Genomic DNA, 72089 nt, shown 5'->3' on the forward strand with positions numbered 1-72089 from the left:
AACACCATTGGTTTGTTGGAGATCATCAAGAAGATATGAGTGCTGATTGACCCAAGAGCTGGACCCAGGCTCATTGTCCCCGCTTCCTATCCTTGGAATGTATGTTTCACCAACTGTTCCCAAAGTGGGAGCCATTTTCAATGATGCAGGCTTAAAGGAGGTATATATTTTTGAGACCATGTGGATGGTACATGTGACAGGATCTGACTTCACAATCTCCATAAACCCTTAAGACGCTGGTGGGTGGGGGCAGATCTATTAACCTTATAGCTCTAGAGATAAGTCTCCTTTGTAAATTTCCTCCTTCTTGCCACCACCACCTACCAATCTGGAGTGGCTGACTCTTTCTTGGTCTCACCTTGCTCTTTGTGTACAGGGGCCAGTTTCAGATTTCACCAGGTTAGTTTCCAACCGACGTGGGCTAAGAATTTTATAACACATTTCTCCCTTGCCTTTTGCAGAGAAGATGCATGACAAAACAATAAGACCCCAAGATCTAAAGCTGGACCAAAATCCACTTCTAGTATTTATCAGCTGTTTCACTGTTAACAAGTTAACCTCTCCAGGAATCAACGGCCTTACCAGAGAACAAAGGTAAGATTATCATCAAAATCATATTTTGAAGGGAACATTAAGTAAATTAAGTATTTCATAAAAAAATAAACATTCAGATATTTTTATTTGCTCAGTTATGGAAGAATAGATAGAATGTTTATTATTGATTTGGAAGTGACATCACCACACCCTGGAAAATTTTGCTGCTATAACTATCATTAAAATGCTAACATTTGAAATATTTCAGTTAAATATAGTTAAAATGCTAACATTTTAACTCATACCAGCTGCTCACTATTTAAATGCAATCTAGCCTTATTCCTAAAATTAAAATTGCCTAAAAGTCAGTCATCAATAAGGACAGTGAATTTAGTTTTCCCGTTCATCCATCTTTCCGGGAGAAGTCTCCATGGTTGGTCCTACCCGCCTTCATTTACTGGCCTATGGAAGTGCCTGTGAGCTCCCCTTAATGCACAGGTGCAGGTGGTTTCTTCATCTAAGTGTCTGCAAGGTTTTGTTGGTTTTTTTTTTCTTGTTCTGTCAAACTCTTTGAGGGCATTGGGCTGACAGTTCTGGGTCGGACTGAGTTTAATCTTTTCCTTTCAAATCAAATTATGGGGAAAATGCCAGGGAAATGGCTTCCTAACAGCTGGCATTGTTCAGAAATCACCGAGCTTGGTGAATTTGTAAGATAAGTGTCTAAATTGTGGGGAAAGGCAGACAGCTTCCCCTCTTGGGCTGATATCCGAGAGACTAATGACTAAATGACCCCATTTTGCTCTCCACACAATGGCTCGTCCCGGAAGATGTGAGAGGCTCTCGGGGTTCAGTGGCCTCTCCAAAAATCAGCCTGCCTAAAAGCTGGTTTGGGGTCTTTCCTGCTGCCTTTGCTCCCAATTTAGTAATCTTATAACTTTTAAAACTGGTGAAGAGAGGAGAGGGTAGATTCTAGCCTTGAGTAATGTGAAATCATTGAAACCTCCCTATCTAGACACTAAGAAAAATGGCTAAGAAAATAGAAAGTACTCAAGTACTCACAGGACAAAAGCCAAAAAGGGAGAAACAAATTTTAAAATATTATTGGAGAGCCACTACATTCACATTAAATACTAAAATATTAAAATTGATTGAGGTTGTGAAATAAGTGAATTACTTAGTCTTCCATGCATTAAAATTAATTTTTCATCTCCTTCTCCAGGCCACTTCCCACTGGCTCTCGTTGAGCCCTCTTAATATTTTATTTGCTGAAGGGAAAAGATTTCCTTTTGACATATTGGTATTCCTGGGGTTGGTTGACTATCTCACTGCCAACTCCATGAGCAGATTTCTCAGTCCAAGTGCAGCAACAATAAAACATAAAATATATTGTATACCTCCTAAATTCAACAGATTTTTCAACCTGTCCTCCCCCAAATACTTTTATCCATGAAGCCACCCACTTTGCACTTTACATTTCTACCTTTCTAATTCCCTTTCAACCTCTCCAACCATTAGCCACTTGGCAATTCATTAAAAAAAAAAAAAGGCTTAAGAAAAGAGGAAATTTGAGGTCACTGCATTTGAGCTGTCAAAGCCAGCTTTTACTTTCTTTAGTTGTAGTTCTGGGGGAGGAGTTGGCCTCTTTGGGGAATTAGAGCAGCCACTGCTTGATGGGTCCTGATTTCTGGAGTTCAGGAATTCACATGGTGGATCCTCTTAGTTAGGAGGTGAACTCAAAGCTGGTACACAGACATCAAAACAGATGCTTAAAGCAGACAAATGGCCCAAAGAAGTGCCTGAATCACTAGAGATGGGTTTCAGTTCAGTTCAGTCGCTCAGTTGTGTCCGACTCTTTGCGACCCCATGAATCGCAGCATGCCAGAGATGGGTTTACCAGAATGTTAATCTCAAAAACCTCCATGTTTCCTGTCTGACACTCACATGCTAAATTTGGACTCTTCTCTGTAAGGAAAGTTTATACATGTAAGGACAGAAGTAAGAAACAGAAACACTCAATATCTCTTCAGAATGAAATAGGATTCCACACTTTCCTTTACATCCTAATGTTCCCTTCTACATGATCACAAGAGCAATATTTTTGCACACTGAGAGAAATTTGACCCTGGTCTAGTCTAAAATCCACTTTCTAAAGTCAGAGTCATGAAACTGCAGCAAACTGAAGGGACTTGACTTGCTCCAGTCAGTACTGACAACCCTGTTTCTAAGATCTCCAGTTCAGGACCTTTGCACAGAACATTTTTAGGGCAGCTGGTGGTAGGAATGTTTTCTTTATCTTAAAGCTCACGCTTCTTTTCTCAGATCACTTGAGATTAGGGGTTAAGGCAGAAGCCATGCTATTTCAGGTCATTTGAGTTCAGAGAGAGTGGTACAAAGATATTATCTGGTTATAATATTAATATACTCTTGACCTGGTTCAGAATTCAGGCCAAAACTTCAGTGTATAAAACCAATAACTATCCTTGTTTATTCAAAACTATGAATATGTTCATCCAAACTACTCCTGTGATTGTCTTAGAAGAAAAGTCAGAAGTCATCAGCTTCACTATATTGTGGCATTTGTCTAATGAAGGACATCAACTAAATGGAAGATTCCCAACTCTTCCACAGAAGGGAACACTAACCTATATGATAATAATAGTGTTTTCAGAAGCCAAGGGAAATTTCATAACAATAAGCTTGGAAAGCTATACTAAATATAGCTAAAGACATTTTTGTGTGGCAGAAATTTTCAAAGGTTTTATTATCTTGTTGAGCTTTGCAAACATTTAAGACAGAGATATACTAGGCTTGCCTCAAACATAGGTGACCCTTGAAATCATCAACTGAGGAGCATTTTGAAGTGAAAGCTGAGACTCAGAATGTGCCCTGGAAACACCACATTAGTGCCTATGCACCCCATGATTCTCCATCAGAGTTGCAGCTAAGCAGTTCAGAACAAGGAGTTAAATGAGTAGTCCTCTCAAGCACTGATTGTGTTTTCAAGTCTACATTGAAGAGCCTCACAGTTCTCCAGGCTTCAATCATAAACTCCCTGTGAATGTGCTAAAATCACTGAGCTGACCTATCACTTTAAGTCTAAACCTCTTAGCCTGTCCACCACCCAGCTGCACTCTATTTTTTTCACATTAATTGCAATCATACTCGTTTGCCCTTATCACACTTGTGCATTTTCTGTTCCCAAAATGACCTTGGCTCTTTTAAGATCTTGTCTTTGCTTATGCTGTTCTTCTTATCTGTAATGAATTATTTTCTCTTTCCACTTGGTCTAACACAATCCTCATTGAGATGACCTTATATTCTATCTCCTTTCCAAGACATCAGCATCCCCAGTTCAGAGGTGAATTCCTTCTGCTACAAATACACACCAACTGCTTAATTCTGCTATATTTTCACAGATTTGTGTTTTATTTGCCTATTTATAAACTCTTTCACTTATCATTGTTTCTCATCAGCATAGAGCTTGATATTTGGCATAAAAAAACATTTCAGATAATTGTTAAAATTAAATGAAACATAGGAGTTTATGCTCTATCAATACATTGAGATCAGAATCAAGAGTGCCTTTAAAGCCATATAGAAGACTTTGGACTTAATCCGATAGATGTTTGGAGATGTTCAGATTTCTTCTTAAAGGGATGGGATTTGAAAAAAAAGACAGCATCATCCCTAGTTGAGCAAGTAACGTCCATCAGTGAGCTTGGTGGTCATAGGTAAGCATCCTGAAATATACCTCCTAAGTTTGAATCCTAGTTCTGTGCTTCCTACCTATGTGAAAGTTACTAAATCTGTCTGTCTCTCAGTTTCCTCATCTGTCAAATCAGAGTAGCATTACGCCTCAGGTTACCCATGTAAAGCCCTTAGAGCAACGTCAGGCACCCAGTGAGCCCTCAAGAAGCATGTGCTTGTATTAAAACTAACCACAAGGAGAAGTGAAAGGGACCTTGACCAGAGCATCAAGAGACTTCGGATGTTCTGAGTTTGAGTAAAAGATATAAATCAGGTCAGGTATTGCCAGTGAAGGAACTTGTTGGCCACTTAGGTAAAAAGAGCATATGTTTGGTGAATTCTCCTTTCTCTTCATCCTAGGCTTATAGGCTATAAGCTTATAGGTAGCCCAGCAAATGCATGAATCAAGTTTACAAAGACAGTCTATAAAACACAGAAGCTCAGTTCATTAATTTACAATGAGAAATCTAACTATTAAGTAGATAGACTGTCAGTGTTTATGGATAAGAACGTGCTCTCCTATGAACAAGTATATACACGAACCCAGATTATACTCCAAAGGTTGTTTGATAAAAGGGGAACAAAGCAGGTAGAGAAGGGGTTGACCTCGATCAGATAGTCAAGTTCACAGGTAATTGCTTCCCACTCAGTGACAGGCTTATATCTACCACTCAAGAGATGCCAAAATACCCTCCGTGTCTCATCTTTCCAGAGACTGAGAACACTCCTTTTTTTTTTTTTTTGGCTCCTGTTATGTCCTTTATAGATGCTATACATGTCACTGTTTTCTTGTTACAATGCAGTCATTTGAATGGATGTTTTCTAAGTGCAATCAGCATTTACCTGGAGTTTTGCCTGAATGTTATGACTGAACTCTTGATGTTTAATGATAATTTATTAGGATGGTTTTAAGATAGCTATTTTCTCCTTAAGCTTATTTTGGTGAGCCTCTGGTAGCCTGGAGAGATTCGCAGTACTGATTTCTGGATCCCTTCCACTTTGAGTCTTCCTAAATCTATCTTTAGATGACATATCAGCTAGCTGGTGCCACATAATAAACTACCCCCAAACCTATTGACTCAAATGCTTATTTTGAGCCCCTTTGTTTGCTAAGAACCCTGTGGGAAAGCATTTGGAGCTGGGCTCAGCTGAGCCCATTTCTGTGCACATCGTCCAGCTGGGTTTGCACAATTGTCTCACCTCAGACATGATGGAGATGTCTGGGGCAGTCACGTGTCTCTCCCTGTTCTGTTAGGTCAAAAAAAGCGCTCAGTCAGGGGAAATAGACTCCACCTCTTGATGGAAGAAGCTGCAAAGGATTTATAGCCATCTTTCTTAAAATCTGCTGCAAATAGGAATAAACTTTGAACAAATGAATGAATGATGAATGTGTCTTCAGGTAGAGTCGTCCTGCCTATTGTGTAGTCTAGGCAGTTGAGTCTCTGTAACCCAGGAATCCAGAAAACCTACCCGGATAGGCCACTGTGAAAGGGGCTTCAAGAAGTCTGGAGCAGGCAGCATGCATTTTTCCCTCTCGACACTCCAACTTTATGGTCCTAAGAACGCAATCAGCAGGGGAGGCGAAAGCCCCTGAATGGAGGCTGACATCAAGTGACCCTTGAAGAGGAAGCTGATGCTGACCACTTCTGCCCAGTGATCGAATTTGATGGGTTTCATCATCTTCCTCCCGCGCCCGCTCCAGTTCTATCGATTGCATCGCCTTCAATATCTCTTTTGTGGTTAAAGGCTGCTCCTGAGACTGCCCTCTCTGAGTTGCCTAGTTTTGTCAATTCCAATTCAGCCAGACATCCTTTTACCCTTTCCTAGACAACAAAGCTTTCTGGTCGATGTTTTCCAAAAAAAAAAAGAAAAGGAAAGGAAACTCATAGAAGACTTAGAAGCCTCAGAAAGTCTTACTAAACCCTTCTTTCCTTAGGACCTATTCTCCCCTGCCTGGGTTAAGGAGAGCAATTCTCCTTCTCTGCAGAGAGCTCACATTTATCTTCTCTTCCAGCCTTTTACCTCTGCCTTGGGATCTCAGACTGAAGCCTCCTTGTTATTTTCCCATTTCTTTCTTCTTTCTGAAAATTAAAATGCTTTATTGAACATAAAGATAGCCTCTACAATTAACCCTCTACATCAGTTTCATCTTATTTTCTGGATCAATGTATATATATATGTGCTTACACTCACACACACATATGGTATATATATAACATATACATATTATATATGTGTGTGTATGTATATATATATAGTGGTTGTTGTTGTGTTAGTTGCTAAATCATGTCCGGCACTTTTGTGACCCGATGGACTATAGCCCATCAGTCTCCTCTGCCCATTGGATTTCCCAGGCAAGTATACTAGAGTGGGTTACAGTTTTCTTCTCCAGGGGGTCTTCCCAACCCAGGTATCAAATCCATGTCTCCTGCATTGAAAGGCAGATTCTTTAGCACTGAGTTGCCAGGGAAGCCCATATATCCGTACATTTACAGGAAAAGAATTCTCATTAGGCCTAAATTAGGAAACAAAGACCTTCTGTTTTACACTTCAAATTCCACATGCCCCTTTAAGATGCTGAAGAAAGACTTTTTCTCCAAACAGGGGACTATAACTATTGCTCCAGGAAAATAATCTGGTTATTGCATTTCTCTCATGCTCTTAGGTCTGCAACTTCATAATAAACATGAATCAGATTTTCCAAAATCATTGCTGGACAGAGGTCCCCAAATTTACAAGGTAAAATTCAATCTTCTCACTCTAAGAATAAAAATATAAAAGTAAAAATGTTGCTGCCCATGCGTTTGGCTTCAGCCTTGCCCCCCAACTCCCACCCCCACCACAAGTGCTCTGCGCAGAAGCCACACCAAAACACTAACCCAACTCTGCATCGTACACATGGTGAGATGCACCTGGGAGTACTCTGCCCAGAACTCCCCCACCCTGTTACTTTGCCTGTAAAATCCCTTTTCTTATTTCTGTTCACATTTCAGTCTTATCCTTATCTGGTAAGTCTTTCTCCAATGCACTTACATAGTTTCGATTCCCTCATTTACACGATCACTGTATGTATTTCATCTCCAGTAATGTCATTGCATTAAAAACATCATTTCAGTCTATAGAGCTATGATTTCTTTTCTTAGAGGGTTGTTGAATCCTGTCTCTGTTTCCATACATCCCTGCTTTTGTCTTAGAACTTTATCTGCTCTTGTATGGACTGATATTTGTATCATTTGCTTTTGTTTTTGTAGCACATCTTCTCAGGTTCATCTTCCAACATCCCTCTCCCTCAGCTATACACATGATTTTTGTATTGTTTATGTTACAAAGTTTGTCTTGATCTTCCCTTGTTCCTCCACTGAAGTCCTTATCATTCTCCTTTACCTGGGCTCCTAATTCCTTTGAAAAATAGTCCATGCCTGCTATTTTAACTGCCTTTCCATTTAGACACATCTTAATTATTTGCAGTCTGGTCTCTAACTTCATCACTTTGCTTGTAGTTGCCTTCAGGAAGATTGTTAAGTTATTTCTTTGCAATACACACACGCTTTCATGCTCATGCACACACACATGTATATAGCAAGTATATATAAATAGAAGATTTTAAGCAACTCATTACCCATCATCTTTCAGCCACATTCCCTCCTTGAATTCTTGATCCCTCATCCTTCAGGGCCTTATTCTCTCCTCCTTCTGGCTGAGAGGCAGTAGAGAGAAGGACAGGAAATGACACTTACCTCACACTTAAGATTAATTGGCATTCTCTCTTATGCCCAGAGCAAACTAAAAGTCTCTGACTGGGAGGCAATTCCCTGGTTTACCTACATACCTCTGTTCCCATCTGTGAGTTCCATGCTCACTAAGAGTCAGTTGTGTTTACGACCAAATATATTTTTGCTATTTGGGGCTTTTTATTATAATGACACATTTTAACTAAATATTATGTAAATCAACAAAGTATGATTGCAAAAGAAATATAATTATTATTTTCATGGAAACTAAATTGAAATGGTTTGAGAAAGGCAATTTGCAGGAAATAATACAATAGACTGTTGAATTGGAGTGAGACATTAGTTGTAGGGGAAAAATCATTAAATTTGTGACTCTAGATTTGGGGTGTGTGTGTGTGTATGTGTGTGTGTGTTAAGTCGCTTCAGCTGTGTCTGACTCTTTGCAACCCTATGGACTGTGGCCCACCAGACTCCTCTGCCCATGGGATCCTCCAGGCAAGAATACTGGAGGGGGTTGCCATGCCCTCCTCCAGGGGATCTTCCTGTTCCAGGTATCGAACCCAGGTTTCTTATGTCTCCTGCATTGGCAGGGGGGTTCTTTACCACTAGCACCACCTGCGAAGCCCCTAGACTTGGTGATGCTCTCTGAACACTCATTCATACTGTATACGCCTCCCTGGAAGCCCCTCCTCTGCGGTCCAGTCTCACGACTGTACCTCAGCTTGGGTTTCCCATCCTTTCTGGCCCCTGCGCTCCTGGACTAAGACATTGCCCACATGTTTGGAATGTTTGCACACTGTGTCGTGTCCCTGGTCTGTCGTTTGAATGCCTCAGCCCATCATATACTCCCGCCGGTGAATATATTTCCTGTGAAATGTCTCCAAGAGCCACTACTATTTGACTTTCTGGAAATATCGCCACTGACTGAAATCCCCTACTAATGATTCTTTTTTTTAACCAGACTAGGACTTTTGCATGAGTTTTGGTCCAAATATGGAGCAGTGTCCTCTGTATGCCAGATGGAGGCCTGCCTGCTCCCTTCTTTCATCTAGCTGGGGTGATACCCTACCCCACCCCAGCTTCTTCTCATCTTCTGTCTCCCTTGCTGCTGAGGGATCCTCATGGCTTTTCCCTTTTTATGATGAGTTGGTTGATCCCATATAATAACCCTTAGGGCAGGTGATGGGCTTCACTAGTGGCTCAGTGGTAAATAATCCATCTGCAATGCAGGAGCTGCAGAAAAGGTAGGTTCGACCCCTGGGTCAGGAAGATCCCCTGGAGGAGGGCATGGCAACACCGTCCAATATTCTTGCCTGGAGACCCATGGACAGAGGAGCCCAGCCATCCACAGTCCATAGCATTGCAAAGAGGAGGACTCACTGAAGTAAGTTAGCATGCACGCGCCCAAGGGCAGCTAATACACGGGGCAGCCACACTCAATAGCAGAAAGAGAGTGAACTCAGGGCTTAACTGCTTGATTGACATTGAAACAGGGAGAAAGACAGAGAAGGGTGACGCCCTGGGTCAGTTCACTGTGATCTTGTGAGCCAAGAGGTAGGGAAGGGCGGGGTCTGCAATGGAGAATGCCCATCACAAAGAAAGCACAGCACCACCAAAATCAGGCACCCCGACAGCTGAAGGGTACATGAGTGTTAACATTCCCCATTAATAAGGAGACAAATAAAAAGAGGAAAGGATGAACATATGGAAAAATCAGCAGGGAAAACACAGTGAATCTTTCCTCACGAGGAGCTAAAAAATTAATGGTAGGAATTTGGATGTATTGTTAATGAAGAAAATAATAAACGAGCCTTATGTAAAGTGTCATTGAGGTCAGTGGTAGGAGCTGAAGGGACTTTATAACCACCCCACATCCTCACGGACATTGAAGTCAGAAATAAGAGTTTAGGAACCATACAGAGTGCAATTATGTGTGATACTAATGGAAAAGGAAAAAGCAATCTTTTGGGGGTGATTCACACAGTGAGTAATTGACTCTGGGTTTGGATTGTAATTGCAGCAATGGCACCTCTGGACAAAATGATGAGGCTTTAGGGGCTGCAATCAGGCAGGTCTCTGATCCAGCAGCTTCCTGGGGGATCCGGTGGAGCTTCACAAGGCAGAGCTTTGCCCCTGTCCTTATCTGTCCTCCTGAACCCTGAGCCTGATAGCCCACTCCCTGACATACAGCCCCACAAAAGCAGATCAAGACAAGGTGGGGGCAGAGGGAAACGCCTCACACTGGAGATTGAAACAGTACTGTGTGTGTGTTTGTGTGTGTGATGGGGCTGGGGGTAGTATACACATTAGCTCAAGAATTTGTGGACTCCTTTAGGTTTCCATAATTCCTGCTTCATGATGACCACATTCCTTGTTACTCTACGAAAGCTGCAATTTACCCACGTAGTGTCTTGTCTCACACTATTCTTCCCAACCTAAAATGCACTCCCTTCCTCCAAAAGGCCCCTTCAAGGTTAAGAACAACTACAACTTCTTTATTAAACCTTTTTCAGCTACTCCAACCCACAGAGCCCCTCTCTTCCAGGGTTTCCTACAGTCCTTGGGGTCTAGTAAACAGTGGTACTGCCATTGATTACAGTTTGAGTCTTATCACCCAAAAAGATCACATAAGCTTCTTAAAGGCCAGCGCCATATCCACAACAATATCCAGAACAGACTAGAGGCATTAATTGCCGAGTGAATACATATTGATCAATTGATTATTTAACTCACTTAACACTTTCACATTACTTGGCTTAGGTATTTGATGGTTAGGAAAGATTCAGTGGAAGTCAAACTGATTTTATTCTAATTGAGGAATTTTAATGAGGAATAGAAATGAGACAAATGGCTTCTTTGGAGCCATAAAAAAAAGACTTGAAAAAAAAAATAAAAGGGTCAATCACATTAAAAAGATATTAAACCTCACTAGTAATCAATAACATGCATTTTAAAACAATGAAATACCATTTTTCACACACCAATTTTGCAAACCGAGAAAGATAACATTGTTGAGGGGAAGTAGGCATTAACACATATTATATACTTCGGTGTGATGTAAATAGAATCTTTTTGGAACTTAATCTAGTGGCTTTTTTTCAAAGTTAGCAATTCTTTTTTATGACCCTGTCCTACAGAGAAATGAATAGTTGGTCCAAAAGTGTAAATATCAAGATGATTTTTACCCTAGAGAAAAATTGAAAACAAGTTAAATGGCCATCAATCCAGTGTGTGCTAAGTCACTTCAATCATGTCCGACTCTTTGCGGCCCGATGGACTGTAGCCCACCAGGCTCTTGTTTAAGGGGATTCTCCAGGCAAGAATACTGGAGTGGGTTGCCATTTCCTCTAGGACACTGTGGAATGTAAAAGAATGAAGGCAAGTAATGAGGAATGATCATTCTGTTACATGCTTAGACAATAAATCAAGCAACTCATGAGAATTGTATACATATAACTGATCCCATTTAGGTTTAGAATTTGCATGAATGTTGGTATATACATTGAATATGTATCTGTATCTACATATATAAATGCATAGAAAGAGAGCTACGTATCAAAGTGTCAATAGCAGTTAGCATCCTCCAAAGAACAGAATTAGACAAGAAGGGAAATGGAGAAGTGCTCTATACACTTCCACACAGAACATCGAGTCAAGCACAAACTCTCCGCTAGATCTAGGAGGCCTCAGTGCAACTGCTCAAAACACCCCATGCAGTGAAAGTGTCAGTGACACTTTGCTCAGATGTGGCCTATGTTCTACTTCAGCCAGCGTCTGCAGGACACCCTGCTGGGACCACCATGACCCTGTGAATTCAAGTCACCCAGGGAACACCGTTGCCTCTCCACCCTCAAAAGCTGTTTCCTTCCATTTTGCACTGCAGTCCTGGTCTTTGTTCAAGGCCCCTGGGCTGCCTCAATCCACATTGATCTCACCTCCTCAGAACTCCTATGGCATAGGCCTGCATCAGTCAATTGACAATTAATTATGAATGATTTTGTGACTTTGGAGGGATAACTTTCAAATGAGCTACTAAGCAATTTCTGTATTGTAATGTTTACTGTTTTATTGTCAGACTCACCAGCAAGAAGCAGAAATACAAAAACTGAGTCTCTCCTTCTTTTCCCCCTTTGTTTCTGTTTTTTTTTTTTTTTTTAATTCCCATTCCCCACCCTTCTGGGACTCCCCACCCAAAATGAGAATGCAAAATCCTCATTTATGTGGAGAGCATGGATTTTTCTTTCAACTTTGGAGGTCACAGCCTCCCCAAGGTACAAAGGCAATGTGGTACTTTAATGAGCATTCAAGCCTTTTCCTGTGATGGACCCCTTGGCAACAGAAGGACTAAATACGTGTCTGGGACAAACTGAACTTGGCAAATTAGAGAGCCTGAAATCTTACAGGTGAGCTCAGCTGGAGTTATGTAACCATGTGAAAAACAAACCCTGTAATAACTCCAATGTAATAATGGAATCCCATTTCAAGTGTTAGTTTGCGATATTGTGCCCCTGAGTTTAAAAAGCTGGGAGAGCAACCCTTACGAGCTGGTCAATCAGTGTGAAACCATTCCTCGGCCTCCACTCAAAGGAAGGTCAGAACATCTAGGATTGCAGTCGATCCCAGAGCAGTGTTAGCAGGACTACTCCCCAGGGTTTCTTGTTGCTGGGCTCCTGGAAAGCAAATGGGGCTGCTGCAGAGGTAGAGGTCCTCTTCGTCTTTTCTGTTTTCCTTCCCTCTCTGCTTTTACTCAGCTACCTCCACTTCCCCCATCTCCTCCAACTCCTAGAATTTCATAATAGATGCCCCATACATTTTTAAATGAATTAAATTAACATTTTGGCAACATTACAGAAATAAAAGTTCTGCCTTTGGCTAAAAGTGAGATAAAGAATGACTGCCTAAAATTTAGATGCTACAGGAGAAAGAGAGAGAGAAGTTGAGAGTAATGTTTGATTTGAAATCCACAAGTCTATAGCTGAGAAGTAGAAGATAATAGACAAGCAGACATAAGGACGATCGTAAGGGTTATATAGCCACACTGAGAAATCTGAGTTGGTCATTCAAAGAGCCAGTGAAATATTTTAAATGAGGAAGGGGCATGTTCGAAAGTTCAGACTATTGAACTACATTGGAGAAGGCAAGGGTGGGGTGGTATGAGAGAACAGCGCTGAGACATGTATATTACCATATGTGAAACAGATGAGCAGTGGAAGTTCAACTCACGAAGCAGGGCACTCAAAGCCGGTGCTCTGGGACAACCCAGAGGGATGGGGTGGGGAGGGAAGCGGGAGGGGGATTCAGGATGGGGGGACACGTGTGCACCCATGGCTGATTCCTGTCAATGTCTGGCAAAAACCACCACAATATTATAAAGTAGTGAAAGTGAAAGTCGCTCAGTCACGTCCGACTCTTTGCGACCTCATGGACTATACAGTCCATGGAATTCTCCTGGCCAGAATACTGGAGTGAGTAGCCTTTACCTTCTCCAGGGGATCTTCCCAACCCAGGGATCAAACCCAGGTCTCTCTCATTGCAGGCAGATTCTTTACCAGCTGAGCCACAAGGGAAGCCCACTGTAAAGTAATTATCCTCCAATTAAAATAAATAAGTAAATTTTAAAAAAAGGGTTGTTTTAGGAAGCTACACTATGGTGATGTATATGACAGCTTGAGGATTAATAACTTTGGCAAAAGAACCATCACTAGATAATCACAATGGCACCCGATAAGCACTTGTGCTAAGGCAAGTTCAGGGGCTACAAGTGAGGGGTGACTTGGAAAATATTGGGATAGGATCAGGAGGGCTTGGAGGCTGGAGGGGCAGGGGAGGTGGAGAGACTGTAGGCTGGGAGGGTGACTGTAATGCACAGAAATGGAGCATCCAAGAGGTTGTTTGGGTGGGACAGAAGGGAGTTCTATTTGGGACAAGGTAACTTTGAGGGGCTTCATGGGAGTGAAAGGCAGGGATGAAGAGTCAAGGCTGAAGCCCAGAGAGTAGTAATGAGGCCACTAAGACGAGAGTCTAGTGAGAAAAGGTTGAAGATGCAACCCCTAAGAACACTCAATTTTTAAATCAAGCAGAAAAAGAAAAAAGTCACTTTTGACTTTCCCTTTCATCCCCGCTATTTAATTTGAATTTAATGAATGTCCTGGCTTTTTTTTCCATCTGAGATGAGTCACCTCCCCTCTCGAGCATCCATGCCACCTCATACCTCAGCATGTTTCTCAGACTCTCTTTTCTGCCAACACCACATCTCAACGTGCTCTTATATCTTTGTGCCTCCTCTGACTTTGCATTAAGTCTCTCTGGATATTTCTAGTTTCCTTGGAGTATTTGCATGTGGAAGGGGAGGGAGAGCCTCTGAGGCAGCGGAGGTCAAGACAGGAAGTCAGTCTCATTGATTCAAAATTAGTATCAAATAAGAAACGATTGTCCACCCCAATCTTCCCTGATGATAGTTTAGAATCTACAGTCAATGCTTTCTCCATCTTAGAGACATTACATCTACATCAAAATTTCCTCATCCCAAGGGACTGAAATCTCAGGTGTTTCCAGCATAAAGGCTCCTGACATAATTTCAAGACACACTCCAGATAAATAAATGTCTACTCATCTGAATCTACAATACCAGGATTTAAAGAGTTAATGAAATAAAGCAATTAAACATTGCAGTATAAGATTTCAGATGCTTCCCCACACATTCGGAAAACACCCAGGCATGTGCATGGCTCAGAGATGATTCTTCCTCCAAAATCCTACCTGAAGCAGAGCCAGGGCTGCTTCACACACAAGACCGCAGCACAAGAGTAAACCCACCCATGCCGACTTCCAGAGAAATAACCTGTGAACATCCCACCACTCTGCTTCCCCAGCTGAGAGCCAGGGTAAGTCTTTCTGTAGCACAGGCATCAGAAGGCAGCTGGTATCTAACTCTACTCGAATGAAAATTTTACCCTCAGACAGGTCCAGGAGGTGGGAAGCTATAATTGCCAAGGCAGGGCTGGCAATCCTTTGTTCAAGTGCAAAAGAAAAAGCATTTCTAAAGAGGAGCAGCAATGCTGAAACACGGAAGTGAAGAGCAAGGCAAGGAACTGGCTAGAAATCTAAACACGCCATGAACAAGGAAGAACAAGAGAAAATGAGAAAAACAGCTCAAGTACCTGAAAACCTGATTTGAGAAAGCACGTGGAAAGGGACTTGGCTTAACAGTGCAAAGGGAATACATTTTCCAGTAAATGGATGTGATGAATTTTAAAACACGAGGCCATGAGGCTAAACAGATATCGAGTACTGGCAAGTGGTGGCTAAGTGTCAAGTGCTGTACGATGACAGGAGGAAGGAGAGAGGAGCTTATTGGGAGAGGGGGCCAACCCAGGAGCCTCAGGCAGCAGCCCCGAGCCAGGCCTGAGCCATCCAGGGCTGCCCAGCATCAGCGGCCTCATTCTCCTTTGAGGCTGCCTGTCAATCACAGCCCCGAGGGAGCTCGGCTGTGTGAGAACCATCCTTCCCAAGGCACTCCTTCCATTATCCTCGCTAAACCTGCCTCCGCCGTAGGGATGCACGCAGATTGCTCACATTAAGAAGCAAATTGATTATGAACTGAGTTTTGTCTACCAACAATTTTTAATATGTAATCTTGTCATGAGTGAACGAAAGTCATTAATAATACAGTAAGCAAAATGTGCTACAGTTAACCTTAAATTATAACTTACAAAGAGCATTCTTGCAGTTTCTTCTTTGATTTATGAGCTCAGTTTATTCTATGCAAATTCATGCACAGTTTCTAATAAGAGGGAGGAGGAAAGATAAAGGAGCTTTGAATATTTTATAAGCTTTTTCCACTTACCTTAATTTAGAATTATGAGGCTGAATATGTAAGTAGAGAATAATTACCTATTACTAGTCTCCCACATAGTTTATCTATTTCAGCTCTGAACATCCTGAGCAATGCAAAGCATAACTGTTTTACTACCTGGACCACTGTGAGTATGATAATTAGGCTTCCTTCAGCGTTACTTGTTGCTGACACATGAGAAGATAGACATTGTAATATAATCAGACAGTCCTGCACTGTTGTTTAATATCCCTTTTTAAAATAATATACCGGGTGTTCAATATTTCATTCGTTGCTCATAAAGTGAACTTTTTAAAGAGGTCTGTGCTCTAAAAAATTTCCTTGCCTTTCTTCTCCCATTGTTGAATTCTATTGTTGAGCTCCAGGAATAAGGAAGAAGGGAGCTCTGCTGAAAAAGGTGAAATTGATGGCCTGGAAGATAGAGGGCACATTCCAGCGTGCAGCCCTGCTCATTCATTCCTCCTGCTTCTCTCCACCCACAGCGACCGCTCCTCACACACACACGTGCTCCTTGTCCTATCTTCCCTCTCACCACTTACAGGTACAGGCCATGACCATGTCAAAGTAAACTCTAATTCAAAAAGATAACTGCACCCCTGAGTTCATTGCAGCACTATCTTCAATGATCAGGACACGGATGCCACCTAAATGTCTATCAACAGATGAACTGATAAAGAATTTGTGGTATATATATACACATACACACAATGAAATATTACTCAGCCATAAATAGAATGAAATTATGCCATTTGCAGCAACATGGATGGACCTAGAGATGATCGTACTAAGTGAAGTAAGTCAGACAGAGAAAGACAAATATATGATATCACTTATATGTGGATTCTAAAAGAATGATACCAAAGAACTTATTTACAAAACAAAAATAGACACACTAACAGGAAACTAACATGGTTACCAAAGAGGAAGGGGATGGGGGAGGGATAAATTAAGAGTTTGAGATTAACATACACACTACTATATATAACATAGATAATCAACAAGGATTTACTACAAGGATAGCACAGGGATCTTTGCTTAATATCTTGTAATATATATATGTGTGTGTGTATATATATATAAAAGACTCATTATGCTGTATACTTGAAACTAACATAACATTGCAAATTAACCATACTTCAACTTAAAAAGAATAAAAAATAAATAAAATGAGGGAAAAAGAAAGAAGGTAGTCTTAAGAGATCTATCAAAGAAAAGCTGAAAGCCACGCAGTTAGTGATGCCTCCAGGTTCAAAAATGACTGCTAATTGTTAGCTGACTATAAGGCAAAGGATATGCTATTCAGGGATCACCAGATCTTGACTAGGTCAATAGAGGGACTTGGGTGACTGGAGAACCTTAGGCAGTGAGTGGTTTCCTAGGAGAGGCAGCGGATACTCTGGGAAGGATGCTCCCAGCGCTGCCTAGGTATGTGCTTAGAATCAGCAGCCTGGACTAGGAGGTAACTGGCAGTTCCCAGACTTCACAGACACTCTCCTCAGAAGTCTCTGGAAGTGGTGAGTTTGTTTTTAAGAAATCTGGACCTGGAAGGAATATTGAAACTGACCAGCCCACTTAGTTTAGTAAATGGGATGAAACGAATGTCCGGCCCTTCGGTGCCGTGCACACAAATGGGTTTGGAGGAAGCGAGTCCTGGCCTCTTCCGCTCATCACCCGTTTAGCAGAGCCCCCGTTTGAAAGGACACAGAATCTCAGATTTGTTTTGTCTTCTTAGATTACCAACAGAAACTCTTAAGCACTCAGTGATGTGCTGAATTATCTGAAAAATAACATGAATTGAGAGTGAACTGTTCTTCGCGTTAGTTAGGGCTCAAGGCAAATGCGGTGCCATGGTTTCCCCTTCTATCACAGCAAATGCTGATCAAATTTAAGAGAAGGAGCAGGCAGCTTCCAATAAAGAAAGATTAAAAAGTTCTTCTCTCCCGGTAAATTGTATCATTGGATTTTGTGATAATTAGCACTTCATACTGTATTATAGTGATGGTGTCAGATCAACAGCCAAACAGAATTAATGAGTTAAATATCTGTCAGCAGGAAGCTTCAGGTCTGATTAAGGGCACTGCAGGTGTGTATGCGCATCCATTTCTTTTCTTTTTCTTTCATCATGGTCAGTATATCGAATTGTCAGAGAGACCATCATACTATTAGCATCAATTATCAATGAGTCAAGAAAATCATGATCCCTTATCTTGACCACGGGAGAGAATAACCACTGACATAATAAGAAGACACACAAAAATGAAAACTTAAAACATCTCTTTAGTGTCAAAGTGAATAATTGAGTGAATGATGCCTCAAATCACTCATTCCAGTCCAAACTCTGCTTCAAAATAGCCATATAGTTTTGTGACTTAAAAATTTCCATTAGTGAGTTAATTCTGGGGAAAGTAAACTTTACCAAGTTATGCATTTTACATACATCACTCATTTCATACTTACATCAGCACCGTGAGTATATCTTTTTGTTTTAGTTTCATCTGAGGAAATGCAACATCAAACTGAACTGCCCATCTTTTATTCTTAACAACTAATATTTATGAAACACCTTCCCTGAGTCTAATTACATACTGAGCACAGATTAAGAGAAGATATAGCAGAAGAGGAAAATGTCACCAGTACTATAAGGATGTTTGAGTGAAGTTACAGTTATAAAGAAAAATATGAGAGGAAATAGATAAAAACGAAAAACAGAAGAGGGAAATCACGAAATGGCACAATGTAATATCAAAGCTGTCACAATGCATTATATAGTTGATTGTCAAATGAGTGGCAGAGATAGAAACTGCTATTAGTTTAAAAAAAGAAAGAGAAAGTTGTGGGCTAAAGTGGTCTGAGAAGATTGCAGAAGAGAGTTGACCTTGGTCAGGAAGGATGGTCAGGATTTGGATACAACAAGAAGGTCAGTAGGACAAGACAGGGCATTTCAGACAGGGAATGGGAAAGAAATATCTGGGGGCAGCAGACCCCAGTTCTATTTGGGAGGCAGAGAGTCTTCATTCAGGTTGGAGAGGAGAGTTTATACAAACAGACACTGAGTGGTAAGGCAGAAGAGGTTGGAGAATATGCAACAGAGCCTTGAAGAGGAGACAGAAGAATTTGAATTGTATTCTTCCAGCAAACTTAAATCATCTCCATTTTAATCAAATCTCTTTTGGTACCTGCTTGCAGTTAATTGCCTGACTGATCACGTGGGCCTGTAGCTTTGTATCTGCCTCTCAAGTAGCATTCTCTATCATTACTACCATGCTCATGCAAGCTACTTTCAAAAGTAGCATGATACTCCTCAAATTCAATGGCTCCCAACAGTTTTTGATCATATATACTTACCAGGAAAAAACTGAACTTGCTTCCCCCATATAAATAGATTAAATGGACATATAAACAAACAAAATACAAATGTATTTAAACGTATACATAATATAATATGTATATTCATTATAAAGCTTACATTAAAATATTTTAGATGAGATCACTTTAAATGATAAAAAGTGAAATAAACAATATTTGCAGTTTTATTTTATTGTGTTCAGTTCAGTTCAGTCGCTCAGTCGTGTCTGACTCTTTGTGACCCCATGAAATGCAGCACGCCAGGCCTCCCTGTCCATCACCAACTCCCAGAGTTTACTCAGACTCATGTCCATTGAGTCGGTGATGCCATCCAGCCATCTCATCCTCTGTCGTCCCCTTCTCCTCCTGCCCCCAATCCCTCCCAGCATCAGGGTCTTTTCCAATGAGTCAACTCTTTGTATGAGGTGACCAAAGTACTGGAGTTTCAGCTTCAGCATCAGTCTTTCCAATGAATACCCAGGACTGATCTCCTTTAGGATGGACTGGTTGGATCTCCTTGCAGACCAAGGGACTCTCAAGAGTCTTCTCCAACACCATAGTTCAAAAGCATCAATTTTTTGGTGCTCAGCTTTCCTCACAGTCCAACTCTCACATCCATACATGACCACTGGGAAAACCATAGCCTTGACCAGATGGACCTTTGTTGGCAAAGTAATGTCTCTGCTTTTTATTGTGTAACCATAGATTAATGTTAGCTTTTGCTAAAACTGAAAGCATTATTAATGGTAATATTTTCAGCAAAAGCCTTCAGACTGAATATGCTTCTCACTTCAGAGTCTTAGTTTAACACATTGTGACAGAACAATTGTAAGGTCCAGCAATGATTTCCGTTTGTTTTGATCCTTGGTTTTCATGGCTGCTCTGACTGTAAAAGGAAGCACATGAAGATACCCAATGCCCACCGATGAAGGCATTATCGACTCTGCTGACTAGTCATGGACGCACCTTTCAATCCTGTGTACCCAGAGAGCAAAACTATGGAATTTCACTTGTCAATTTCTAGCTTATCTAATGTCAAGCAGGTTAGAGAATTTTTTTTTAATATTTTCAATGTGCTTGTATGAGAGCTTTTATCATCATTTTTGGAGACAACACCACACAAGGAAGGAAACCTTTCTAAGCACCCATTTTCAGAAGTTACTTACTTTGCCACTCGGTGCCTGACCCATTTTTAGATCTCCCCCTGATAAAGGGGCTGTGGGAGCCTGAGGCAGAAAGAGAAGTGTTGGCTCCACCAGGCGCTCCCTGGGCAGCTCTCTGGGTTTGTACTGTTAGCCTTGCCTTTAGTGCACAGCATCCTCACAGGATTATTTTGTCACTTCTCTGGTGAATGAAGGGTGATTTAGTTAGGAAAAGATAATGCAATACACAAATCCACTACCTGGGCATATATAAACCATAAGAGAATAAAGAAGCGTTGGCATCCCACCAAACCCTCTGAACTATGGAATTCTCACCATCCCCTCTAGACCCCTCAAGACCACTGTGAGTCATGTGACTGAAGCACCGAGAGAAGGTTCTCAGGTCAAATGGAAAATTAAATGTTAGCAATTTTATCCTTTTGTTAGTATCTGTTTTAATATTCTCTTTCCACACCCCAATGAATCATCTTATTCATTCTCTGATTGTGAGCATCACTCTGGAAACAATTGCTCTGTATCAGTTTTTAGTGTGTGACATCTAAAGACCAAAGAAGTTTGTGATTTGATCTAATATCACAGTTATTCTATGCTGATGCCCACATCGCTACCAGGTCTCCACACTCACAACCCCTGTGCCCACTAGGGGATGATTGTAGGTCCAGAATTCACAAGAAGTATATGCAGAAAAGTCAGAATCTCCAGTGAAATTTCTGCTTCATTTTTTAAGTGTCTTTCTCCAGTCCCTGACCACCCATCTCCCACAAACTTAGCACCATAGCATACATTTAGTATGCATTCAATTCATATTTTAAAGTTAATTTTAATCTAATGTGCTTCTCCAGGGTAATGAGTAGTTAGCTATATAAATGCTCACACACCCACACACACACAAACTAATGTAGAGATGCAAGTTATTCTGGAGACAGAAATGTCACCTAAGGGAACCCTAGCCCAAATATCACCCATGAAGACCCAATACAATTTCAGAAAAGTCTACCACTAGTTATTCTTATCAGGTTCTTTTTATTACACTCTCTAGTTGGGATATGAGCTTTGTGTACTTGGAGCAATAGTGTCTAACATGTTACATTAAAATCATATTATTAATGTCAATAGAAAGGTCTATAATTCAGTTTAATTAGGGGGCTTAAGTTCTAAATGCCATTGTTGCTGTTTGCTGTTTAGTCACTAAGTCATGTTCAACTCTTTGTGACCCCCACAACCTGCCAGGCTCCTCTATCCATGGAATTTCCCAGACAAGAATACTGTAGTGGGTGCCATTTCCTTCTCCAGGGGATCTTCCCAACCCAGGGATCGAACCTGCATCTTCTGCATTGGCAGAAGGATTCTTTACCACTGAGCCACCAGGGAAGTCCCTAAATGGATTTAGAAAGAAAAAGAAAACAAGAAAGAGAGATGAGAATGGGCTAAAGAAGCAAGGGATGTTTTCCTGAAGGAGGGCAAATTCGTCTGGACATTGAGAGATGCTAGGGTTTGCAGAACTAAACAGGGAATGAAGCTCCGCATGGGCAAAGCAACAGCAGTGGCGTGATGATCCAGACACGTGCAGGTGCAGCGCTGATGAGAAATTCACTAGACCAGGTTCAGACTCGTGAAGACCAGAGTGTTGTGTGTTTCCAAGAGGTTGTTCTCCTAGAGGCATCTTCAGTGCCCATTTCAAATGAAAATATCTTAGAAGTGACAGCAAAGTTAACTGAATTTTCCTAGTCCCGCATTAAGCAATAAGGATGTGATTGGGTTGTTACATTTATAAGATAGTTTTTGAAACTTCTTTGAAGATAATTTTCAGATCCTGCAGTAAAAATGTGTCCTTCATGTGAGTTCCTCCCAAAATTCCCTAATCTGTTGAGTTTGCAATTCTTGGCTCTAACATCATGTCCCATTACGATTAAAATATGGAGTGGTTTCAAGTGTCCTGGAGGGTGGGGCAGAAAATAAATGCATGATGTTTTAATTGCTATTTAACATCATGGAATTGGATGAATGAGGTTAATGGACCGCCCAATGCATATGCAATCTCCCTCATTCCAAATGGTTCTCTGGCACTTTTGATTACTCACTGAAGGAATACAACTCCTCTAGAAGATAATAGCATCCTCAGCAGCCTCTTTCCTACCCTGTGATTACACTGTAATTTTTGCAAATATCCTTACCTTCTCTTCGGTTTTGAAAATGAGCTAGCCAACTTCTGAAAATGTCTTTCCCCCAGTGTGTCCATGAGTATGGCAATCACATGTCTTATGTTTTCCAAGGTAGTTTCTATGTCCCATACCTTGTGCCACCATAAAACCTAGTAAAAAAGAATATGGGCTGGAAAAATATGGCCAGTGCACTTAAGGGAAACTGCCTTCAATGTGCTCAGTGAAATAACTTTCACTTTACCACTAATATTTTACCACTTAACTAGACCTACTTATCTCTGATCATAGCCATGTCCCTCTGCCCCTCAGTTCTGTTCCAAAATCATTCATGGGCTCAGAATCAGTCTACAGAGTGCTTCCCTCCTTGATAAAATTCTTCAATAATCAATTCAAGACCTCCTGGACAGTCGAAGACACAAGGTCTTGACCTTTGCTCTTTTCCTTGAATCCTTCCTGTCTTATCCGCATACCTTTACTCTTAATCGAGGTCTGTGATTTGTTATTTTTAATGTCTGTTTCTTCTTTCACTCTTTTTCATCATTCTGAAGACATACGAAAAACTTTAGTCTGGATCAAGGATATTCCTAACAGAATAGATCCAAGGACCCTCATAGATATTTAAACCTGCTACAGATCTTGACACCATGGATTTCCAATCAAATTTCGTGATTAAATGAAAGTTTTGAGATCTTAAGAAGATTAAATTTACCTAGGAAGAGTGAGAGAGCTATGAGCTACTGAGGCCAGAGTGTAGATTGCGGTAAACAATTGTGAATCATGCATCCCTGTGTTCTTTGATAGTGTACTTTCATATTTATTCTTGGCTTTCACCCAAGAATACTTTCTTTCCCTGTGGGACATTAACAATGTGATATGAACCATGGCTTACAAAGCTTACAAAATGGGAGATGCTTTCTTATAATACTGCCACCATCACTTTAAAAATCCAGGATCAATCATTGGACATACCTGACTCTGTAAGCATCAAAAATAAACCACCAGACACAAGAGGCCCCCAAAAACCATCCATTCTCAGTTAACTACCAAGGATTACAACTACAGAGAGAGACCAAAAGAAAACCATCTAGTTGAGTTAAACCCAAATTTCTGACCCACAGATAAAATGGTGGTTGCTTTTAAGCCACTAAATTTGGGAATTGTTTGTTTCACAGCAACGGATAATTAATACATACTTTAAGCGGAACAGTAACATGATCTAACTTAAGTTACAAAAGGATTTCTCTAGCTACTGCATGAAGACTATTTCACAGGAAACTAAGGGTAGAAGAGGAGAGAGTAAAGGGATAATTGCAGTAGGGAAGGACTGATATGGGATGTGAGAAGGGATCTTGGATTAAAAGGGACTGAGATAATTCTGGAATCTAGCTGGACATGACTGTTTCTTCAAGGACAGAAAATATTTCTTGACAGAGTTCCAGCTCTGCTTCCAAGGCATGGTTCCTATTTCATTTTTCCCCATAACATTTCATTAAACCATCTGAGAAACCCTTTTTGCTTCCCATGGAAAAATAGAAGTGGTTTCCTATGAATGCCTTCCTCAGGTTGCTTCCTGATCTTTGAAGTTTGGGCTCTAGAGTTCTCTTTTCATTTTGAATTATCTCAGGCCCTTTTGGTACTAACCATCAGTGTTTTCACTGATTTTACTGATGTAATCCTCTTAGAAACATTGTGTGTTCCCTATAAATCTTATTTGTGTTCACTTAATGCCCCAAAATCACATCCAGAATTCTTTTCAAAACAAACAGCTACACAATGTGGATGTGTCAGGCTACAGAGGAACAGTACTCTTATGATATTAGTGTAGCTGTGAAGTTCTACTAAGCACTGTCTTAAATCTTTTTTAAGTTTTAACAAAGAGCTTTACAAAAACTTTATTTGGTCTTTACTGAGGCTATTTCTTACTTTGAGAATCTTGGTCAACTAGATAGACTGGTGATATGAAATAGTTTTATTTTCTAACCCAGTAAGTCTGGTGTCCGCTACACTGCATCTGAATTTTACTTGCAAACTAAACAATCATCACTTTAGCTAATCTCTTTCTTCCTATATTTTATCATATACAATTGAAAGAAGCAAGCTAAAATTTTTAAAATTAAATTTGGAAATCTTAGCCCAATTTACCAGGTTGCTAGGTACATTTTTTTTTTATCTTCTACATACCACATGTTCTCATCTGGCCAATATTTTATACCTCCACAAATCACTATTTTTCAAGCCTCTAAAAACATTTTTCCATCCTTCACTTTTGGATTTGTTTTCCAAACTTCATTAACAGATCCTCTCCCACTTTTCCAGATCTCTCCTGATGTCCAGTCCCAAAGTCTATGCCACATACTTAGGCTTTTTATTACAACAACTTTCTGCTTCTAGATTGAATAGACTAATAATGACCCCCAATAAATCATATCCTGTGTATCCACCACTCCCTTGTGTTGCCCCTTCACACATGGACTCTGGGCTCAGCCATATAAAATATCAATACATGTGATGCAGAGATTTGAAATGCTGAAGCATTGGAGACTGCTGTCTTGAAAAGCTATCCCCACCATGTAAAGCATCTGACTCTTCTAATAGAGACACATAGCCCAGCTACAATTTTTACACAACCACCAGATACGGGAGGTCATCAAAGCTTATCTAGCCTGAGACAAATTGTCAGGTTGCCGTAGTCATAAGAATGCCCTCAAGCAAAATAAGTAGAAGAAATGTCCACATGAGCCCAGCTCATATTCCTGACCCACAGAATTTACTTTTGATTTAAAAGTAAATAAAACTAATATAATTTTAAGCCATGATGATTTTCAGTAGCTTATTACACAGCCATAGATAACCAAAAGAGAAACAAGTGCCAGGAATGAGATCACAATAAATACTAAAGCATGTGATGATACCTTTGAAACTGGGCAGCAGGTAGAATCTGAAAGAAAGTGGGGCTCATGTTACATAGCAGAAGAATAGCCAACAAAACTATTGCTGGTAGAACTTGGAACACAGAAAATGTGCTTAATGAATTTATAACTCTGAATAAAATAATCTTTAGATAAAATGTTAAAATTCCAGCTGGATGTTTCTAGCTATGTATGATTATTGCAAATTGGATATAAAGATTGTTTTGTTTTCCAGCGAATTTGAAAGACATATGGAGGGCTCAGAATTTTTCAGACTGGAAAATAAAGCTGTTTTTCACTACTAATCTCTCCAACAAGTCAAATATTCCCAAAGAAGGAAATGACTCCTTTGTAATATCAAAACAAGGGTGTGGCTGTAACACACTTTTTCTAAAGTTTATCAAAACTTTAGAAAAATAGAGATGGCACCTAATAATGACTCCCCTTCATGGATCACAACCTTCTCATCACAAAGGAACTTGCATAACTCATTGAAGCTATGAGCCATGTCATGAAGAGCTTTCCAAGACAGACAGATCATAGTGAAGAGTCCTGACAAAATGTAGCCCCCCGGAGGAGGGAATGACAAACCATTCCATTTCTTGCCAGGAAAACCCCATGAACAGTATGAAAAGGCAAAAAGATATAACTCCAGAATATGAGCCCCCATGTTGGTCTAAAGATGTCCATTATACTACTGGAGAAGAGTGGAGGACAATTACTAATAGCTCCAGGAAGAATGAAGCATCTGGGACAAAGTGGAAATGACATTCAGATGTGGATGTGTCTGGTGGTGAAAGTAAAGTCTGATGCTATAAAGAATGATGTTGTATAGGAATCTGGAATGTTATGTCCATGAATCAAGAAAAATTGGACATGGTCAAGCAGGAGATGGAAAGAGTAAACACTGACATTTTAGGAGTCAGTGAACTAAAATGGATGGGAATGGGAGAATTTAATTCACATCACCATTATATCTACTTCTCTAGACAAGAACCCTTTAGAAGAAATGGAATAGCCCTCGCTGTCAACAAGAGTCTGAAAGGCAGCATTTGGGTGCAACCTCAAAAATGACAGGATGATCTCAATTCATTTCCAAGGCAAACAATTCAACATCACAGTAATCCAAGTCTATGCCTGAACCACTAATGCCAAAGAAGCTGAAGTTGACTAGTTCTATGAAGACCTACAACATCTTCTAGAAGTAACACCAAAAAAAAAAAAAAGATGTGCTTTTCACCATAGGGGATCAGAATGCAAAAGCAAGAAGTCAAGAGATACCTGGAGTAACAGAGAAGTTTGACCTTGGAGTACAAAATGAAGCAGGGCAAAGGCTTATATTTTGTCAAGAGAATATGCTGGTCATAGCAAACAACCTTTTCCAAAAACAGAAGAGAAGACTCTACGTATGGACATCACCAGATGGTCAATACTGAAATCAGATTATGTTCTTTGTAGCCAAAGATGGAGAAGCTCTATGCAGTCAGCAAAAACAAGATTAGGAGCTGACTATGGCTCAGATCATGAGCTCCTCAGTGCAAAATTCAGGCTTAAATTGAAAAAAAGTAAATAAAACCACTATGTCATTCAGGTATGACCTAAATCAACTCCCTTATGATTATATAATGGAGCTGATGAATAGATTCAAGAGATTAGATCTGGTAGACAGGATGCCTGAAGAACTATGCATGGAGGTTTCTAATATTGTACAGGAGGCACTAATCATCCCAAAGAAAAAGAAATGCAAGAAGGCAAAGTGGTTGTCTGCTGCTGCTGCTGCTAAGTTGCTTCAGTCATGTCCAACTCTGTGTGACCCCATAGACAGCAGCCCATCAGGCTCCCCCGTCCCTGGGATGCTCCAGGTAAGAACACTGGAGTGGGTTGCCATTTCCTTTTCCAAGTGGTTGTCTAATGCTTTACAAATAGCTGGGCAAAGAAGAGAAATGAAAGACAAGGGAGAAAGAGAAGAATATACCAAACTGAATGCAGAGAATAGCAAGGAAAGAAAAGAAGGCCTTCTTAAATGAACAATGAAAATAAGTAGAGGAAAACAATAAAACAGACAAGCCTAGAGATCTATTTAAGAAAATGAGAGATATCAAGGGACTATTTCATGAAAACAAGGGCATGATAAAGGACAGAAATGGTAAGGACCTAATAAAAGCAGACAAGATTAAGAAGTTGTGGCAAGAATACACGGAAGAGCTACACACACACACACATACACACACACATACATCATCTTAATGACCCAAATAACCACAATGGTGTGGTCACTCACCTAGAGCCTAACATCTTAGAAACAACAGGACTTTAGGAAACAGTACTATGAACAAAGCTCTGGAGGAGATGGAGTTCTGGCTGAGTTATTTAAAACCTTAAAAGATGATACTGTTAAAGAGCTGTACTCAATATGTCAGCAAATTTGGAAAACTCAGCAGTGGCCACAGGACTGGAAAAGGTTAGATTTCATTCCAATCCCAAAGAAGGGCAATGCCAAAGAATGCTCAAGCTACATACAATTGTGCTTATTTTCACATCCTGGCATCAGTTCAGTTCAGTCATACAGTTGTGTTCGACTCTTTGCAACCCCATGAGCTGCAGCATGCCAGACTTCCCTGTCCATCACCAACTCCCGGAGCTAGCTTAAACTCATGTCCATTGAGTCGGTGATGCCATTCAACCATCTCATCCTCTGTCATCCCCTTCTCCTTCTGCCTTCAATCTTCCCCAGCATCAGGGCCTTTTCCAATGCTTCAGTTTTTCCAATCGGGTGGTGAAAGTATTGGAGCTTCAGTTTCAGCATCAGTCATTCCAATGAATATTTAGGACTGATTTCCTTTAGGATTGACCGGTTGGATCTCCTTGCAGTCCAAGGGACTCTCAGGAGTCTTCTCCAACACCACAGTTCAAAAGCATCAATTCTTCAGTACTCAGCTTTCTTTATAGTCAAACTCTTACATCCATACATGACTGCTGGAAACTCCATAGCTTTGACTAGATGGGCCTTTGTCTAGAATGCTAGCATGGCTATAATCAAAACCCTTCAAGCAAGGCTTCAGCAGTACGTGAACTGAGAAATTCCAAATGTACAAACTGGACTTATAAAAGGCAGAGGAAACAGAGATTAAATTGCCAACATTTGTTGGATCATGGGGAAAGCAAAGGAGTTCCAGAAAAACATCTACTTCTGCTTCATTGACTACCCTAAAGGTTTTGGTTGTGTGGATCACAACAAACTGTGGAAAATTCTTAGAGGGGTAGGAGTAGCAGACCATCTTATCTGTTTCATGAAAAACCTGTATGTAGATCAAGAAACAACAGTTAAAGCCTTACATGGAAAAACTGACTTGTTCAAAATTGGGAAAGTTGTAAGACAAGGCTGTACATTGTCACCCTGCTTATTTAACTTATACGCAGAGTACATCATGAGAAATGCTGAGCTGGGTGAATCACAAGAATCAAGATTGCCTGGAGAAATATCAACAACCTCAGATATGCAGATAATACCATTACAATGGCAGAATATGAAGAGGAACTAAAGAGCTTCTTGATGAGGGTGAAAGAGGAGAGTGAAAAAGCTGATTTGAAACTCAACATTCAAAAAGCTAAGATCATGGCATCCGGTCCCATCACTTCATGGCAAATAGGGCAAAGAGCAAGCAGGGACAGATTTTCTTTTCTTGGACTCCACAATCACTGTGGAGTATGGCTGCAGCCCTGAAATCAAAAGACACAGGCTTCTTGGAAAGAAAGCCATGACAAACCTAGACAGTGTATTAACAATCAGAGACATCACTTTGTAGACAAAGGTCTGTACAGTCAAAGCTGTGGTTTTTCCAGTAGTCATGTACAGATGTGAGATTTGCACTATAAAGAAGGTTGAGCACTAAAGAATTTATGTTTTTGAATTGTGGTGCTAGAGAAAACTCTTGAGAATCCCTTGGACTGCAAAGAGATCAAACCAGTTGATCCTAAAGGAAATCAACCCTGAGTATTCATTGGTAGGACAGATGCTGAAGCTGAAGCTCCATTACTTCGGTAATCTGATGCAAAATGATTGGAAAAGGCCTTGATGCTGGGAAAGATTAAAGACAAAGAGAAGGGTGCAGCAGAGGATGAGATGGTTAGAAAGCATCACTGAGTCGATGGACATGAATTTGAACAAACTCCACAAGATAGTGGAGGACAGCACGCCTGACATGGGGTCACAATACTGAAATGGTTATTGTATTAAGCCATTAATTTTAGGTGATTATTATTGAGCAATAGATAACCAAAAAAAAAAAAAAAAAGAGGTTAATAATTTCTTAACCCCTTTGGTAAAAATAATTCTTAAAAATTAAGAATTCCACAATTCTTAATTTGACATACTAGTCTTATATGATCTGACCCCTAATAGGTCCTAATCTCACCACTTGCTACTCTTCCCCGTTGTGTAGGCTGCTCAAGTCACTCTGGTTTCTTGGCCATTATTCAAATAGGATAAAATACTTTCCAACTTCAGAGCTTTTGCACTTACAATTTTCCCTGAAATGCTCTTCCAGACAGATACTCACATGGCTCCCTCTTCTATGTTTATTATTAAATGTCACCTCATCAGAAACTATATTTTGTAAAATAGCCCCTCTCCTTCCATCCCCCTTTATATTGCTTTATTTTCACTCATAGAACATATCTAATCACTTGTATTATTATATATTATCACATAATGTACATATATGCACACATACGTTTCAATAATCTATATGACTATATGTAATATATAATATATACATTCAGTTATAATCACATTAACTTATTACATATGTATATTACATTATGTATATTTATTATTTATCTGCTACCAATAAAAGATAATTTCTTTGAAAACAGAGCATTACTCCTGTTGTTCTTTTTTGTATCTTTAGCCTTTAGAACTAACCTGACACCTAGAAAGTGCTCAATGCACATTTATTGAATGAATTATTTGTATGGAATATATCAGTTACACATAATATGCATGGCACTCTACCATGTACTTGGAAGAGAAGATAAAGAATAAGGCAAAAATAAAATCAATGTTTTGATAATGATAATAATATATATATACACATGCTGCTTCTATGTACCAGGCATGAAGCATGTGCTTGTATGTGTGAACTCATTTAATTTTTATTTAATCCTATGAAGTATGCACTATCATTATCCTCATTTTAGAGACGAAAAAAATGAGGTATGGAAGAATTAGGTACTTGTTCAACATCCTACAGCTAATAAGTGTCAGTATCAGATTCCAACCAAGCAGCTGACTCAAATTCAGTCAAGCTCTTTGCCGCTATTCTATATGTCCCTCAATTAATTTATGGTCTAGTTGACAAAACAAAAACATTAGTAAAACAGAAAATAGTCAAGTGCTATGCTGTGCAATTTAATTACAATTTCAATAAAAATTCAGGGAACCTGAGTGTTGATCAAACCTGGCATGGCCAGAAGATGTTTCCTGTGGTAGATAGGGCTTGGGAGCTCTGAATTGCCAGCTGAGAAAGGCAGTCCCTCTAGGTGGAGGATTGAGCTTGATTAGTGGTGGGGCAGAAAGAAAGAAAGAAAACATAGTGTAGTGACCAGCGGTGATCTAATAGACTACCATTATTTGTGGTTTTAGGGGACTCACAGGGCTTTGGAGGAAAGATCAAGCAGAACGTGTCTGAAGTAGATGAGTGATATGAAAAATTCATCTTCTGATTATTAATTTATTTATTCCAGAAAATGAGTACTTTCATAGTAACTTCTAGGTTAAAGGGACTTGGCTAAGTACTATGGGAAGTGGGAATCTGTGAGGAATATGACCCTCAACTTGAGAAAGTACAGTGTAGTGATAGATACAAGGCTTGAACTAAAGACCTGCTGGAGAGGGCAGATGTGTTGAGTATCCTTTACTGGGCTTCTGAATTTCAGTAAAAGTTTAGGATCCCTTCCTGGGGAGGACATTTGGTACTAGTAGTGATGGACTTGAGACTTAAAAAAGCAGGTAGCCTTCTTATATACTGAACTGACTGAAGAAGAAATGCAGGTGGGAAAAGAGTGGTGGCTAAATTTACATACACTTGCCATTTTGGCAGAGGTGGGAAATGGGTTTGAAGAAAGAATAGATTTGGTCTAAAAACAAAAGAGATACTTCCTCAAATTTTGTTTCCAAAGTTAGATTCATTAGATTCTCAAGATTTCTCAGATGAATAATGGGTTGTTTGTATCGTTTCTATGTTTGTGTGCACATGCATGTACATATACATTCATAAGCATGCATTTATGTTTGGTCATGTCTGTACATGTGTGTGGTGGGTAAACACTGCTGCTGCTGCTGCTAAGTCGCTTCAGTCGTGTCTGACTCTGTGCGACCCCGTAGACGGCAGCCCACCAGGCTCCCCCGTCCCCGGGATTCTCCAGGCAAGAACACTGGAGTGGGTTGCCATTTCCTTCTCCAATGCCTGAAAGTGAAAAGTGAAAGTGAAGTCACTCAGTCGTGTCCGACTCTTAGCGACCCCATGGACTGTAGCCTACCAGGCTCCTCTGTCCATGGGATTTCCCAGGCAAGAGTCTTGGAGTGGGGTGCCATTGCCTTCTCCCTGGGTAAACACACTGGAAAACTAAAACACTGTAGAGGGTTTGAACAATACAGGTAATAACTACAATGGTAAATTGATAACAGATTGCAGAAATTCTTGCAAAGATGGTGAACCAAGAGGTTACATGAAAATAGCTACTCAGAAAATCCACCTGGATGAGAGACTAAAGGACAGATGAGCTGCTGTTTAAAACACTCATAGAGCATTCTACATAGGAAGCAACAAAAGATTTGTTTCTATAAATAAGTCTTACCATAAGGATGATGCAAAATCATTTGTCTATGTTTTAATCCATTTTTAAAACATCCCTGTTCTTCATTTACTTCAAAATAAATGTATTATATGGAACAGGGTCACATTTTAATTCTCACTTCCTAGAGTATTGATATTCCGGGAATTGAGATTTCTCTAAGGTTGGAGGCAGTAAGAGATGGCATCTAGAGATACTGGAAGCAAAATTAGCAATCACTGGTTTCTTAGTACAGGACCCCAACTCTGCTCAAGAGATGTGCAGCATCAGGACCCAAAATTAAGAAAACATCTTGTTCTTTGGACTTCTCATCCTCAGCTGGTTCTCTGGATTATCTCATTTTCCTCTCCCAGGGCCATTAATGCTATCACCCTGAATGCCGGTTAAAGGGCATCCCTTGCATGACTTGGCATGGTTCCCAGATATGTATTTCATCCAAAATATAGAGACCAAATTACCAATAAAGAAATTATGAGTGACTGCCGCTCCTCTGTCTCTGTCATCCTCCTCCACAGTTGAATACTCTCCATTGTTAGGGACTCGTTTTTTCTTGCAATTCAGCTTAAACTTTCCCTCACTTGGCTTCCTCCCATCACTCCTAATTACAGACTAATAAAGCCTTTGGATTACTCTGAGCGATTTTCATCCCTCCCTTCTCCCACCTCTACTTTCCTCCAGAGGTTTTCTAAACCTACCACTGGATCATACTGAGGGAATGGTAACCAAAACCCATGCATTTATCTCATAGAATTAAGATCTGGCGTTTGAGGACATGTACTCGAGGATTATTCTTTATTCTCATGCATGCTCCTTACTCCTAGTTTAAGGAAGTATGCACTATAAAGTCAGTCTGAGCTGAAGGATACGTGGAACAAAGTGGAAGACACAGAAATGGATCTGTGGAAGGTGCTTGTTTTTCAAATTTCAGCAGAGGGGATACCTTCTGAATTGATGCATCCATTTGTTTTCAGCCTCAGCCTAGCCTATCTGCCTATATTGGCTGAAGAACCATCGCTTGATGCTTACTGGAAGGCCTTGCTTTTACTAGTCCCAGAAAGAAAAATATAGTTTACTTATATTTGCTAACCTAATCTAACTCACACCCTTATTGCAGTCTCTTCCCCTTCAAGATCTGACTAATCATGGAATCAAACATTGAAGAGGAGATTAACAGCAAACATGAGTTACTAAATGTATCATCTTGGGCAAGTTACTGAATTTCCCTACATATTTGTTTTGAATATTTCATAAAAAGATTCATCAAAGTTCAATGTGGTGAAGGATATGATACTTGCCAAATCAAGTGCTTTTAATATTAAACTGGGACAGGAGTTCAAATAAAGGAAGCATAAAGACTAGAATATTAAAAGTAGACTACTTAATCAAGAGAGAATTTGAGATAGACCTCCAAGGATGAGTAGGATTTAGTAACTAGGCACTCTGGGAAAGGGCCTTCCTAGCAGGTGAGCACCATAAACAAAGACTCATCTTTCCTAAGGAATAAGACCTTAATTAGCATTGCCTTTTCCCCCTTCATTTTATGTGCATGTGGCAATTATTAAGGTGTAAAATCCAATCTGAACTTAAGGCTTTTTGTATCACCCCAAGAAATTTGAGAATAAAGGTCGACTACTATCTGCCATCTATACACTTTAGAATTTGAGTGGAATAATCCTAACCTCCATCTCTGCCACTGTCACACTCCTCATCCCACTTACCTCTGAATCATAAATGCCAGCATAAATTGTATTTTGTATAATGGATGACTAGAGAGAAACAGAGTTGGTTTTATTAATGACCTCAGATCGGGGGCAATGACATGGGCCTCCCAGTGCTATGGAAATCAATCAATATGGCCTGACTCTGGGGACATTCTGACTGGCTCACAGACACCTCTGGATGATAGGGGAAGTGAGGTGAAAGTCCTCCCATTGGCTACCCCGGCCTGGAAATCAAACATGATTTATCTACATTAGTGGGCTTCATCTTTGTCTTATTATCCCAGCCACAGCTTGCGACCCAGACCAACTCTCTTGCCTTTTAATAAACAGACTTAATAGGACTGATAGTTTGGCAATTTGTAGAGTAAATTAGATTTAATTTGGCCTGAATGCCACTGATTTCTCATATTGTTCAAAACAATCTTATCCAGGGCTGCATGTCATCCCAACATGTTCTCAACTGATACAGCTGAAAACAGCAACTGACATATTTAAAGGAGTGAATGTTCTCCATGAGGCCATGGTTTTCTCTCTTCTCCCTTACTTCCTGTAACCAACTTCACTAGATATATAATAAGGTCCAGTAGGGAGGCGGTGACTATGACAATAACAAAACCAGTGATAATCCCATTGTGCTGTCACTAATAGGTGCCTTGGCAGAATAAGCTGAATATAATGTCCTCTTACATATAAAATATCAACATTTTAGAGATTTTGCATAGAAATCATTCTGAAGTGCAATATAAATGCTCCAGCCCTCTTCAACAATTGCACAGATCCCAACCTTACTTTTCCTTGCTGACTGGGAGCTGAACTGAGCATCATTTGTGATATTGTACTGGAGAGCAGTGACTAACTTAGGCCTGTGTAGCTGACCATCTGCCCCTAAACTAAATGGCCCTAGTCATGCATCTTGACTTCTCATCTTCCCTTTGTCTCTTCCCTCACAAAGAGCTGTCATTCTTCCATCCTATGGAATACCCTGCCAGTTACAGCATTCCCTCATCTCTAGAGTACTCATTAGTTCTGATTGCCAAAACATCCTGGCTAGGGTAGCCTTGAACTTTCTGGCTCCTTTGAGATTGGGGGTATGTGGCTTGGGCCTGTCAATTTCATCACTAGTACAAGACCCCCATGAGGTTTCCTCTCTGCCATCACGAAAGGCAGCACTCCAGAAGCACCTACTTTGTCAAACTAGGTCCTGAAGCACAGCCCCCAGCCAACCTATGATGACAGCCAAGAGAAAGAAGCATTGTAATAAGCCATCATGAGTATGAGGCTATTTGTTAATGCAACATAACTTAACCTGCCTTGGGAGTTTTACTTTTCCACTTTCTAATTTGAACATACTAACATGATTTGGACTTTGGCATAAGATAACCAACTTTTTTTCTTTTCTTTTTTTTTTTTTTAATTGCTGTAAGTAGCCTTTCAATGAGCTCTCATTTATGGGTAAAACACCTCAAAATATATCAAATCTACGATTATTGTTGATGTTTAGAACTTCTTTTTTTAAACCTGTCAGCTGGGCCAAAACCATAGAGAGAAAGAGTGACTTTTTCACCGTGAACAATGAACTACCCCTTCATAATGGAAACAGGCCAATGCAATCAACCTACCTCCAGGTAGCTGGCTGGTCACCCTGGGCAATGGTGCCATGTGTATGTTGGTTTTAGCTGTTGGCCAACTGAGCACTTAGCAGTGGCTGTAGCCAGTCTGTCCTTGGTGAGTGGCAGTACATGTAGATGAGCCTACACATACTTTCCATCTCTGCCATCATGGCCACTTGGTTGATGAACATATTACGGAATGACAGGAGTGAAGGAGGCTAACCAGTATTCACAGGACAGGTCATCCTATCCACGAAGTTATCAAAATACATTACTGGCATCACCCTTTGTTGAGTACTCACAAATATCTGCACACCAAGTGCCCATTCTGATAAGTGTATCTGCAGGCCTCTTCCCCAGATGTTGTTGGCACAAATTTTCCACTTGTGTTCTTCCCAAGTCCTTGACCAGCCAGCCAAACTACCCATGATCGATGAACTGCAGCTCTTCCCGTCTCTCCTGGACCCTATCCAATCTCCTGCCACTGGAATGATTTCTCTTCACTATTGTCTTTGAGGGTCGACTGGGATGAGGCTATAGTGCAACAACCACATGCTTTTTTAATGGTGACTATCTTATGCAGGACGATCTGTACCACCCAAGTCCATGATTTTCTTCTTCAGTGGACTGATCATAAGGAGCTCCCTACGAGGCCATAGGTTGAAAAAGAGATGACACAGTGCATCAGAAGTGAGGCCATGGACATCTGGGCCACCCCCTCATGCAGCATGTGCCCTCAGAGCTTGCTCAAGCCCAGTCTCATTCATATCACTCCCATTCGATAATGGAGATCCCCTGTCCACGCTCAACATCATAGCTTGGTAGATAAGACAACACCAATTTTCAGTGGGCAGCTCAGGTCACATAGTAACTTGGTGGGCTGTAATCGAGCATTCAGTCTCTAATAAGGACCAATAGCAAGCCAAAAACTACAGGAGAATAATTATATGAAGAGATAATATGATTTTACTCGTAGCTGAGTCTGTTCTGTGATTCACCTATGTGCTTAGTCACTACGTTGTGTCCAACTCTTGGTGGCAACCAAGTCCCCACTCCCCATCTAAGATGGTACATGCTGATCCCACCAGCAAAGGTCCATGAGGAAGTGCATATGGAGCTCCGGACAGGCAGAACAGTGTAAGAGCAGTATCACTGTTGCATTGACACAAGGAATGCTTTATGCTCTGAGTCTCTTTAACCAGGAAAAAAGCAAGAGAGAGAGGGAAGATAGAGTTAGAGGCAGATTACAGATAGAGATGAGGGGGAGGGAGAAAGACGAGGGAGAGAGAAGGAGAAGGAGAAGGGTGAGAAAGTGGCAGAGGAGGAGGGGGGAGGGGAAGGAAAAGGAAGAAGAGGGAGAAGAAGGGTGGAGGGAGGAGGAAAGAAGGGAAGAAAAAGAAAATGAGAGAAGGAAAGAAGGAAGGAATAAAAAGAGACAGAGAATGGGGAAAAAAAAAAAAAAAAACTGCTTATATGTGATTCTGGCCAAGCATCTTCCAGTTACCCAAGAAGAAAGAGCATCATGGGTTGAGTTGCTATAGTCAGCCGTTGTTTGGTTTTGTATTAGCCCTCAACAAAGAGCCTCTCCAAACTGAAGAATTGAAAATGTGGTATACAGTGGGGCAGTCTTCACCAGCAACAATATCAATCAACTCTATGAGAAGTCGACCTTGAAACTTGAGTTGGATGGCTCAGAGACCCTCTGAAAAGGAAAATAAGGGATTGCGAACTAGACAAGCTGGCATCTAGAGTCTTGTAAGCTTGAGGCTCACAAGATAAAGAGAGTTGGTCCTCTCCTAGCAATGCCGCTCACTGGCTCTTTGAGGAAATTCCTGTCCTGCTGTGAGCCTTGGACTCCCCAGACAAAAGCATTGTCCCTCTTCGTTCCTGCCTAGTGACTGGAGGGAGTGAGGATGGTCCAGGGGAGGTCAGTGGGAGGAAAATTCAGGAGCTCTGGAGGGTAGCCCTGTGCTGTCTGTTTCTGTTCAGAATGATGACCCAAGTCATCCAGAGAAGACCATGGCATTCTCTCCATCTTCTCTTTACTGCGACAAAAATAATTAGAACAAAATACTAACTATAATGAAAAAAAATCTATGAAAATAGGTTTCTTTTTTAAGTTTAGAACAAAATTATTTTATGTCTTTAGGTGTAGATAAAGTTTGGTTCTGGAAGATTTAGTTGTGCAGGATCCCTCAGCTCTCAAGATTCTAAAATGTGGAGTCACTACAATGAATAAATGAGGACAACCTTCTCTTGTCATCACTTCTAGGTAACTCACTGCTATTATTTTAAATAACAATTGCTGTCATACGCAGAGGCAGTGATGTCCTAGAGGCTGTGGCAAGCCTCCTAATATCTGTGGTAAGTGATGCTAGGCTATTACTTTTCCCAGAAGTGCTGAGGCCGCAGAGTTGAGGCTCCTCGCCCACCACCCTCCAGGTAGATCTGTGGCCTCCGGAGCCAGGGTCAGTGCCTGGGAGTCAGGCCAGTGCTCCTGCTGGTGCCCTGGACCCAGTTGCTGGTATTTCTCAGCACCTCCCATAACTCCAGACACTCCTGTCACTTTTGATGAACTTCACATTTCCAACGTGATGCCTGCCTGTTTTCCATCTCAGGAAGTATTCTCAAGAAGAGACAGCTCCTGGGGGAAGCACCTTGGGAGAGTGCTGAAGAACTAGTCTTATATGCTTCATGCTTGAAAAAAAAAAAAAAAGAGAGAGAAGGGAGTCCTCAGCCTCCTAAGACTTGGGGGGCTCTGCTTTATCACTATTACTTTCATCACATCACAGAGTTAGGGTCTTTCTGTCTCCAAAGGCTGGACTATGAAAGTGCCTTCTGATGGCTTTCTGCAGAGTTTGTACTATTCAATGTAGCTCCTGAAGGCTGCTTGGTCTAAGGAGGAGAAAGGGTGGGAGAGAAACCAACACTGGGGATGATTAAAACCTAGAGGGATGGGATGGGGAGGGATATGGGAGGGGGGTTCAAGAGCGAGGGGACATTTGTATACCTTGGCTGATTCATGTTGATGTTTGACAGAAAACGACAAAATTCTGTAAAGAAATTATCCTTCAAAAAAAAAAACAAAAAACAAAGATTATGTCTCCATTCATTTCTCCCTCCATTCTTCCTTTCCCTTTCTTCCCTGACATGTGTGTGTCTGTATGTGTGTTTCTATAGAAAATTAAGATCTGAAATAGACACACCCCAGGAGATGCTCACAAATTCAGATCCATGAAGCAACGAAAAGTAAACGCATGAACCTAACAAGGTGGAAGTCAAAAAGAGTGGTCCAAATAATGTGTGGCAGAGGATGAGGAGTATCAGTATCTACTGGAATAGTGGGAGGAGGCATTTGAGCTGAAATGATGAGCAGGGGACAAAAGGAGAGAGAAGACACAGGATGGTATGATATGATGTCTGAGCAGCGATTCTAGCGAAGGCTCCCTGAAAGGAGCAGCTCACCTAATCTGCGCTGTAACTCTGAGGAGTGGATTACTGCCGCAATCCACATTCCGGGGATAAAAGAGCTGAGCTTCCTGCCCACGGCAATCTGCCCAAGGTCACAAAATGCACATAGAGCTGCCAGAGCAGGTACAGACTTGGGCAGTGTGACCCCGACTCCTAAATGCCTCTCTGCAGCGTCCAGGTTGAGAGCCTGGGAAGGGGGCAGGATGGAGCAAAACTCAGGAGGGCAGGGACAGATCAGCCAGGGTCAAATCTCCAGGGCCCTGGAGAAAGCCCAGCCCTCTCCCCATTGGCTGGTTTGCCCGAGGCTGATCCACCGGCTCTGTTTATGGCTTAGCCCCATCCGGCTGTCAGCATCAGAGAGCAGATGCTCACTTAATCCTTGGGATTAGCTCCAGATCATGGAGAATAATCAGCAGTCGGCCAAGGCGCATGCACACTCTTGTATATCCAGTTTCCTAAATGCAATGCTGATACCCAGTTCTATCCCCAGATTTTGCTCTGTAATACACAAACGAAGCAAAAAGCTGAGACAAGCCTGCCAAAGTTCTAGCCATCATAACTTACAAAGGAGATATTGTCTTGTTATTTGGAAAATGTTTTGAAATCCTTAAATGAGTGACTGAATATGTATGTCTGTGTATGAAAGAAAGAGAGGAATAAAGAGAGACAGACGGAAGAGGGGAAGGAGAAATTGTTTTAAACTTTATAGTGCAATGTACTCAAATTTGATGCATAGGAATATACATATCTATACACACTTTCATACTATCTTTGAGTAGGAAAAGAAATACCTAGCCTTCTAATGACCAATAAAGAGAATGAGCTAGAGACTATTAAATGCCCAGGGTCAGTAAAAAGTTGCATGACTTGGGGCAAGGGAACCTCAACCTAGTCCTCATCTTGAAGATGGGTGAAGGGGAGTTTGCACTTCCTGTCGCCTAGGTTCATGGGGAAGAGATCCATGTGTAAGTACTTTAGAAAGTTGAAAATGCCAAATACATGAAAGTGATAATTATTAGTAATCACCATCATCATAATTTAATACTGAGGATGACAGGCAGAGGTGGGGAAGAAGTAGATTCCATTATAATTATCTGGAAGACACAGCCAAAAGCACATTTAAGCCAGATTTCCCACCTACCACTTTCCCTACTTCTGTACTTTCTGTTCTAAATCCCAGAGATTCATTAGGGAGCATGGCTGTTCGCTATTGTAAAACGATTGCTAACATAAAATATATAAGTTAAGAAGGTCCTTTTCCCCTATATTTGGTGAACTACCTCTAACCTGATGTGAAGAATCAAATTTGCCTTATTCTTCATAGAACACAGGTGTCTTGCAGGGCATGGTGCTGGATCAACCTCACCCCTCACTCATCATTCATTCATATTTGGTGGGCTGTTGATGACTACTCTGCCTTCTCTGTGAAGTGACCTTGGTCTGGGGGTTGATTTGTGCTAATCAAATATCGAAGAACAAAAATCAAGCAAGCTTACCTTTAAGGTACCTTTGGGGCTACCCACCCACCCTGGTTAAAGTGCAATACCCAGCAAATTGTCTCTTCCTTCCAGGAATTGATCTCAGTTCCCATATGCCACACTGAGCTACTTAATGTTTCCTTTTATTAGACGAAAGAAAGGAACATAGTGCTAAGTCGTATCTGACTCTTGTGATCCCATGAACTGTAGCCTGCTAGGCTCCTCTGTCCATGGGATTCTCCAGGCAAGAGTGAGTTGCCATTTCTTCTCCAGGGGAACTTCCCGACCCAGGTATTGAACCAGGTCTCCAGCACTGCAGGCAGACACCTTACTGACTGAGCTACAGGGAAAGCCCCTATGGGCTAAGCTGATAGCTCAGTTGGTAAAGAATCTGCCTGCAATGCAGGAGACCCCGGTTTGATTCCTGGGTCAGGAAGATCTGCTGGAGAAGGGATAGGCTACCCACTCTAGTATTCTCTGGCTTCTCTTGTGGCTCAGCTGGTGAAGAATCTGCCTGCAATGTGAAAGACCTGGGTTCAATCCCTGGGTCAATCCCCTGGAGAATCCCATGGACTATACAGAGGGTCCAAGAGTGCAAAGTTTGGCAAAGAGTCAGATACGACTGAGCGACTTTCACTTTCTTTCACTTCCCCTATGCCATCTGCCCATTTGTACAGCATTCATTTCTCTCCCACCCCCTTCACTCTGGGAAGCCCATCTCCAAATCCCTGTCTTCTTTCCCTGCTCCACCTGCTCGTCTTCTTTTTCTAAAGGTTGGGAAAATCACAAATGAGGTCTTGGGCTTTTCCCATTTCCTGGTCTCCTTCTCCTTTGTCTTCACTGCGTCCTGACTTCTTTTCTTGGATAGTTTTGTATGTTTTCTGATTTTTTTCCCCTGGTGTTTTTAATCAGTGTAATTGTAATTTAAAAAGTAAAGTTAGATCTTGTAAGGGATCACACGATGCAGCAGGATGACGTTTAGATCTGGATTATGTAAACTGTCAATAGCACAACAGTTGATGTCCAGCCCTCTGTCTCAAAAAATTTATATAACTGTGCCTTGACTTCTAACTGGAAGGACAATTCTCAGAGCTTTCTGAGATGCTTTCCATGAGTTGCAATCCTCAAAACTGACTCAAATAAAATTGTCCACTCAGCAACTATGCTCCAATTAAAAAAAATAATTTAAAAAATATTTCCAAAAGTTGAAGTTAGATTTCTGTACATCATTCCACTTTCTTTCTCCCTTTCTCTTTTCCTCACTGCATCACTGCACCTGCCTAGCACCTGCTCGTTGATACTGGGCACTCCAGGGGAAAAGAAGGAAGTAGGGGGCAAAGCCCTTCTGCTTCTAGACACTGTGGTCCAGGAGAGGCAAGAGGGGATACCTGTGACAGTGCTCACTCTTCAGCTCCTCCCTTCCTGCTGCCTCCTCACCCCAGGGCCTTGTAGGGGAGCAAGTCTTCTCCAAGACCACAGCTGCCCAAACATTATTAACGGAGCAGCTATCCTTGGCTTCCAAGATGGCAGGTAACCTTTGATTTCTTCTACAGTACTACATTTTCCAGGTGTTCTACATGAAACCTCTGTGGTTTTTAAAAATTTCAAGCATACGTTTTAAACCTTCCCTTGACAAATATCTTCCATCTTTGCAGTGTCATTTCTCTTTCCTTTATAGCTACACTCAGTTCAAAAGGACAGTTGTCTCTTTTCCTCACACTATGTTAATGCCTTTCAAAGGAATGGCTTCATACCTGGTAAACCTTCTTTGACCATTATTTAATGCCTTCACTATTATTTATTAAATCTGTTAAGTCGCTTCAGTCATGTCTGACTCTTTGTGACCCTATGCACCCTAGCCCGTCAGAATCCTCTGTCCGTGGGATTCTCCAGGCAAGAATACTGGAGTGGATTGCCATTCCCTTCTTCAGTGGATTTTCCCGACACAGGGATCGAACCTGCATCTATTCCATCTCCTGCATCAGCAGGCGGGTTCTTTACCACTAGCACCACCCGGGAAGCCCATATAGACCAATATTAATATTTCTGGGACTAATCTCCTTTCTTTGTGTTCTCTTGTAGCCTTCATCCATCCTTTTGTGTCTATTTTTTCTTTCCTCACCATCTTGTTTGGGTGAGTCTATTAGATTTATCATTAACTCAACATGAAAGCCATTAATTTACACATTGGATGTGAAGGCATTTATTAATATTGGAGTAACGTATGTCTTGCCCTACTCACATCCTCTTATTTTAAGTTTTCTCTTGTTTTGGCTTTCTTGCTGCTGCTTCCGTTTTCTGTCTTTGACTCTGCAATACAGACTATCTGCTTATACATCCGGTGGTAATTTGTGATTAAAAATCATGGGTTTTAGTTCTAATAGTTTGCCAAATACGCATCTGCATTTCTCTCTAATTATAAAAGTTGAGATCAGATCAATACATTTTAAGCTGATTCCCACCATTTCCACAACATCTTCCGTTTTTTTTTTCCTTCAAGAATTATATCCTGGCTTTTGTAACTTGAGTCTCTGTGCATTCTTACTGCTAGGGTTTTCTGGTCTCAGCTGGCTCCCAAGCTAAGTGTCCTCTTCTCATGATGCGTGGATGCTGGGGTCTTTGATGTCTGTTACAGGATGTGTTTACTGCTATCATAACAAGCAACAAACTGAAGCCTCTGTGTTCAACTGGGAAGACACGAGGCATTTTGTGGGAGCAGGAATGAGGGGAGGGGAGAAATCATTTCTTCCCATGATCTGACCCCAGGGCAGGTCTTGGTCACCTGGCTGAGGAAATAGGAACGGTGGCCGCAGGATCTAAGGAAGAGCCTGGGGATGTCTGCCTTTGGGCTCAGTGTGACCCAGAACCAGGGGAGACCTTCCTGCCTCTGAGTAGGGCCTGTCTCAGGTCTGTCTCTCCGAAGCCTGAAGCACAGGAACACCCAGACGCTGACTTCTGAAGCCAATGTCCCCCCAAGGGTGGGACAGTGGGTGGGCACACATCAAAAGACACTAAAGCAGGCAGACCCGGGGGGAGGAGTCACTTGGTGCCCCTGAGGTGAGAGACATTTCTGCCAGCCCAGGAGTCACTTCGCAGGGACTCTCAGAAATAACTAGTGGCATTTACGGGGATGTCTGAGCTTGTATTGTGTGTGCAGGAAGGGCTGTTGAGTCAGGAAGTTTGGGGCTGCATATTTCATGATTTAATCAATGGGCTGGATGTCTTCTAGGCTGTTCGTGTTTTTCATATTCCAAAGATTTTTCTAGTGGTACTACTTCTTTGGGTATTTAAGGCATTGTCTTTTATCCAATTATAGGTTTTAAATACACAAAAACACACTCACACACACGTACATACATCCTTAGCGGGCTGAGTCTAGAGTCTTCTGCCCCAAGACTGCAAAGATTTAATTATGTCAACCCCCCCCCCCGCACACACACTTACATGCACACACTCATGCACACACACACACACACTCATGCACACACACACACACACACACACACACATCCAGGAATGGTCCCCACACCCTATATGTTGCTCTACACACTCTGGACTCTTCCTTCCCTCCAGCCTTCTGCTAGCCACCTGCGTTCTGGCTTCCTGAGTCTGCTGTGGTGAGTGTACCTGGGACCTCATTCAGGACACTGCTTCTAGTTGGAATGGCTTATCCACACTTCATGGTGACACTTTGGGGCTGCGTTGTCTCTGAAATTTCTATGGTTATCCTCCAGCCTCATTCCTGGCACACCGCCACAGCTAACACTTCTTATGGTTTAGCTTTACATCTTTGTCTTCTACTGTATTATTTCACCTTTGAGAACACAAGAAGAAAAGTCAATGTTATTTTTGTTTACATCCCCACAATCTAGGAAAGGTTCTGCAGTACAGAAGAGATGGTAAATCTATGTTTATGAAATGAATGGAGAAGTGAATAAAAGAAAGGCTAAGACAGAAATGCAGAAGGAACGGGAGATCCAGAGAGGAAGGAGGCTTGTGGTCTGTGGGCAGTAGAGAGCCACTGAGAACATCTGACGGAGCAAATCTTCTGAACATTCTGAACAAAGTACCAATGAAGGGCGATCCACTGGGCCCTGTGTGCCCTTACCGCAAACGAACTTGACTCATGGAAATGGCACCCTGTAAAACAAGCATTTAGGTAACCTCCCTTCTCTGCGGTATCCAGAGAAATTATGCCAGTTAGAGGGATAGAAACAAAATGGAAATCATAGACTCGTGGACGATGGAGACCTTTTTCTGCTGTAATCATAGAGGTCACGGTCTCAGGAGTTGAGTCTAACTGAATAGGAAATTCAAAGTCTAATACTAGAAACCAGAAAAAAAATCTTCCAAGAACCCTTTATTTCCACTCCATTTTTTTTTTCCTATAATTACCAATAACCAGCCATTAGACTTCAAGGACAAAAATAACTCTTAAAGCCCCAGATAGAGATGCCAAACTAGTCTTTTTCACACTGGAAGCATTTAGGGAAGATGATTCCTTCAGGCCTTGAGGGTCTGTAATTGTCAGCATCCCTCGGGCCTATGGAGCCATGCAGGTGGGGGGTCTTCACCCTGTGATTATGTGTTGCCTTGGAGCTGTATTCTGACACCTCTGTGGCTGTCAGTTCTGGACAAGTTTCGCCCAGGGAGAAGGAGGTGGATAGTTGGATGCTGGGGCCATCCAGGAGGAGGGAGGGTTTAGCATGGGGATGAGTGTGAAGGAAACCTATATGGCTGATATTATGTGGTGGCAGATATTTAAAAAGCCTGGGGGGACGACAGAGGGAAAGCCAGAGGGCAAGCCCCCAAGAGAAGTCCAATCTGTCTCCCTTCGAGCACCCCAAAAAACAGAGCATATTTATTTGCAAGCTGTTAAGAAGCCTCTGCTGGGAAGACTAGCTCTGGGAGCAGCTGACCACCCCACCACTACCCCTTAAAAAGAGGCCAAAGCACTTCCCACATGCTATTGCTTTTCATTTTCTTCCCATGATGTGCAGTTTTCTTCTCCAGCCCAACAAGGACAAATCCTGTTCAATGGAGATGTGCTAATTGTCTAATTAAAGGATTAAGTTGTATCAGGGTCATTTGAATTGAAAAGGTGGCAAAATGTGAGGCAAGTGACAAGAGGCCACATAGCAGGCAAGGCTGGCAGTGGTTCGGGCGCAAGAGCATCTCTGGTCCTTTATTCTGAAATCAACACCACAGCTGGGGTGGCTTCAGAAGTGCCCTTAGTATCTGTGATACTCCTGCTTTCTGACAGGCTTGGCAGCCCAAGAACTGTTCTTCCAACACAGTTAGGAGGCGGTGAGCACAAAGACTTGCAGTCCCCTCCTTGGAAGTACAATTTGGGTTCCCTGTGTGATGTGATTGCTAGAAGGAGAGAAAAGAAATCTCCACCAAGCAGCTACCAGTTTGAAGAAGGAAATGTGATTCTCAGCATGAGGCAGAGTTGAGACACCTAGACTTTGAGGATGAAGACTTAGGGAAGACAGGGAAAGCAAATTACTTCTTGGGAGCCAGTTTGGGGTGTTCAGCCTGGACCAGAGGGATTCTGGTAGAGAGCCCCAACCACCTACAGTCTCTGGTCTGCACTGTTACTGCTTCCTTTAATATCCTGGCCACAAAGAAGCAGCCAGAAACAAGGAAACCTGGAGGACAGAGGTTTGCTGCCAGGGTCTCTGTGAGCAGGAACCCTCTTCAAAATATGCAAATTCCCTGGCCTGGGCAAGGTTTGAACAGCAGCAATAAGAATTAAAATCAATAGAATGCTCTTCATTCATCAGTGCACCAATGAACGGCTGAAAAGACAGCATTTGATGACAGCTTGTTGCATCTGGGGAAGTTGTTTTGTAGGGTCCGACGTGCAGAAACACTAATTGCTGGTGTCCTCCCTTAGGGTCTGAAGCTCTTTCTTCCGTGCTCCCCCTCACCATCCCTCCAGAGGAGGCAGTAGGACAAGCCAGGGCAGGAGTCTCAGGAACTGAGTGCCTGTTCAAACCCATTTTTCCTAAATTGAAATATAGTTGATTTAAAATGTTGTTCTAGTTTCAGATGTACAGCAACGTGGTTAACATTATATCTATATTCTTTTTCAGAGTCATTTTTTTTGTAGGTTATTACAAAATATTGAGTATAGCTCCCTGTGCTATATAGTAGGTCCTTCTTGATTGTCTCTTTATATATAGTAGTGTATAAACCCTAACTCCTAATTTATTCCCCCACCCCCTGCTTTCCCCTTTGATAACTGTGTTTGCTTTATATGTCTGAGGGTCTATTTCTGTTTTGTATATAAATTCATTTGTATCATTTTTTTTAGATTCCACATATGACATCATATATTTATCTTTCTCTATCTGGCTTACTTCATTGATGAATTTCTAGTTCCATCTGTGTTGCTGCAAATGGCATTATTTCATTCCTTTTACGGTTGAGTAATATTCTATTGTATATATGTATCACATCTTCTTTATCCTTTTCTTTCAATCAGGTCCTGAGCTGTGAGTCAGCAGAGGGAAAAGAGAAAGAGAAGCTTAGTGGAATTCCCAGGTCACTACCAGGAGCAAGATGGAGAGTGGGGAGTGGACGGCAGGATAGGAATGAGGTCACCCGGTTGGACTTGAACTCTCGCTAAAACAGAGATGGTGTTACAAAGGGTTCTTGGCTGCCTGAATAACTCCTTTCCACATATCTTCTTGCTCTGGAACAGCAGATCTCCCCCTTTCAAACATTATTAACAAGAATAACTTTATCTTTTATTCATGCATTAATTTATTTACATTATCACAAATTTACAATGATGGACACTGATGAACAGAAGAAGATTGGGTGACCAAGAATGTTGTTCAATATCTGCAACCTACACCAACCTCTACATCATGCCAGCAGGAAGCACCAGGCAGAAAGATCTGATGTATGCCATCAGAAAAGGAAAAGAACTGCAGAGCCTTCTGCCTGAAGAGCTTGGAGAGCATTTCCAAAAGGAAATGAAAGTTGAAATGGATCTTGAAGGATGAGTAGAAATTTTCCAGGTCATGAATATGGAAACATAGAAATGTAAAGAGGCAGGAAAGAATCCTGTGATTTAGCAAAATGAAAAGTCTAATGAGATTCAACATGTAGTGGTGGGCGTAAGAGTGGGAAATGTGGACTTTAGGACAATAAGAAGTCATATCTCTGTGAAGAAGAATAAGATAGGTGACATGGGAAGATAAGCCACATCTCAATGTAAAGAAGAGACTATGGGAGGGAAATGTACAGTACAAAAGTTTTCAGTATTAAATTGATGTGAACAGATAGGGTCATAAGTATCTATTGAGCATCCATGTTTTGCTAGATGCTGTACAGTGTATGAGAAAAAATAGGAGAAAAATGTGGAGAAAAATAGGATTTAATCCTAGTCCAGGAGGAACTCCCTATCAACTGAGAAAGACATGCAAAGAATCAGATGTATTAGCATATTGTGATGCAAGAACAAATTAACTGGAAAACCTCAAGAATCCTTATTCAATTGTATATATTTTTTCAATTCCTTCTCTTAAAGAGGATCCCTCAAGTTATGAGCTTCAGACTACAAAATTCAGATCCATTGCACATGTGCTGAGTAATAGGATAACAATAGAATCATAAAGGATGTGAATATAACTTTGATTTGGTTTGAGAGAGGGTCAGAGAAGCTGTTCCAACAAGCTAACACTTGATTTAACTAAGCCATTCTGATCATTCATTAAGGAAAAGACATCCTACTAGGTATAACGTGACATTTTATTGTGGTTTTGGCTTGCATTTAGCAAATGATTATTTATGTCAAGCATACTTTTTGACCATTTTTATATCTTTTTTCAAAAAAATGTCTATTAATGTCTTTGGTCCATTTTAAATCAGGTTATTAGGGTTATTATTATTATTATTATTTTGCTATTGAGTAGAAGGAGCTCTATATATGTTGCTCACCAGATTATGGTTTGCAAATATTTTTTCCCATTCCACAGGTTGCCTCTTCACTCTGTTGATTAAATTGTCCAATTTCAGTCTTCTGCTTGTGCATATCCTATTTCCCAACATCTTTTGTTGACAAGACTATCATTTCTCCACTGTGTATTCCCCTAGCAAAGATCATTTGACCATATTCATGTATTTCTAGGCTTCCTATTCTGTTCCATTGGCCTGTAATCAGTACTGCATATTTTAATTACTGAAGCTTTGCAACATATTTTGAAATCAGAAAATATGATGAATCCAGCTTTGTTTCTCTTTCTGAAGATTGCTTTGGCTATTAAGAATCTTTCAGGGTTCCCTACAAACTTTTGCATTACTTTTCTACTTCTATAAGAAATACTCCTGGGACTTTTTAAGGGATTACATTAAATTTTTAGATTATTATGAGTAGTGCAGACATCTTAACAGTATCTGAGATATACCTATAGAATGTCTATTATTTAGAAAAGACCAGTATTGGTAAGGATGGAGAAATTGGAACCCTATGAAAAATAGTATAGAGGTTCCTCAAAAAAATGAAAAATAGAATTACCAAATGATCTAACAATCCCATTTCTGAGAATTTATCTCAAATAATTGAAATCTGGGTTTCAAAGAGATATTAATACTTCCATGTTCATTGCATCACTATTTACAGCAGGCAAGATATGGAAACAACCTAAATGTTCATCAGCAGATGATAAAGAAAATATGGTATGTGTATATGTGTTTGTGTGTATGTTAGGCACTCAGTCATGTCTGACTCTTTACGAACCCATAGACTGTGGCCCACCAGGCTCCTCTGTCCATGGAATTCTCCAGGCATGAATACTGGAGTGAGTAGCCATTTCCTTCTACAGGGGATCTTCCCAACCCAGGGATCAAACCCAGGTCCCCTGCATTGCAGGAAGATTCTTTAAGGCTGAACATGACCTTAAAAAAGAAGGAAATCCTATAGTATGTGACATGGATAAACCTGACAACATTACGCTAAATGAAATAAACCAGTCACAAAATGACAAATACTATATGATTTCACTTATATGAAGTATCTAAAATAGACCCAGAGAAGCAAAGAGTAGAATAGTGGTTTCCAGAAGCTGGGTGTAGGGGGAAATGGGGAGTTGCTAATCAATATATATAAAATGTCAGTTATGCAATAAGTTCAAGGTATCTGATATATAGCATTGCACTTTTAGGTAGCAATACTGTATTGAATACTTAAAAATCTGTTAGGAGAAAAAAAAAAAAGAAAGAAAGAAAATTCCAGAGAAGAATGGTATGGAAGGAAAAGGAAGTTTTGAATTCAGAATAGAGACAAGAAACCACAAAGCCCTAGATCAAAGGCTCTCAAAGCAGAGTATCCAGATAACCAAGGTTGGTATTCCCTGAGAACTTGTTAGAAATGAAGGTACTAGGGCACCTCCAGACCTACTGAGTTGGAAACTCTATGAATGGGCCCAAAAATGCATGGTTTAGCAAGGTTATTTTGATGCATGCTGAATTTTGATGACCATTCTCTTAGATTAACGGGTAAGAAATAAGAATGGTTTCCCTAAGAGCACTTCTTAAACTGCAATCCAGCCCAGGTAAGGAAGGAAGAACATAATCACCAAGTAAAAGCTATTGTACAGGGTAAGGAAGGGAGGGAGGAATCTACATTCAGTATTGTGGTACATCTTGCGAGGGGGGTGGTAGTGGGGGAAATGCATTAGTATATACTGTCAAGACCAAACTTTTCACTGTTTGATCACACCTCATTTGCATTTTTAATAGTCCCCATTAGACAGCCTCTGAGCTAATTAGGCAGGCGTCTATAATAGAAGACTTCTGTTTCCTGTTTTCAGAACTCAGAAACTAATGGCTGAAGCACTGCTAAAACAATTAAGTAATAAGAAAAATACTGTGTAAGATTGGCAAAAGCACAGCTGCCATAAATCATTACAAATGACTCGCAGCTCAAAATGTTTAATTAGGGAAGAAAAGTAACCTATCCATGTTGGGATGGCAAGTGAACACAAAGGGAGAGGGACCCTGGAACAGAAAGTTTATTGCCCTTTGCCAAGTGGAGATAGGGTGGGAAATTGGGATGCTAGGGATTCTAGTACTGGCAGTGTATTCCTCTGACTTAAGAGATGTTCAGAGGCATCTCTTACTACATTTAAGATTAACAATAAATGAAAACTACAGGTGGCAACCCAATCAAGTCAGGACTACCAGGGACTCAGACTTATGGAAATGAAATGTGGGTTAACCATTGGTGGAAGTACCCTAACAGCTGAGATGCCGGTTGAGGGCAAAAGAAACAGGGAACGAATGGCTAGTAAAACAAGGAAGCTATAAATATCACCTACAATCCACAATCCCTTTCAGAATTGAGACCAATAACAGTGTACCTATTTCCTTTCTTGTTTTTTTAATGCACATTTGTATATATTAATCATTTTCTACTCTTTCTTTCTCCTGTATTTTTATTTAAGGAGTGTTTGTTGTGGTTAATGTATGAATTTAGTCCTCAGATTAATGGATATACAGATGAAATTGTGACTAGCTTAACATTACTAAAGCAAAGACACAGAATAATTGTGTATCTTCACTTCTTGGAGATGATGAGCATATCTTCATTAGTATGAGGGTTAGTTGTAGCTTCCCTTAAGTGGAAGCAAGATGTTTGTGTTATCATTACATGAAAATGAACAGGGTGTATATGAAAGCTGAGAAGTCAAAGAGGTGAACTATGTCACCCAGTATCTCTTGATCTTCCGTTCCACATTTGCTCTTAAATATTCTTTCTCTACTACCACAGTTCAAGGACTGAAAACTACTTTTCTTTGTTTGTAATACATGGAATGGCTTCTGTTTTTTCTGACAGGACATTGACTATTACATAGGACATGATTAATTAGACTATAATATAAATGTAGAGCTGTTTTGCTTGATAGTGTTTTACAAAAATAAGCTCACCTACATTCTAAATGCTATTAGTTTGTATTGTATTAAGTGTGAACTCCTATAATTTATATTGATTAACTTATGAGTTTAGTATAATTTTAATGAAAAATATACTCAACCATGTGCTTCCCAGGTGGTACTAGTAGTAAAGAATTCTGCCTGCTAATGCAGGAGACACAAGAGACATGGGTTCAATCCCTGGGTCAGAGAAGATCCTCGAGAGTAGGGTGGGGCAATGCACTCCAGTATTGGCTGGAAAATTCCATGGACAGGGGAGCCTGGTGGGCTACAGTCCGTGGGGTGACAAAGAGTCAGACATACTGAATGACTGAACACTCATAACCATTAAGAATAGATTAACAGTTATTTCAGAATGAATAATTCCAATTTGTATTTAATCTTTTATAAATTGTCTTAGATAAAACTGCAGGCCACGTATTTAGCACTTTCATAGGCAATGGTAGGGAAATAAGGAAAGATAACACTTTGGATCTCAATAGGAAGATATGTCACAAGGATAGAAACATTGAGTGTAAATAGTTTAAACACACACACACACACAATTAGTATATATGCTGGGAATTACATGTTCATAAAGAAAGATAACAATGTGTTAGATAAAAATAAAAGTTGAGGTGGTCCAACATCCATTCATGATTTAAAAAATAAATAAATAAACTCATTAAATTAGGAATACCCAAGAACTCTTTCAACTTGATAGACTATCCACCAAAAAACTTACAACTAATACCATACTTAATAAAATTAAAAAATAGGGAAATAAAAAGCTTTCCCACCTAGATCAGGCAAGGACATTCTCTCTCACTACTGTTTTTCAACACAGCACTGGAAGATCTTGCTAATGTAATAAGGCAAGAAAAAGAAATAAAAGGTATACAGATTGGGAAAGAGGACATTAACTGGCTCTCCTTGCAAAAGACATGATTATCCATACAAAAAATCCAAAAGAAACAGCAGAAGTCTTCTGGAATTAATAAGCTATTATAGCAAGTTTGCAGGATACAAGTCTAATATAGAAAAGTCAATTGCTTTTTTAAATACTAATAGTGAGCAAGTGGATTTTGAAATTGAAAACACAACACTATTTACATTACCACCTCTGAAAATAAAATACCTAGGTAAATATAACAAAATATATACAAGATCTATATGAGAAAACTGTCAAACTCTAATTGATAAAATAAAAATGAACTATATAGATGGTTCAAGAAAAGATGTTCCAATAATGGAACACTTTATTCCATGTTCAAGAAAAAGAAGACAATATTGTAAAGATGTCAGTTCTTTCCTATGTGATCTATAGATTCAATGCAACCCCAATCAAAATTCTGCAAGTTATTTTTACAGATATTTACAAACTAATTCTAAAGTCTATATGGAGAAGGAAAAGACCTAGAATAGCAAACACAATGTTGAAGGAGAAGAACAAAGTTGAAGAAAGGACACTACCTGACTTCAACACTCCTTGTAAAGCTGCAGTGGTCAAGATAATGCTTTTTTGGTAAAAGAGTAAACAAACAGGTCGGTGGAACAGAATGGGGATGCCAGAAATGGACCATCATAAAAATAATCCTCAGATCTCAACAAAAGAGCAAAGCAGTACTGTGGAGCAAAGATGGTCTTTTCAAAAAATAAGGTTAAATATACTGGACACTCACATACAGGAAACAAAAACCTAGATAAAGACCTAACACCCTGCACATAATTAACTCAAAAGGGATCATAGACCTAAAATTAAAAAGTAAAGCTATAAAACTCCTAGAATATAGCATAGGAGAAAATCTAGATGATTTTGGGTATGGTTATGACTTTTTAGATACAACACCAAAGATATGATCCATGCAAGAAATAACTGATAAACTGGACTTCATTAAAATTAAAAACATGCCCTGCCAAAGACAGTATCAAAAGAATTCAAATACAAGCCACAAATTGGGAGAAAATGTTTGTGAAAGATACATTTGATAAAGGACTGTCATTCAAAATACACAAAGAAGTCTTCAAACTCAACAATATAAGAAAACAAGCAACCCAGTTTTAAAAACTAGGCCAAAGCTCTTAATAAACACCTCATCAAAGAAGAGACAAAGGTGGAATATGACATATGAAATAGCACATCATACATCATCAAGGAAATCCAAATTAAAAAGACAGTGAGTTACCACTACACACCTGTTAGAATGCCCATCCTGAACACTGATGTGACCAAATGTTTGTGAAGTTGTGGAGCAATGAGAATTCTCATTTATTGCTGGGGGGAATGCAAAATGGTGCAGCCATTTTGGAGGACAGTTAGACTTGCTGGCTTCTTATAAATCTAAACATATTCTTATAGTTCAATTCAGGAATTGTCCTGCTTGGTATTTATCCAAAGAAGTTGAATATTTATGTCTACACAAAACCTGCATGTAATGTTTACAGCAACTTTATTCATAATTGCCAAAACTTGGAAGAAATAAAGATGTCCTTCAGAAGATGAATTGATAAATATATTGTGGGACATCCAGACAATGGAATGTTATTGGGGTTAAAAAAAATTATAAACAATCAAGTCATGAAAAGGCATGGAAGAAACTTAAATGCACATACTAAGGGAAAGCAGCTGATCTGAAGAAGCTACACACTATATTATTTCAATTATGTGACATTCTAGAAAGATAAAACTATGGAGACAATAAAAGGATCAGGGGTTGCCAGGGTGAGAGCAAGAGAAAGCAATGAATAAGCAGAGTACAGAGAATTTTTAGGACAATAATCTATATAATTGTGCATTTGTCCAAATCCATAGAATATACACCACCAAGAACAAAACTAACGTAAACTATGGACTTGAGCATTATCATGTGTCAATATAATTCATCTTCGGTTAAAAATTTTAAAAAAGCAATTACCACTCTGGTGAGATGTTGATAACAAAGAAGACTGTATGTGTGTAGGGGCAGAGGGTATATGAGAAAGCCCTGTAACTCTAAGTTATGTTATAAATAAAATTAGTAAAGTGGAGAGAAGTTTATCCAGACAAAATTAGTATTTTAAAATGTATACTCAGTTTCACTTATTTTAGCCTATCATCTCATAGACACTTAACATAGTAGTAGGAAAACTATGGTTATGGACCAAATCTGACCCATGTCATTTTTGGATACCTGTGAGCTAGGAATTGTTCTATTTAGAAAAAAATAATATTTTATGGCACATGAAAAGTTTTCAAATTTTAGTGTTCAAAATACAGTTTTTTGTAACACAGATATGCTCATTTTTTGCATATATTGTATATGGCTACTTCTACTCTGCAAAAGTAGAGTTGAATAGTTTCAATGGTGACTGTATGACCTGCAAAGACTGAAATATTTACTACTTGACTCTTCACATAATTTACTAACTCCCTACTTAACATATAATCTTGCAATTCAGTTCCACCATTCAATTCAGAGCTAAAAATATAAAAGACATTTTCAGATGGTTGTTTGATACCCAGTGTGGTTCTGCACCAGCCAGTCCCCGCCCCCCACTTGTCTCTTACTTCTCTCTTCCTTCCCAGTTTTCCCACTTCAAGGTTCTCACCTTAATTCAAATGGCTGGTTCATAGACCCACTTCCCCTTTTTCTTCCACCGAAAATTCCTTCTCTCTACTTTCCTGTTTTGTTTTGAGTGATAAAACACTGAGTAGATGGACAAGAATTGTGAACATCTGTAGATTATAAAGAATGACAATAAAATATACATCCATGGGGTTACAAAGAGTCAGACATGACTGGGCGAATAACACACAGCCTGTATTTAGGAAGAGATACAAAACAGTATTATTATTATTTTAAAGAGCTGCCTGGACATCCCTCACTCCTTTTATACCTTTGATTCTTAATTCTCACCTCCTCAGTGAAGCCCTCCCAAATAATTTAGGCTAACACTGAGGGTGCATATAGCTTACTATCTGCTTACACAGTTTATTTATGGCTTGGATATTTAGAATTTAAAAATTAGATTTAGATGTTAGTATATAATATCGAGTATATTTAACTACCCTTGAGAATGTATGCAGTCTTATAACATTTCTCCTATAATATTCTGTATGCCAAATACACTCATCCACAATCTTGGGTTCTTTTCCAGTCAAGAGAGAAACAATTTGCTATTGCCTTCTATAAAGCTCAATTTCCATGTTTACTGAATCTTTTTAGACAGTTGGAAAATGGGTGTTTCTGATTTTTAACATGCTACCATTAAATGGTGATTAAAACCTATGAAAGGATGTAAAAGAAGTAGGTCAACCTCACAATTTTAAATAAGACCAAAGGGACTCTCAGCTAAACTATATGAGCCAGTGAAATAAAAATCTAAACACTCCCTCCATCTTCCTTTCTCCCCGAAAGTGATAAATTTCAACTGTTTATAAATGTGATGGTGCTTGAAGATCAAAGAGACGAGTGCAGAAGAAAGAGCACTGGCTAGCAGACAGGGGTATTGAGGTCTCCTTCTAATTCCATTGTGAAATCTCTCTCAGACCCTTGAAAATAAGTAGCTATTCTCTTGTCTTCAGTTTCTTCAGGTGTAATTTCTGGGAGCACCTTCATATGTATCATTCTCTGAATTCATGGGTCATAGCCAACATCAACAGATAACAAGGTGAAAGCTCCTGCCTCCACGTTCATTCCCCTCTTCTAAATCTCTGCCTCATCAAGCAGGGCCTTCTGAGTGCTAAGTAGTTATTTAAGAAATTGAGTTCTGGTATTTGATAGGCATTGGAATTTAGGCTTGAAATTCTAATATGACCTCACCATAATCCAGCAGTTCTTTTGAAGCCCATGCATCAGGCAATGCTGAAAAAAAGGAGAATAAAGTACTGCTATAACTCAGCATTCCAATGCCTTCAGTAGTAATGGTCTTTTATAATAGCAGGGGATTGAGGCTGATTTTGCTATTACCAAAGAGGAACTGGTACCATTCATAGCAACCAACTTCAACTATTCACATTCCAGGAAACTTGCTCAGAGAAGTTGCCCACCTCTCCAACACAGTGCAAACATGGTGTTTGGTGAGTAGCAAGTCTCTACAAAGACCCCACTCTTCTGACCAGCCATTTTCTCCCTTCCCTCCCTGGTAGATATCCTTGACTACCCCCCGGTCAATTATATCACAGTTCTACCTACACCTGCCATAATCCCAGATTAGCATTTCTTTCATGAAAAATGAAGTAGTTCCTCTTCATGGACTTCCCTTACCTCTGTAAATGTATATCTAATATATCTCTGATGACTTTTCTCCATCAAAACTCTGATGGGGGAGGGGAGGAGGGAGAGAGTGAGATGTATAGAAGTTTATAATACCATATGTAAAATAGATAGCCAACAGGAATTTTCTGTATGACTCGGGGAACTCAAATGGGGGCTCTGTGACAATCTAGAAGGATGAGATGGGGAGGGAGATGGAAGGGAGGTTTGGGAGGAAGGGGACATGGCTGATTCTTGTTGATGTATGACAGAAAAACCACAAAATTCTGTAAAGCAAATATCCTTCAATTAAAAAAAAGTCTCAAAAAAATAAAAACTTTAACAAACTATTTCATTCTTTGTGTTCTGAAATACAGCCCAAAACACAGATTTTCTTATGTATCTTGAGAACAAAATCACTCTCTCTCTCTTCCTCCCTCCCTCTCTTCTTTCCTTCTTCTATTTCTTTCTTCAGCACCAGTGCACGCATGCTAAGTTGCTTCAGTCATGTCCAACTCTTTGTGACCCTATGGACCATAGCCTACCAGGCTCCTCTGTCCATGGGATTCTCCAGGAGAGAATACTAGAGTGGGCTGTCATGCCTTCCTCCTGGGGTTCTTCTCAACCCAGGGATAGAACACTGGTCTCCTGCATTGGCAGGCAAGTTCTTTATCACTAGCATCTCTTGGGAAGAACCTTCAATGCCAGACCAAACCTTAATATTCTGAAATCTAATAAGGGACTGATGTGGGCCTGGGAATGTGTGTTTTCAAAAGCTCCTCCAGTGATCCTGAGGATCAAGGTCATGTGAGAAGCACTAGTCTAGGACACACATGGAAACTTAGGAAGACACTAAAACATCCTCAGTGGCCAAAATAAATTTATCAAAATGTTTAGTCATGACATACCTTCTCATAGAAGTGGATTTTTCCCCCATGTTTATGGTTTATTATAATCTTAAACTTTTTATTTAAGCATATTACAATTTCCACATTTTCCACACCAAATTCAAAACCACAAACAAACAGCATACACAAGACTTGACTAAAGACAGATATGCCCATCACACAAAGAAGTGGCAATTGGTGACTTCTTCCAAAGGACATACAAAGCGAAAATAAGAGCATTAGGAAGGAGGTGCTTTGTCTTCCACAGGCCTCTGCTACCCTCTTACCAGTCCTTCCAATAAAGAAGACTTTAGAATTTGTTTTTATTTTCTTCCATTTTTGGGTTCTAGACTTTTAGGTGGGTAATAAGCATTTTGTCTCTCCCAGTTCAATATCCTGACTCTATGAAGATTTAGATTCAGGATAAAGAAAAAGAAGATCCTACTTAGGTCAAAGACCTAAATTTCTGGTCCCAAAGATCTCTCTCAGAGCTGACTATATAGAGGATAAAACCTGGTACTCTGAAGGCCACTGTTTTCTTTGCACTTAGTAAATTTAGTCACCACGTGGGTGGAGGCAGGAGTTCCTAGAGGTAATTGGCTGGGACAAATTTTTGGTGATTATAGCTTCTAATGCCAGTAAATGTTAAAGTGGTCATCTTAAATATGGCTGCCAAAACTGCTCCAATTCCTGTGAAACATGTCACTTCTCACACCAGAAAGTGGAGAATACACTTTTTCTCCTTGAACTTGTGATAGTCTTGGGAATTCCCTTGACTAACAGGATATGACAGAAGTGTTGTTCTGAAACTCTTGAGCTCAGCGGGCTTAAGAAGACTGGCAGCTTCTGCTTCCTCACATTTAAGCCTCGCAGCGACACTGTAAGGAAGTACAAGAAGATATGCCCTGGGGGGTGATCGGCTATCTCAGACATCCCAGCCACAGTCAAGCTCTCAGCTAAAAAAAAAGTTGCATGAATGACCCCACTCAGTACTACATCATGTTAAATAATTACCCAGTTGAGCTGTTTGAATGTCTGACACACAGAATTGAGAAAAATAATAAATTGTGTTTTTAAGTTTGGACGTGGTTCATTATACAACAATAGAGAGCTAAAACACTCTCCCTGGCTCCCAACTCTAAAAATTCATAGAATGCAACAGTTTAGATCCTGCTCAGGACAGGAAAAACAGCAAGAACCAGTCTGTGTTACAGCAGAGTGGACTAATCGATACTAATAACAATGATCTAAAGCCATGGGTGACTTAAATGCTGCTTAAGGGAATAGGAATATCTGCTTAAGCTTGCATGGTATGTTTAGAAATAATTCCATTTAAACATGGTAAAATTTGAAGATTAATACCACAACTTTAAGGATATGTATTGGGAATCTGGAACATTTGTTTATGTGGGAAACTTCATTCCTGATGAAATTAAAAGCTTTGTTGTTAGGCAGAAGAATTATTCTTGCTTTGAGATCTGAGAACCTGAAAAAGCAGACAAGTGCAGAGCAGGCAGACAAAGATAACAAAACTTCATGTGAGGAGATCTCAAGAATAAGGTTTGAAGGGTGGGATGTTGAACCCTAGAAAAACTCTCCTAACGGCCTACTGTGTGTTCTGACCTTGCCTTGGAAAATTGGTTTTACAGTGAAATACTTAAAAGAGGAGATCTGGACCCCAAGCTAACCACTATTATTTACTTGCTATAGGGTTTGGCTGAATTCCTTAACCTCTCCTGAACCCTAGTTAAATAAAAAGTGAGTCTCACTGATTCTCCTTGTTGGCACACCCTAGAGATTTCTGTTTGAGTGAAGAACATCACCTTCCCTTTTTGGCACCAGAACTGCTGAGCCAGGCTGACTTCTAGAGACTGGTGACTTCATTTGTGCACGCAGGACTGGCTGAGACTTTTCTGATATATTAGTCTCCTAGGCCTCCCTGTAGCAAACTGCCACAAACTGAGTGGTTTAAATGACAAAAACATTGTTTTCTCACAATTCTGGAGGCGGAAGTATGAAATCAAGATGTCACAGGGCTGGTTTCTTCTGAGAAGTGGGAGGGAGAATCTGATCCATGCTTCTCCTGTAGCTTCTGGAGGTTTATTGGCAATCTTCTTCAACATTCCCTGGCTTATAGTTGTATCACCCAGAACTCTGTTTTCATCTTCACGTGATGTTCTTGTCTGTAAATTCCTTTGTCCAAATCCCTGCTTCTTAGAAAGGTACCAATCATATTTGCTTAGGGCCTACCCTAAGAACCTCTTTCTCAACTTGACTAACTCTGTTAAAACCCTACCACCAATTAGGTCACATCAGAGGCACCAGGAGTCAGGACTTACACACACACACACACATATATATATATATACATGGGTGGGGGGGAGAACAATTAAAGCCATAACACATAACACTGGGGTCAGTTAAGATATGATATTCCAGCCTATAGAACCTCAGAGTCTGAGCAGTGTTATGCCTGTGCATCCTTGGAAACAGCAAGCCCCACGTATGCCTGTCCTGGTATCTCCCAGAGATTGTCTCAGGCTTCTTATGCCATCAGCCTGCAACATCTAGAGAAAGAGTCCCAACAGTTATCCTGACATCCTTTGCCAGCCTGGAGTCCTGCTGTGACTCATTCCACCTGATGCCTAAAATCTGCCACCACCTTCATCCCATCACTCCCTCAACAGGCATCTCCTGGTGCTGACACCCCTGGCTCACTGCCCTAATCCTCTTCAATATTCCTTCCACCTGGGCTTCAATACCCAGAACACTGAGCTTAAATGAGGGGTGGGTCTTTAACTTTAAGTTGCCCACCCCACCAAGCAGGAGAAGACACCATATTTCAATGATAAATGTGTCTATCCCTTGCTTAGGAATTTTAAAGGGGAAAAACACACACAGAGAGAAAAAACAAAACAATTCCCACAAAGCAGGCAGGATTAGCTACTTAATGACTCAGTGACTGTCATTGGCACATGCCTCCCTCCCAGTTAATTCTTTTACACTAATGGCTGCTTTGGGCACCATAAATTATATACCTGTTTTGACTGAAAGGAGTGGCGTGACAAGTGGTAAGGCTTATCAAAATCAAGTCGACATTACAAATGCTGTCAGCACAATGGAGAGAAAGGCAAGGTGCAATCCTGATGACTCCCTGATGAAACATATACAGAGGCTTAACCTAATCCCTGAAGGAATGACAAGGAAAATAAGGTGAAAGACCAATTAGTCTCTTTCCATATAATCGTAAACTGACTGGTTGGCTGTTTTCATTTCCTCCACTGCCTGACTCATCAAGTAGGAGCCAGGAGGTGACAGAAGCCAGTTCTTTCTCAGCAGAGCCACCACCTGACACTTCCTGGTGGACGACCCACCTGGCTTTCAGTGGATTTTTTAAAAATGTGTCCTATCTACCCACACCCTGTTTTTTCTTTCAGAAAGCTGAAAAATCAGCACATTTGTCTCCATTTTATTCTAAGTGGGAGAAAGTAGTTTTTGAAGAGAAGTGTTATTTCTCTCTAATGCCATCCATCAGTTAAGGAGTGACCCCTATATGTTCACCCCCTGTTAGGGATTGTGGAAAATACAAGGAAAAGAAAAGCAATATTCCTTGGCCTCTCAGAGTTGAGAGTCTAGTGTAGGGGAGAAAAGAGATAAAACTCTACTTTAGGAAAAGAAAGTCTAAATATTGCTGCTACTTGTCATATGTGATCAAATTACCTTTTGTATTGTAGTAGTAATGTCTTTGGGGTTTATCTAGCTCTATGTATGGATATGAACCAGGCATTCATCTCCCTGGAGTCTTTTATTTAGTATCCTTTGTAACAAATGGGATATAGTTAAAAGGATACTGGTTAGGGTTTACAGTAGCATCTGCAGTAATATTTAGAGGCTGAGACCAGAAATAAGTAAGTATATGGCTTGGCTTGAGTCATACTGTTCTGCTGCAGGGAGATTATGTGCCCAAATGAAAAGTTGACGAAAGGTCAATGAGACTGAAGCTGGTAAAAGATTATGGCCAAGTTGAGGGAGCCAGTTGGTAGTTTTAGAAAAAAATATTTATTTTCTCCAATGGCAATGATGTTCACTGTGCTCAAATGGACAATCCACTTTTCCTGACCAACGTATCCATATAACCTCCTCTGAAAGAGTTAGGGAAACCACCAGAGATGCTTCACTCCTGGGATATAGATCAGTTACCAAAGGTCCTGGGCATTCCAGCAACCTAAGTCACTTCCCTAGATGTGGAGCAAGTACATTTAGGAGAAGAAACTCACGTTAATCACTTTAACAGTTGTTTCTCCTCTGCTATCTTGCCTCACATATGCCATTTTCTCCCTAGCCAACATCAATTAAATTTAATTTAACAAAGATTGAGCCTAATTATCATTAGGATAAAAATAATATTTCCTTCTCATAGTGCTTTTAATTTTTCTAAACCCGTTTCACATATATTAACTACTTTAATCTTTCCCAGCTGTATGTGGCCAGCCAGGTTGGGGCACCCTGAGAACGCAAGAAACAAAACTCTGTGCTCCTTCCTCAAGAGGTCATTCACAGGTCATTGTGATCAAATGCATTAGGCCTGAAGCCATCAGACACAGTTGCCAGAGAGGAGACCCTGCTTCTTTCTGGGAAGAGAAAATGGAAATCCGCCACCCTGGCCAGCCTGACCCTCCTGTCATCACTACATCACAGCTTATGACTGATCCGGTTCCCTGAGCTGCTCCCAGCCTCTGGGATCATGGAGCCGCTATTCCTCCTTTCTCGATGACCTACGCATCTCTGTTTCCAGTTGTCACCTCATCCCCGTCTTCTACCTGCACTCCCCCAGAACATCTCCAGATTCTTTTGCATTGACGTCTGGCTCTCAGCTGGGTTTGCAACTCCTCCCAATTTAGCAACATCTGAAAATTTAATTAGCGGGCGGTTGTCTCCCTCTTCCACATAATTAATGAAGATGTTAGAATAAAACTGGATTAAGAATTTATTACACTATAATTTGCAAATCATTGCCACAGTTACTAGATAAGCTCTAACAAGGCAGGAGGGAGCAACTCGAGAGGGCCCAGGGTGTCTAGGCCATCATGGTCTTTAACTCAAAGCCGAAGGCACTATGGCACAAGGGGAAGAGTTTAGACTGGGGGTCAAGAACCAGGGTACTCCTGGGAGTCTGGTGCTAACCAAGAAAAACTCCCACATTATAATCCATCCCTAACCCCCAAGGTCAGGCAGAAGAACATCAAGACAACTTCATTTCAAATGACCAGGGATTCAGGGAGACTCCCATGTGAGGATGAAACATAGACAGTGATCCATTCAAAAAGGAGAAAATGAGGAATGGAGGGAGCAACATGAATCTCTTACTCAATATAGTAATACTAGTAAAGGACAAGGCTTTCTTAAAGATTGAACCAAATACTAATAGTGTTAGGTCAAATAATAAGATCCCAGGAAGTACTTATTCCTAAATACCTATTCTTAGCTAACAAAAACAATCAACCCTAGACAAAAATGGTCAATCACAAGAGGAGGAGAGTTTCCAACATTTAAAGGTAATAGGGAGAAAAATTCCATACCTAGCCTTGTTCTTCTTCTGTTCCCATTGTTCTTTCTGACCTGCCTTGTCTCAGCTGAATCTCTTGCCTTGATTTTTTTTTTTCTTTTTTGGTTTGACTTCTATGACCTCACAGGTTTCTTCCAGATCCTCCTTCAGCTTGGCTTTTCTTGAACTGCTCAATCCTACATCTTTCCAGCAGTAACCAAACAAGGCCCGTTACCTGCCCCAGCATACAGACCAAGTCCACATACGCACATGGCTCCTGTGACGTTCCTGCTCCAGGCAACTCTGTCTTCCATCTTGGGGCTGCCGTCTCTTCCATGCTGGCCATGCCCACGCAGCAGACAGCTATGCTGGGAACAGAATTAAATACCTTTATGAAGGACAGACACGAAATATTTTAAGGAGTTACTAATGTATTTAGAACAATCTTGGCTTCACAGAGCAAATATTAAACAAATATGCTATGGTATAATATTTGTGTCCCTCCAAAATTCACATGCTGGAAATCTAACCCTGAAGGTGATGGTATTAGGAGGTGATTAGAATGGGATTCATCTCCTTATAAGAGAGGGCTGACAGAACTGCCAAGTAAGGATCCAGGGAAAAGTCTTCTATTCAGAAGAGAACTCTCAATGCTGGTATCCTGCTTTCGGTCTTCCAGATTCTAGAACTGTGAGAAAAAAATTTCTGTTCTTTATAATTTACCCAGGATTTTGTTATGGCAGCCCAAATAGACTGAGACAGGTAGTCACTCCTGTGGACCTTTCTGAAGAAACTTAATGGTAAAGAATACAATTCATTAATCTGGTTTTATTCCAAAGTTCTTTTGTTAAGTCCAACATACAGTGGTGTAAGTCAGAATTGGCAACTCATGCATGATTTGACTGCTTTGCTGGCCTGATATTGCAAATTTCAGGTGAAGTTTGGTATCAGATACATCAGTTTCTATATTTGAGCCCTTTATAGTTCTTTACATCAGTATATTGGAAAGGCGAAGCCTATTTTGTTTTAAAAAAGAAAAAGGAAATAAAAGACAAAGTAGTGACTCACTCAAGGGAATACCTTGAAACGGGTATAATTTATAAAACAAAATACCCTTAATATGACAGCAGTCAATTTAGCCTGATATAAAAGAGGGTATGTGTTTTCTTTCATTTATATTTTTATGATATGTAATGTCTTTATAATTTCACCACTCCACATCAAAGCCGCCAACTGCTGAGTGCCTAAATAAGTAGCATGTGAAGAAAATGAATGAATTGCTAAATGTCCCATTACGTCCACAGAGAATATCCTTCTATTTGGAGTCAGGAATCTTAAATTGAGACGACAAATGAATGGTTTTCACTCCAATGGAGGGAGAGTTTTGGCAACTTTATTACACTCAGCATTTGAATGGAATGGAGGGGGGGAGAGAAATGAAGTTTTAAAAAATAATAAGTGTTATTGGCATCTGAGCTCTGGCTCTAAATGTCAGATCCTCTGTGAGAGAGTGATGGAGACCATAGGGAGCAGATCACATGCACAAAAGCTCGGGGACATGGAAAGGAGGGCCTGTCACTGGTGTGATTTCTCCAGCACAAAGAAACTATTTGGAGAATCTTAACAAGTTCCAACGTGTTTGGCCCAACACATTAGAAATGACATCAAAAATTGAGAAGCAACGGACGTGTGGAGCTGGTTAAAGGAAATCGCAGTAATCAGCAGCTCTACAGGGCCTTTAACCATAGACACCCAGGGAGTCCCCAGACAGAGGATAAGACCTGGGGGGAGGCTGGTGACTGCAGCACCACCCCTGAGTTCATTGACTTTAGAAGAGAGGAAAATAGGATGAGTGCCGCAGTGAAGACGGTGCAACTACTGATCTGTGCACATCGGTTGCAAGGGAGTTCTTTAAGGGTCCTCTTTCACAGGCCCTCATTCACTCATTCTTAAAGTCTTGATATTTAAAACTCTCTTTTATACTCTAGATCTCACCTGTCTCATCTCTCTTTCTCTTACATCTGCAAACTCCCATATAGACTCCCACTCAGCTTTGGGCCACACTTGACAACAGAGGAGCAATGGATGCTCCATCAGCAGGTGGGATGTCCTCAGGGGGAGACATTTAACGTACTGGTCATTAATTAAACAGCTGACTAGGAGCGCATGACTGAAGTAGGTCAGATGGACTTTACTTTGAGTGCTGTGATCACAGTACAGGTGACCCGTTAGCCATCAAGGTCATTATTTATTCCCTTAATGAGGTTGACCTGAAAATCTGTGAATATGTGAGAATACATGTGTGATGTACATGCGGTCAGAGAATGATGGGAAGATGTTCACCTCTTCTGTGCACCTTTTAAGGTCTATATTTGAAAGAAAACAGTTCATAGTCAGATGAGGCGTGGGGAACCTAGGAAACTCTAAGGTTCATGTTCTATGTAAATGCAGAGTAGTATTTTACTGCTTGAAATGGGAAAATATTCTCTGCATGTAACAAATGTGATTTTAAAATTGCAACATAATGTAAATCAGAACATAAACTTTGGAGCTTAATTCTTCTTTTAAGACAAAAAAATCAACAGACTGCTCCTCTCTGGACACAGTTTTCTAATTACAGAAACAAATGGGTTGGGTTATATAATTTCTAAATTCCCATACAAGCTAATTCTGGGTGGTCTTTAACAATATAAATAGTAATGCCACACCTACATAAAAATGTTACATCAGCAGGAACACTCTTATCAAGAACTGTTTGTAAACACTTACAAAGCACCAATGTGCTAAGTAGTTTGTGGACTTTACCCCATTAATCCTTGCAATAACTTTATGAAGAAAGAATTATTATTCCCATTTTTACCGATGAAGACAAAAAAGTTTCTCAACATTATAGTTTTGGGATGCTAGGATTGGAATTCTAACTTGCATCAAACCCCAAATCCTGTGTTCTTAATTCAAAAATACTTTCTCAAGCATTTTGCTTCCTTAGCAGGGTGAGAGGAAAAGATAGATTACAATGGACTGAGAAATAGAAGTGTTTTCAATATGCATTTACAATATTATTGGAGAGAAAAGAGTAACATGGGGAAAAATAGCTGCAGTTTGTTATGTGTGTAAGCGACAGATTGAATAGATCAATCAGTAAGAACTACAGGATTTAAAAAAGGGGAAGTCATTATTATCAAATGTTAGTAACAAACTTGGTTGGAAAGGGCCAGATGTCATTGGGCTTTCAAAGGAGAGGCTACAAGGCAGACAGAAAAGCTGGGAAAGCTTTTTCTGATGGGGAAAAGCACATTAGCAAAAGCAGACAGTGAAAGTATTGTAGCAAGAATGAGAGACAAGGAAGAGACTGATTTACTTTATCCAGTCTGGAGGAAACTTACAAAGCTTGATATTTCACAAAAAATTTAAAAATTGGTTAATATATATAATTTGAAATGGAGAAGAATTCAGAGATAACAAATTCATTGTGAGTTATTATGAATTCATTTATTTTTGCAAAATGTGATCAGCACTTCTGGACCTACAATATTATGTGAGATGAGTCCTTTCAAAAGTATAATTGATGGACCACATGCACTAGGATCAACCAGGGCCTCTTGTTAAAAATGCAGGTTAGCTGATTCTCACCAGGAACCCACTGAATCAGAATCTTTGCAAAATGAACTCAGGAATTTGGATGTCCAAATGCTTTTCAAAATATTAAGATATTTCATTGAGACATAGCTTTCATAAAACAGCTTTAAAGTATTTATTTTGATAAATTTTGATGAAAATATACACCCGTGTATATGTACGAGTCAAGAACATACATTACTAGCATCCTACGAAGTTTCTTATGCCCCTTTGTAGTCAATCAATCTCCATAAGCTAATTTTGACTATTCTAAGACTTTATAAAAATAGGATCTCACAAGATGTACTTTTTTGCACTGACTTTTTTCTTTCAACATCAAACCTGTGAGAGCCATCTTGTTGTAGGCATCTACAGTTTGTTCGTTTTTTGTTTCCTAATCATATCACAGTGGGTGAAAATACCATAATTTGTTTATCCATAAGTATTATTGATAGACATTTGAGTGGTTTCCAATTTGGGGCTATTGTGAATAAAACCATGGTGAACATAATCATATCCATTTCATAAACTTTTGATTTTATTCCTCTTGGATAAATAATTAGGAGTAGATTCACTGAGTCATAGGGTAGGTATATGTTTGGCTTTAAAATAAAAATGACCAATCAGTTTTCTCAAGTCGTTGTACCATTTGATATTCCCACCAACAGTGTAGGAAAGTTCTGGTTTCTCCATATCTTCACTATATATTTTCAAGTTTTATCATTTCATCCATTCAAGGTCAATCTATATTTTTATGGTTAGTACTCTCTATGTCACAAGGTTCAAAGATTTTCAGTAACTTCATAATAATTCCTAATTTTGTTGTTATTTCTTCTTTGACTCATGGGTTATTTAGAAATATCCTCTTTAATTTCCAAATATTTTGGAATTTTTCTGTATATCATAATATCATTGATTTTCAGTTTAATTCCATTGCAGTCAGAAGAAATATTATGTAAGATTTCAATTTCTTGAAATTTATCACATGCATGTTATGGATCAAAATATGACCTAGCTTGCCCTAGAAAATAATGTGCATCCTGCAGTTTTGTGTGTGGTGTTAATGCCAATTTTAAGTCAAACTGGTAAAGTTTAGATTCTCTATATCCTAAATGAATTTTTGCTTACTCATTTGATTGACTAGTGAGAAGTATTAATTCATCTATGAATACATGATTTATATATGTATATCTACCATTCAACTTGCTTACATTTATATGATGTCTTGCAGACAATATATATTTTTTTCCAGTCTGATAATCTCTGCATTCTAATTTGAGTCTTTTAGTCTATTCTTATTAATGGATTATTTTTAAATGAGTTTAAATCTATCACCTTGGTATTTATTTTAATTTTGCTGTTTTTTAGGGGGGTAGTTATTGATGGTTTTAGTATTCTATTTTACTTCCTCTATTGACATTTTGGCTATATTACTTTTTAGTATTACTTTTCTTTGTTGCTCTAGGAATTGCAATATGTATCTTTAATTATTAAAGGATCCTTAGAATTAATGTTTTACCAGTTCACACTTCACACTTCCAATTTCACAAAAGCAAGAACATCAATGTAAATACGCTCCACAATGCAAAACACTTTTATTACTCTACCAACTTAACAGTGTTATTGTCATGTTTTACTTCTATTTTTTCATTTTTTAATTTATGTTTTACTTTTAATTGTAGGATAATTACCTTACAATATTCTGATGGTTCATGCCACATACCAACATGAATTGGCTATAGGAATACATATATCCCTTCCCTCCGGTACTCCCCCTGTGACTCCCCTGGGTTGTAACAGAGCACTCACTGGCTTTGGGTTTCCTCTACATATGTTTTTACTCTACATATTCCACCTTAAAATGATGTCATTTTTGCTTTAAAGAGTTTATTTACCTTTTAAACAAATTAAGAGAAGAAAATTTTAAAGTAGTCTTTTATATTAACTTGCATATTTATTCTTTTTAATGCTTCTCATTCCTTCTTGTGGAAGAAAATTCCCATCTGACATCATTTCCCTTCAACTTGATGAATTTCCTTTAAAGTTTCTTATTAGTGTAGGTCTGTCAACAATAAATTTTCTCAGCTTTCATTTATGCAGATGTGTATTTCACTCTCTTACTTAAGGATATTTTCATTGCATATAAATTCTAGTTTAGTGAATTCTTTTTCTCTCCTTTGAGATCTTTAAAGGTGGCCATTCCATTGTCTTTTGACCTTCATTATTTCTGACAAAATATCAACCATCATTCATATTCCATTGCATATAACACACTGTTTTTCCCCAACAGCTTTAAATATGTTCTTTTTATCTCTTTGTCTTTGGCTTTCAGGATTTTGACTAGGATGTGCCCTAGTGTGGTAATTTTTGTGTTTACTCTCCTGCAGCTTTTTATTACAAATGCAGATGCCTGATTCCCACTTCAGACTTACTATGTCAAATTCTCTAGTGGTATAACAAAGATCTAAATTTATAACAGTTCACAGTTATTTTTATGGACACTGAAAATTACAGAATCACTAAACTATAGTCCTAAAACTAATCCCTATCCTGAAGAAATTTAAGTTATTGTATAGAGCTTAGGTATACACTCAAAATCTATAGTATTAGGATATAAAAAATATGCCATATCAGTGCAGATGACTTGTTAAGAAAATTCATAAAAAAATGGAAAACTAAATGATAAGAAGTAAAAGCTTTTTAGAAGGTATAGCATTTAAGTAGAACTTAAAAGCTGAGTGACATTTTGATTTGGAAAGTTAGATGAGTGTGTACCCAATTTAAGTGATCATCTTTAAACACTACTAGGAAGAATAATTTTACCACCCTGAAATGAATTTTGAAACTGACAGAAAACAGAGGTGAGAGGCCAAGCTCAGGGAATACTTCTATTACACTTAAATTGAAGGTCTCCAATCTCTCAACATTTAGTACAGAACTGTACCCACACACATAACATGTGATAACCCCACACTGAGTAGAAAAGAGACCTGGAATGCTTTCCAGCCCATTAAAAAAATGCTATAGCTTCTTATTTTTTTTAATGCAACATAACCTGGATGTCAGGTTGCATTAAGATGCTTTGGGTTACGATGACATAAATAGTTCAACATAATGAAACATGACACTGAGAAATATGGGCATCGATCTGTGCCACTAATTTAAAGACGCACTGGGTTTTGCCTTGATCTGTTTTTATGTCCTCAACCAAGAAATGACACATGGATAATGGGTATTGTCTGCTTTGTTGTTCCCAGGACAGGTTGCACAGAAGAGTTTTTCCATTATTGACACATCCTTGGTATTGACAAGAGGGTTATCATATTCTCTTTCTCATGGACTCTTGTCAAAGGGTCATAACTTACACAAACAAGAACAGAATCATTCTAAAGGCAGTTTTCAGGAAAATAGATTCCAATTGCATCTTCTCATGCTTCAGTCTATATTATAGAGCTGAAATTTAATCTTAATTTATTCACATAGTCAATAAGCTATGTATTAGGCTAGGAGCTAGGGATACAAAGATGACTACAACCTGACCACATAATCTTGTCCAGTATTTATTGAAATGTATCTTTTTCAGAGCTACTCCTCAATGTAGCCATAAAATCTCTGTGTTTTGGAAACACAGTTAAACTCACAGCAGACATTTGGGGAAAAAATTAAAGACTGAACTGATTCAGAACTATCTTCTTCCCACCCAGCTGTAGCAGTGTAGTCACAGGTCTCTGCTGTGTGAGACCTGGAGCTGATCTGCCTGTAAAATCTGGGTTTTGTCATCACTTTCATATTCTTTAAAGGGAGACTAGAAAATTCCACCCATCAGCCTGGACAAATAGCAAGAAATCTTATTTCCCTGATGCTATGGGTGTGATCATTCAAAATATATTGGATACTGAAGCCTGGTCCAAGTGTAGCTGTGAGTTTCAAATTTATAATGTGGAATAGAGACCCAAATTGGGAATAAACATAAAATATACCCGTAACTAGTGAAGCCCCAGAAGTGACAAAAGAATACTTTGTTGTTAAAGGATTTTTCCACAGTATAGAAACTGCTGGACTCCAACAGAGAATAAATTCTGCTGACTAGGTAATAATAATAATAATAATAAATTGCACGGCATTTTAAAAGACAAATCTCCAAGAGAGAATGAACACACATAATAACACCAATAACAAAAAAAAGGAGAGATTGTGTAAAATTCTTTAAAAGGACTTTAAAATAAAAATATTAAAATGGCTTTATGAAACCAATTAAAGGTTTTCTTAATGTTAGTGCTTTCTGTGTCATGTTTAACAAATTTTTGCCTATTCCAAGATCATAAATATATTTTCCTATGCTCTTTGAGAAACATTGTTTTAATATTCATATTAGTCAAAAAGTAGAGTAGAGGATATTTTCAATGCATATACTGACAAAAATCTTCTATTCAGCATATATTAAAAATACCTACAAATCAATAAGAGAAAAATAGATAATCCAATAAAATAGTAGGCAAAAAACTTGAAAAAGTACTTCACCAAAAAAGGATAGCAAAATGTCCAGTGAATATTTAAAAAAATACTCAACATCATCAGTTATAACCTAAATGAAAATGTGGGCTTCCCTGGTGGTTCAGATGGTAAAGAATGTTCCTACAATGCAAGAGACCTGGGTTAGATCCCTGGGTTGGGAAGATGCCCTGGAGAACAGAATGTCTACTCACTCCAGTGTTCTGGCCTGGAGAATTCCATGGACAGAAGAGCCTGGCAGGCTACAGTCCATGGGGTAATGAGTCAAATGTGACTAAACAACTAACACTTAGTTTAAATGAATATTTAAAACATTGTGAGACACCACTGCATAACCAGCAGAATGTCTAAAATTATAAAGGCTGTCAGTAGCAAAGATTGGCAAGGATGTGAAGCAATTAGAATTCTTATATATTGATGAGTTTGATTACATATTGTTATGCTCACTTTAGAAGTAGTTTTGCAGCAGTGATTAAAGCTAAACCCATGTATACCTTATGACCAGTAATTCAATACATAGGTATATACCTAATTGAAGTGTACTTATGTCTACCTAAGACATATGACTTAAAAAGCTGTTGATATAAAGTGGTGCTCACTGAAAAGTCTATAGAAACTTTCTCTGCTATTCTTGGAACATTTCTATAATTCTAAAATTATCTCAAATTAAACAAAATTAACTTTTTAAAATGCTGGACAAAGTAATATAAACTTATTTCCATTTGTATGAAATTCAACAAGAATAACAAATGACTAGAGAGAATCCCTTAGGGTAACATTACTCAG

This window comes from Cervus canadensis, chromosome 23 (assembly GCF_019320065.1).
Source record: "Cervus canadensis isolate Bull #8, Minnesota chromosome 23, ASM1932006v1, whole genome shotgun sequence".
Taxonomy (NCBI): Eukaryota; Metazoa; Chordata; class Mammalia; order Artiodactyla; family Cervidae; genus Cervus; species Cervus canadensis.